The sequence below is a fragment of the Pieris napi genome, chromosome 20 (genome assembly GCF_905475465.1).
Source record: "Pieris napi chromosome 20, ilPieNapi1.2, whole genome shotgun sequence".
NCBI lineage: Eukaryota > Metazoa > Arthropoda > Insecta > Lepidoptera > Pieridae > Pieris > Pieris napi.
Window position 1 is genome coordinate 7857338 of NC_062253.1, and position 62967 is coordinate 7920304.

Consider the following 62967-nt stretch of genomic DNA (forward strand, 5'->3'; position numbering starts at 1 on the left):
TTTGAGTGCGGGCCATAAAAAATATTTTTGAGCCTCAACTGTGATTTCTTAACCATTCTATAGCTCTGTTTTGGAAAATTCTGACTGATGCCCTAGTCACGGGCGAATGCGACTTTTGTGATCCGATATGACAGATAGATCTTAACTCATACTTTTTTCTTTTAGGTTTAGAAGATTGTTGTAGAAGTTTTTATAGGATTTGATAATTTTAAAAGAACAGTGAATAAATGAACATACACAAAAATAAAAAACAAAGTTTATTTATAAAAATAGGTAATGCGTAACAATATCACCAGTCAGTTAAAGACCCGAGGTAATCAATGGGTGCACGTTATTTACATAATACTATTGCAATCTCGTGGAATACTTTGTTTTTAATAGCTTCACTTCTCAAACTTCAGACCGAGCGTCAACGTCATGAAGCTCAGGATATCGGTGTGCTCCTCGATCTGGAAAAAAATATTTGAGATTGCATTGTGGAATTGGAATTTAAAAGGTTTTGGTGTATTTGTCTCTTGAGAAGGACTTTTAAAAATTAGTTTAATAAATGGTTTTCGTTATATGCAAGGGAACGAATTTTTTAATTACAGTTCCAGATTAGGATATGAATTATTATTATAAATTATGATGTCGTCACATATACAAAAATAGGAAACGTCACGACATTTTTAAAATTGATATAATTATATTTATAATATGTTTAAGATAAATAAATCTACTAAGATTAAGAAACTAAATACTGTACAAATGCAAAAATAATAAATATAACGAAGTGATTTCTTTCTTGACCTCTTTTATGGCAATAATAATAATGTCATGTTTGAAATGAAACTGTGAAGCATTACTTACAATTTTGGCGGTGGGTTTTCCTCCGCCGTGTCCGGCCTTAGTATCGATCCGGGCCAGGAGAGGTCTGCGCTGTAAGGTCCCGTTCACGGAGTGTTGTATCGCCGCGATGTACTTCAGCGAGTGCAGTGGAACCACGCGGTCATCGTGGTCTGCCGTCAGCACAAGGGTCGCGGGGTATTCCGCTCGACTCACTGGAAATATATATATATATATTTGAAGTAGTTCTTTGGCGCGTTAGGGAAAAAATTATGAGTAAATTTTTACGATGCGCGCGCACACCGTCACAAAAAACCGACACCCTGAAGTTAGCTATAGTCAACATTTTAGTTTTTTCTACAAACGTAGAATAAAATGTTTGAAAAGATTTTTATCTTGTTACACCAAAGAAGTATAACTTCTAACGCGTGTACGTGAGTACACACGTTTTTCTTATAAACAGAAATTCTTAACGATAATGTTGCCATTTCCAATTGGCCGAATTCTTTGTAGGTATTTTTGTGTACAATTTCTGTTGTGTACAAATGTTAATAAATAAAATATTTTCCCTTAATTGGGACAATAAGTTTCTATCTATTTATTTCGCCCTCAGCGTTACTTTATACACTTTTAGTAGTATACACTAATCTGAGAAGAAAGAGAACTGCCGTGGGATTTGAAGTCGCTGCAGTGTTACGTCATTATAGTTCGACAGCATTAATATGAACAAATTAAAAGTCACACATTTTGAAATAAAATAAATGACGCATTTCCTACACGTCATTTCTTTCCTATAAATGATAATACCAGTTCACATTACTGCCGGTTCTTTATTCGCACATACTATTAATATTATTATTATTATACCTTTAGCAATATTTTTTTTAATTTGTGGTTTGTTACTTTCAGTCAATAACTAAAATCGTCAATGCATTCTAATAATTAGAATTTTGAGAGAACATTACAAATTAACAGTCAGAGCTGCATAAATAAATAAATTAGAATATATTACCATTGTCAGGCGCCTGGATGTTGTGTAAGGGTGAGTACTTGAGTAAGTTGTCAAAGTGCGTCTTGTTGTCAGAACTGCCGTAGTCCGACACCCACGCGTGACCAATTGTGAATTTTTGGAAACGGAGCATGTCCAACACCCTGTAAATAGTTTAAATCATTTTATTTTATTTATATATATCAATCTCTAATAAAAAAAATAGGTACCAATACAGAAAAGTGCAAAAAATAGAGTAAATTTCATATTATAAATTTCAATATATTTTCATTTTTAATATTGTTAGTTGCCTTAAAATTATTGCATCTATATTAAATAAACAACGTTTTGACTATAAGGGTATTTATATAGCCACAATATAACATACATAATATGAACTGATAACCTCCTTATAAAATCGGCTAAAAAGAGACGAGTCTTTAAAAACCGACAACGCAATCGCAACTTTCTTAAGAATGGCTATAGGCGGTATCACTTAACACCGTTTTTTTATTAACCGACAAAAAAACCGGAGGAGGTTATCAATTTGACGTCATATGTTCTCATATTAACTATTAAAAGAAAGATAAGCCATTATCCGCCTCTTATATAAAAAAACTCACCCAACTTGGACGATAGCAGCTCCATACAGATCCGGTCGTTGGTTGATGCAGGCGGCAACCAAAAGACCGCCATTAGAGCCTCCTTGGGCAGTGGTCAAGGCGGGTTTCGTATACCCCATGGATTGGAGGTATTCAGCCGCAGCTTGGAAGTCATCGAACACGTTCTGTTTGTTCAACAGACGCCCTGCGTTGTGCCAACGTTCGCCGTATTCACTATAAATATATTTTATAAACTTGCTGTTCCTTTTTTGTGTGATTGCATGGTTGAGAAATGAGAAACAAAACAAAGAAAACATTTAATTTTTGCAATACTTGTGGGAAAAAAGCACGCAATTTTTGGAGATTATTTACCACCCCCATGTAACGCGCCGTTTTCTGTACCCAAGTATAGTAAAACGTTTCGTGACCATCTAGTGCCTCTTTATACCTAAAAGTCATCATTATGTGGTGTAAAGTACTGGAAAGGTAATAATTTAACGCTCCCCAATGTGGATGTCCATGGGCGGCGGTATCACTTAACATCAGATGAGCCTCCTGCCCATGGGTATGTATAAAAATCTTTCATAATTGATGTTTTAATTAAAATAAATAATACTAACCCGCCTCCCCGTATATTAGGTATAGCGAGGACGCCATTAAAATGCTGCATGAACACGAGACGCGTCACGCTAAAGCTCGGCTGCACGTTTATGTTGAAGCCTCCGTACCCGTAGACCAAGGCTGGGTTATTGCCATCTTGGGGTAAATTCTGAAAAAAAAAAAAAAATTCTCTTTGAGATAATTCAGCAGCGCTCCGAGGGCATATTTGGAACTAATGAACTAACGAAGCACATTATTATTAGAAATGAGTAAATTAGTAAATTATGCAAATTATGTATGGAAAATTATCGTGTCGACTTTCAATATTTTTTTATTTAATATTATTAAATATTGAGGGGGCAACGGGGGGTCTTATCGCTTTCGGGCAACCACTGATAAGATTTAAAAAAAATAAAATAAGGTGAGCGCAAGAAGTGCATAACTACATAAAATAGAATAGAGATGTAAAGGTAGATAGAGAAGGAGAAGTTCGTGCCTATTAAAATAAGTGCATCCGTAATAACTGTTGGGAATGGAATGAAGCTTTTTAAACATACAATATTTTACGTAAAAAACATACCTTTTTATGTACAATAAACATAGGAACTTTAGTGCCATCTTTACTCGAGTAGAAGACTTGTTTAGCCTCATATTGGGACGGATCGAATCCTTTCACGCTCACTTCTCTGAACACCTGGAAATACAACAGAAAATATGCAACATGGTAATACATACACATTTAAACCGCTTATTTTATTGTGATGAATTTAAGAATAGAGGCAATATGCTCAATACATAAAGCCGCATTTATATTTATCTGACGTGTTGTGTTGTGATGCTCTCTGTCGTGATGGCTACTGTTCACATTGATATGACGTGTTATGATGCATTATGACGGTTTTTTGTATCAGTTCCGTCTTGACTCCCAGAGAGTTCACACATTTGCAATGTTTTTTCAAGAATCATCCGATTCAGATTCAGATTTTGAAGAAGAGTTGGAATTATTGGCGTTGGCAACGCTTCTAACTAAACAAAGAAAAAGAAGAAGAAGAATGTTTTCTCCTATCTTTTCCCAAATAGCTGCTCTCATAACTTGATCTTTATATTCTTTACATTTTGCATTATAAATCACTTTAAATTGTCTTATGTATTCAATTAGTTGCTCTTCGTCCATTTCTGACGCGTAATAACACAACACTGGCGCGTGCACACTAGTCTGATGCGGTATGACGTCTCACGGCACCGCCCCCCGCACCTCACCCTTTCTGACGCGGACCGGGATCGCCTGTGACACGACACATCAGAAGCCGTCATAACACACCGCATTGAATAAATGTGAACGCTTCCATAGTAAATGTATGAAACTGATACCGTTCTGATGCATCACAACACAACACGTCAGATAAATGTAAATGCGGCTTAAGCCGCCTTAAATTGCCGCTATTGAGAGCCAAAAGGATTACTACGGAATTAGGTTGGAAGTGACTTTGATAGAATTTTGTACTAGAACCAGTGTCGCCGCCTAGCGTGTGTGTGTGGGGGGGGGGGGGACCATTTCAAATACGGCATATTATCGTTATTACCTATATAATGGATACCAAAACCCTGTTATGTTTTATAATTATTTTGATATAATTCTAGATGGCATAATATGTAATGGATTTTAAGAGAAACAGTTTATATTAGCTATGTAACTGCACTAAACAGTAGACAGTAAACAGAGATGTTTTTAACTAAATCGCGCTTATAGTAGCTTGAAAAGGACTTAAACTATATATTAAGAAAAATAATAAATAAAAAATCACTCACTGTTGGCGCATACGGCTGCTTCTTAAAATCGACATGATAGATGATACCGGGAGTCAAAAACGACATGAAGTGGTAGAAAATTTCGCTTTGCTCCTTCTTTCCAGAGAAGCCCACCACTGAGCCAACATCCAATTTGAATTCTTGGATCAGTTGGCCATCTTTCATATTATGTAGTTGAAGGACGCTCTGGAAAATTGTATCAAATTGTGACTATGTGCTTTTAATTCGAGAATATGTTCGCTATACACGAACACGCACGTATTCGTATACGTCAATACAATAATGGGACTTTGTATCATTTCAATTTCATTTTTTATACAATTTAAAGTTTATTAGAGGATAATTTCAAAATAATATTTGGGAACTACTTAGTTCCTAAAACGCCCACGGAGAGCGTTTTGTTAAGGCCTTCCATACAGAACTTTTTTAAAGTAAGTTTGACTTGACCACAACCTACTGGACTCAGGTTTGATAATATACTCTTTAAAAATGTCTCGAAGTGCCAAAAACTACCTTAATTATACAGAAAGTCTCTATAGTAAATTTCAAGAGTTGTTTGATAAATTATAGATTAATGGTAAAAAGGTAAACCAGTCTAACAAAAACAATCAGTGGCGCAACAACCACTTTAGGTCTAAGCCTCAGATGTCTGAATCTGTCTTATGATCATTTTTAAATCTAAAAAAAAGTGTGTGTGTACAAAGTACACATGTCAGAAGTGAAACTTCAGTGGCAAACTAATCTTGAAGTGTTGTTCATATTTATGCAAATCTAAAAGTTTAGATTTCCGATACTTAGTGGGACGGAAAAAGGAAGATATTATGTTAGGAATTTAATGAATTTAATTGTCATTAAAATATTAAGTGTCGAATAATAAATAATAAATGATGTGACGGTAAATTTTTTTCCAACGCCGATAAAGAAGTTTGACTTCAAAAAGGAACATGGCGCGTAACCGAAAAAATGTTACACTAAATTTTTTTCCAACCCCGATAAAGAAGTTTCACTTCAATAAATAATTATTTTATGCTAATGGATCAAAATTTACCTTAACATCCCTGACATAGTGAATGACCAGTTTGTCATTGTCCACGGCTGAAGCCCAGTCCAGTACATCAGTAGGGTGCTCCTAGAAAGTTGCAATTGTATGAATGATCATTACAGACATTTTTCCAGAAACATATACATAAAAGAGGGTTGCAGTGACACTTTTAAAGTAGTAATATCCAGTTTGTACAAAGTAATTAATTTAATTTTTGCCATTCCAAATAAATATAAATTACAAAACTCTGTGATAGTTAAGGGTGTAGCATATGGGCGTCTAACGTGTCATAGAGCGCACTGCTTCACGCACTACTTCCAAGTTATATGCGCGCGCACGTATACGCTCCGTTGGATAGTCTCAATCGGATACCGAATCGGAGACCAGTTTTTAAGTAACGTGCAAGTGCAATGGCAATAAAAAAAATGTAATTTAAATATATTATAACATAATAATACATAACTACAAATAAAAGGAAGAACGTAATGGTATCTCGCTGATGGCCTAAAGGGCCTTGACGGCTCAGCTTAAGCTGCTTTGCTGAGCTTAGCTCGGCCTAAATGGTCTTTTCCCGCGACTAGCGCAAGTACGTCTCCTGCGATACTCGGACCTCGGCTAGGCCGTCGCGGGTCAAAAGGCATCCGTATTTATAACGCGCAAACTAGAGCCCGACGCGGATATTAGCAACGGTACTGCAACACACATTTTATATTTAGAAAATATACTTCGAACTAGCAAGTAATTATTTTATTTAAGTGAACACGCAATCAAAAAAAACCATATTTATTTTAAAATGTCCATATTTAAAAAAAAAATGTTTTAGGTTTTACTATACCAATATTAAAAGTAACTTACAGGTATTAGGGTTTCCCACTTATCTTCAGCGGGATCATTGAGATCAATCTTGATCAGTCTGTAGTTCGGTGCGTTTTTGTTTGTACGGAAGATACACACAGAGCCTTCGTTTGAGACGTACTGGAAATTTTATAATCTATCTTTAGTAAACCCTTATAATAAATATATCAATACATTGAAATGAAACTTTAACCTCAGAAATAATAGGGAATGGTAGGTTTGGTTCGAAAAAGTCAATCTTGTTGAATTCTGTTAACTAAAGTTCTTATCTCTTTACAACACAACAGATACACAATTTGACAAAAAGAGACAAAAGAGTGAATTAGTTTTTTTAGAATAAGGGAGCGTTCAAGTATTACGTCACGCAATTTTTGAAGATTATTCATAAACCCCCCCCCCCCCCCCATGTAACGCGCCGTAACGTTTTCCAATAGTTTACTATTGGGTACAACGTTTAACGTTTCGTGAACACCCAGTGACTCTTTATACCTAAGAGCTACCATTATGCGGTGTAAGGTACTGGAAAGTCGAAAATAATATTAACAATAATGCGTAATTCAATCCCCGCCCCGCATCGTAACGTTTAACAAATAGACCCCCGCCCCCCCAAATTCGTTACGTAATACTTGAACTCAAACTCGTTATATATATCTTTATTGAAACAATTGAATACCTCATAATCCGCCTCAAAGTTATGTACAATCTGTGTGAGTGACAGCAGTCCATCGATTTCTGGATGTTTGTGCAAATCAGCGAAGAACAGGAGATTATCCCGGCAATCTCTTACGGGACTGACGAGGAGGTAACGCCCACAATCACTCACTTCAGCACCACTGGAAGGAAACACTTAACAGTTGACTAATAATTGAATAAGGGTTGGGGAAAGTAATTGAATTTCCCAGAACTATTCGGGAATTCACTGGAGTTCGCTCTATTGTTTTTGCTATTGTGTTAATTTTAATATTTTTCCAAAGAATTAAATAATAATTTCAATACATTAACTTCAATACATAACTTGCATTGTTTAATACAGCTTCTGATATTTGCAACAAAACCTCAATAAAAGAATATATAAAAGAAATAATATAGTTCCTACTGTAGAACATAGTCGCAAAAAATATGTATGTTATACGACATTAAAAGATCAAAAAAGAAAATACTAATAAAACAAGTAATTTTAGATACATTTTCTACATTTCAGTAACAATAAAAACATGCTAATTCTACTGAATACTACAAAAAGACACCTACGCACGATTATCTTCGTTCATATTCCGCGTATTTATGTCACTGTTAACGAGAAAAAAAACTGAGAAAATTTAAACAAAGACATTTCTAAAGATTACATTCATATGGAAAACTACATAATTTTAATATTGAAATATATATTTTTGGAGTTTACTTCTTAAGAATCGATTTTCATATATAAGGCGCCCGGTATGAGAAAAATGTGAGGAGTAAAATCTACTGATGAATGACCTCGTTACGTTTTTGGTGCGTACCTATATTTTAAAGGATTATGAACCTTCGTGCTATAAAGTTACGGTTTTAATTCATTTGTCTCTTTCCTCAGATACATTGATGCATATGGAATTGGACCTTAAGGTTTAATTTTGCGAAACGTCTAAAGCTTTATTATTTTCCCTTTCATATGGTATTAATCTTTTTTTCAGTTAAATTAACTCTTTTTGCGTATGTTTAGACAATCGTACTTAAGGAGTAAACTCCAGTCGTGCGTCGGAGCTGACACACACACAGTTTTTAATACTTGTTTAGTAGTGCAATTTGGGCGTTTGAGAACCAGATAAGTACATTAATATAAGAGTGTAACAATTGTCCAATACGAAAAACGGCAAAGAAAGAAGTGACAGTCGATGTCTGAGGTTTAGAACATACTCATTAGAACTTAGGTACAGCAACTGCACATTGCATTGCGTAACTCAAAAAGCCATTGTCACATAGAACGTGAAATTCATATGAATTTAATGAGATTGTATCGTGTAAAAACATATATTTGATTTCCTTACTTCCAACATTTAATTAGTTTCTACGAAAGTAATTCTTCTCAATGACGTGATATATGCACCAATAAATGTTGACCTACCTAATTACCAAGAACCATTTAAACGTGAATTATGAACCATTGTAACCATGGCAACAAGATCGAAATGTAAGGCACAAATTATAGTAAAAACTTACATCCTCCATAGCGGCTCTTCGGGGAATTCGACAACTATAACATCGCTTTCCTGCGGAGTGTTGAGTCGATGGTAGCACAACTTCTGATCTCTATTAACTTCTGTTTCTGAGCCGTCAGTCTTTCCTATTTGTTCTGGATAACGCTGCGAACGGAAAGTAGGAAATAATCTTTAAACCCATTATAAAACCTCTTTTCTATATTCGGTGGCTCTTACTATTCACTTTTTTATTAATTTACTAGCTGATCCGGCAAACGTGGTTTTGCCATGTATATTATTTCTAGGAAACATTTTTTTAGTTCAATAAAAATAACTATGTACAATAACAAAAATAGGGGTTGATCGTAGAGGGTTGAAAATTTAGGGTTGTATGTATTTTTTAATGCTGTATCAAATAAATAAAAATTAGCGGTGGACTACCCTTAACATTTAGGGGGATGAAAAATAGATGTCCGTTTCTCAGACATACCCAATATGCACACAAAATTTCATGAGAATCGGTCAAGCCGTTTTGGAGGAGTCTAACTACAAACACCGCGACACGAGAATGTTATATATTAGATTATATGATGATACAAGTCAGTCAGGCTCCTAAGTTTATATAATTGCCAATTAATAAATAGTACTTTAAATGTCCAAATAATTAGAACTACATACTGTGTAGATGTACGAAGTAAAAGAAAGAACTTTTGAATTCCTTCAATTTGGATATTTTAGCTAATGTAATATGTTTTTGGGTGTTCGAATTATATGGATAATTTATGGTCAAAAGAGTGCACCTATTCATAAGAAGCCGGCAACTTACTCGCGAACAGTCTGACAATGTGTGGACTAAACATCAGATAACCTATATAATTATCCATATTCCATAACTTACAGAATAAAACAATCCTTTGTGATCTTTCGTCCATGACATTGACGCGAATTTGACCTTCTTCAGTACTTCTGGATAATCCTCACCTATAGTTAAAATAAATAATTCGTTACGGGAAGAAATCATAAAACTATTATTTTTAAAGACAAACATTTCTAAAGATTACATTCATATAAAAAAAATGCTAAAAAGCAGGGGCGGCCGCAGAGCAGGCGGAAAATTAAAAAACTGCACAAATATAAGAGTCTTTCCTCCAACTTCGATGTTGTTCCCTTTGGAGTAGACTCTTGGGCCGTGGGGTTCAAGTGCACAGGCGCTTATTAAAGATTTAAATTGGCGCCTGGTAGATAGTACCGGTGACCCCAGAGCTGGTACTTTCCTGGCTCAAAGACTAAGTGTCGCAATACAGCGAGGAAATGCTGCCAGCGTTAAAGGTACACTGCCACAGGGACCAAACTTTTTAAATTTGTTTTGATTTTCTGTTTATTAATGTTTAATTATTAATTATTACTTTGTAGGTTAAGAAAATTGTAAATACTGTATACTTGTATAGATAACGTTCCGCTTAAATAAACAGAGTTGTATGAATTACGTAGTTAAGTTAGGCTTGCTAAAACCATTTCTAATCAAAATTAAAAAAAAAATGGCCTTGGTACAACAGCTTCCCATACTTTACAATAAATTATTGAACATTGTTGTGCGGTCGTTTATAAAAACATTAAATTTATTTATCGGTCTATTGTTTGTTCTGTCCATGTTTATGTATACTAAAAACATTTTTTAAAATATTTATCAACGGTATTGAAATTAAAATATTAATTAATTTAATTAAAATAAAAACTTGGTTTGTCTCTTGTTTACAATTTTTAACTAATCTTTTTTAAATAACAATTTCAGTATTCTAGATATAAACAAAGAGATAACTATTTTTAGTACAGTTTTGATAACATTGATTCCTGTTCCGGTAGGGAAATATACTTCAATATAATAACACAAGTGAGATAACAAGACTACGTTAGTCTTTAAATAAATCTTTTTAAATACACTTTAATAGCCACAACGTTTGCTGGTATAAATCGACTTCTTCGAAAAGCTAAGGCATTTTTTTTCGCTTAAGTATTACAAGCGAATCAATTATATAAATCGAGTTAAAACACGATAATTTAGTCGATCTCAACTCAATCATTTAATTAGAAGTAGTTATTTTCTTAGACCTAACTCAGGTTTTAGAGTAAATTTTTCCTGTGAGATCAAATTTTTCCTAGGAACGGAAAAACTGTGCAAGGTACATGCCTAGACAATAACTCGTTAAGATAATATTGCAATAGATAAAATTACGGCCACAGACCTTCATACAAGAAATACGATTGACGTAAGCAAAACCCGTTATCAGTTCTATAATTATATACATTTAATAGGAAATGAGAGTTGATTTTATTAGAGCGCTATGCGTTTTCTTCACGCATATTAATCATCAAATCAGTAGAACAATTAAATTAGTTAAGGTACAGTAACGCTGTTCTGCTAAACCTGTACCAAATGATTGAATTTAATATCAAGACTCAAGAAAGAGGACGTAGTGAAATGCTTAGGTGGATTAGCCATATAGAATGGTTGATTGAGAAGCAAATACAAGTAGGATATACAAGGCCGATGAAGGCGGGATGGTTAGGCCTTGTCGGACATACCTGGACCAAATCCACGAGGTACTGGAGAAGGGACAAGTTAAAAGAACCCATAACCAACGAGCATGAGAGAATGTCATGAGAGTGGGAAGTCAGGGAAGAGTGAATATATAAAACTAGCTGACCCGGCAAACGTTTGTTTTGCCATGTTTATTATTTCTAGGAAGCATTTTTTTAATTCAATAAAAATATCTGCGTATACAATAATAAAAAATAGGGGTTGTATGTATTTTTGTATGCTATAATATAGCATTATGATATTATCATAATTTTTTTTTTCTAAAAATAAAAACATTTTTTTGGGGTAGACACCCCTTATCACTTAGGGGTTTGAAAGATAGATAGTAGCCGATTCTCAGACTTACTGTATATGCATAAAAATTTTCATAAGAATTTCGGAGGAGTATGGGAACGAACATTGTGACACGAGAATTTTGTATACTAGATAAAAATTCTAACAAAGTCGTTTTCAATAAGTATCAAATAAAATGCAATCATCCTTAGCGATGATGTCGCAACTTGGAATTACGTAGTACGACAACTTGAATCGGTATTAAATTTACAGGGTAGGCTTGTTAGTTGCACAATTTAATACGTACGAAATTAAAATCTCATGACAATGAATTATTAAGAAAAATATATAAATAAGGAAGTTATTGATAAACATGGAACTTCTTGTTATTGTGTTTACGCTGTTAAAGAGTTCACAGCTCTTTAGATAAAATAGCGTAAGTCATGAATTGTTGGCACTTTAGAAAATATTTACTTGTTTTTCGAAACAATTATGCATTATGAATATGCGTAAAAGGAGTATTAAGAACACCCAGAACGCTAACGCCCGAACCCAATAACCTATCTCAATCCATAATCCACCATCTGAGATAATATCGATCCAAATGTTGTAACAAGTGTGCCAATAACCAATCTAAATCAAAAATCACCCACACTTTCACACCATCACACAGCACAGCCGCACTAGGTATTACGTATTTGAAATTTTCATTGATTTTTTTCCTTTCGTAAATATTTGAACCTTTTTGTATATATTATGAATTCCATCTTTGGCTATATGTTTAATATAATTGTTTTTGTTGTATACCTTATGGCAGCTGTATTTATACGAAATATAAAAATAGTATTATTACTCGGGAATCGAAGTCGTTCTAAGATCCAAATATCATAATTACCTGTAGCAACATCCTTAATATGTATCGTTATCCAATCAGAGCCACTAGCCGATAGGCCGTACGCGAAAGTGTTGCCATCTTCCGTGAAACGACTACCAGATAATGCCACTGTACCATCCTCAGATAGTTTATTGGGATCCAGGAATACCCTAGCTTCACCATCTAGGCTATCTTGTACGTATAGGACACTGAAAAATTAAAATATATTTAGAATATTATTACATATGTGTAATAATATTCAGACGTTTTTCACAGTAACACGAAATTTTAAATATATATTTTTACAAATAATTTCTACTACAATATGGGTGAAGGCAACCAGTGAAATATATTTGCAATGTTTGCGCTCAATTACTAATGATATTTGTAGGAAGGTACTACGAAAAGTAGGAAAGAACCTCGGTACTGTTATAAATGTTAAATAAAACAAATTAAAAACTAAAAGTGGGATATCTATAAGCAACGAAATCGATAACCCCACATATGTAACTACTTCAGAGCCTACATAGGACTATATCATTAGTGAACTTACTTCTGATTTTGAAGTCCTGTATTTTTATAGAAAAAGTACCGATCCCCTCTTCTAAAAGGGCACGAATATTTGGGGTAGTTCCATAGCTCTGTAAGCCGTTCGTTAATATCTTTTTTCACTGGACACGAATCCAGGAACGGGCGGGTTATATTATTTTCAGCCTCTATAAATGCTTTTGTGTCATCAGAGTCGGGGTCTTCCAGCCAACGGTAGGGATCTATTATCTATAAATTTAATAATTTATATCAGGCCCCATATTGTAAGTGTCAATCTGATACCTTTTTATTCATCTGTTGATGATATGAAAGGGGCATAGGTAATGAAAACGGTGTTCGTTTCGTTTGTTTGTGATTGGTCAATAGCACTTTAAGCGTATCACACGCGTAAGGTTTAATTTTTCAATAATTGTACAACGGCATACCATATTGTATTGCCTCAGATATTTAAGATAGAAAGCTTGTATGCTCTCCAAGTAACCTTAATGTTTCTAAAATGTTTGTCAAATTCTACTACTGGCTATTTAATGTTTAACCTAACACCTCAAAATTCACCTTTATAACATAATCATCGTATTTAAATATATAGACATCATAAACAAAATAACAATCACGACAATTTCGATAGAAATATCCTACGTAGTCGATTACGCGTACTTATAGTAGAATTACAAGTATGTACAATGGTGTAAGTTAGAGCAAGATTGATATTCCATTTAAGGTATTTCGTGTCGGCAATACACAATTTTCCTAGAGATTTTACCTTGCGGTAAATTGGAACGTGACTTAATCACCGAGCACGTCTCAAGTTGTCAAGTTTGTCATTGATTCTTTATTTATATGTTTTTATAAATTAAAAGTTGTATTAGTGATTATATTTGTTCAAATGACAGAAGTGACCGGTTTCACTGACAATTTTAACTAGTAACTTTCATCAGGATTCTTTCCTGGAACATTTGCGTTGAATGAAAGTTGCTTTCAGAAGTGGCTCATACAAAGTCATTTATTATTCTTCGCCTACCATATCAACTGAGGTATTGAAATCACACTCCAGCCTTCAGGGCTAACGGATTTGACTAAAACAGGTTAATATTGTATCTCATATTTGAATGGATCGATATCGAATTAAAATCGTTTGAACCAGTTTAATCAAAGATCTGTTCTAGTTTGGCAAAAACATATTAAGATTACAAAATATAAACACGACCTCTGAGAGACGCGATACAAGTGACCCGCTGAGATCTAATTAGCTAAGCCCTAATTGATAGTACTGTATCGTTTTAAATACGTACTTATTGTACTGGACTACATTAGAAACTAAAACATCGTATACTTGTTACGTGCTTTGTTTTGTTTTAGAAGACGTGCCAGAGCTTCTTTAACACTATCTATGGTTAATTAATGTATTATTAATATTAATGAATTATATAAACAATTAAAATAACTTTAGAATATATATATATATAGTAATTTACATTGTTATTTTGAGACTCGACTCAAAGTGTGCTATTGGAAATTATAACGAAATTTAACGTTTAAAATGTGTAAATTTATATGAAGATTCATGGGGAATTACCGCCCAAGTGTTTAATATAATAAGAAAACGAAGTAAAAATACCTTAGTTCCATGATAGTCATCAACCACTGTCTCATCCCTTCTCACCTCCGGGTAGACAAAACTCATGTTCTGTGTGGTTGACGATGCGCGAGCGCACTGTAAAAACGCAAACACTGATAGAACATATTCGGCACGCATTACTAACAAGTGGTGACCACTAACTGGCCGATACGGTACTGAAACCGTACTTTATATTCAAAGCAACGCTCAAGAACGGTGAAAAGCGCGATCTTTTGACATGCGCCAAATATAAACATAAGTGACAATTGAAAAAGGTCTTAATGGCCAGTAACTATGTATGGAAAGGTCAGTGGGTCTAAGAGAATATGTTCTGTAAAGGTGATTTTAGTACTGATTCCTGGCTTGCCCCAACCTTAATTAATTTTCTTCATTTATTATACTACTGTTAGTCTAGTGGCTAGGTGTTTGACTTAAATCTATGCACCTATAGAATTTTACAGAACACAACATCGTCTCTCATCAGATGAAGGAAAATATTGTAAGCAGATGCATTAGACAGCATATTGTATTAAACAGGCAAATCATCTGCTAAACAAATAAAAATTATACAGAAATCCGAGGCCAAGAATTGTTGTAGCAACACTGGTTTTTAATCTACTAGATGTGGCATGAATGTCATCATCATCATAAAAAGTTGTAATAGGGCAGGTAAGTAGGCAAACTTATGGGACACCTGTATATATTTTAAATCATTCCCACACAAAGTACCATTATTGTACATAAAAAATCCACTCCACACTATAGACGATAACTCATTATTTTAGCACTGCATACATTGAGTAAATCATTCATAACATTAAAATAAATTATTTGTTATTTCATTGTTTTTAATTATGCTTAAAATATAATTAGAAGTTTAATAACAACTACAGATTTAAAAATGTGTAACTAATAACAAGTTTTAATGAATATTCATAATCATTAATAATGACCTTATTCTAAAATCTAATAGTATGTTTAATTTTTTTATAAATAGTTGGACTTCTAAATAAAATACTATCTGAACTAAACACACCACAAGGCTGTCAGTGATGATTGAAGATTATTATTAATGGATAGTCTCCAATGAAAAATTTAATGAGGAATGAAGATAAAACTAAATACATTTAACAAACATTATATATATATATAATATACTTTATGTGTATGCTAAATATGACAATAATAGACATTAAACTATTATAAAATCAGGTATTTCACATAAAATGTCGCAAAGTAAAGTAACAAGAGAATGTGATAGATAAGGCTAATACTGATAAAAGTATTATGATGTTATGTAGTTTATTTGTAAATACATTAACATTAGTCACCAGTGTTTATTCCATATTTTGTTATTAACTAATTATATGCATTTAAAGAAAGAAACGATTTTGCACCTGTGCCGTCTTTACATTTATCGCTGTAACTTGCAGAGCAAGCACTACTGCGCTAGTAATTTCTTAAGATATTACCAATATCCATCGGTATTGGTTAAGATTAGCCCATTCCAAGTTGCAATTTCAAACTCTAACTGGACGCTTTTAATTTTGTAGGTACATTTGTACCGCCTATTCGATTAAAATCCGGTTAATGTAGCCTACATTAAAAGAATACAAAATGAAAAAATAATGTCGAAAATACGAGGTAAATATAACCTTACCAATAATTTTCCAGATAACGAATTTATATTGGAATTGTTCACTGTGCTATAAAAAGGACTTTGTTTTATTGTAAACACCGTAAGATTTGCAGAAAATCGGCGATGATTGGCAAAAAACCGCAGCACCGACATACAATTTGACAGTGTTGACATTTCTGCTTATGCAAAATGCAGATTATGCAGAATGGAGCTCACAGAATAAAAATATCATAATCAGAATAGACTATAGAATACTTGCTAGTTTATTTTAATTTATAGCTGAGCTTGATTGTCCAGTTAGAGACTAGCAATGTAATCCACTAAACACTATTGTTGAGTTTATCTACATCAAACAATAAATTCCTTAAAAACAAATGGTTAATTTAAGTACCGTTTACTTATTTCAAGTACAGTTGATTGACTGATAGACAAAACATCAATACTGCTGTGCTACGTCCGTAGGCGTAATAATACCTCTGTTCAAGCTCGATTTTTTGTTCATTAAGCGCAATTAATATGCTTTAAAGTCTCCTAAAAATAGTCATAGCATAATTCAAGACCTTCGACCCAGTGGAACGCGACAACTATTAAGATAGATAGTTTAAAACACAATTTTTTTTCAAACGACGCATTTATTTCTGTTTAGTTTTAAATTCGACCATATTTCGCCTACTTAATTTCTACAAAAATTCAAGCTTACTATTATAATATTATATTTAGCCATTTGAAGTAACGAATAGTTTGGCTTTGTTATGCGTTGTGCCCTTACCTTTGCATGTAAAAAAAATATTCCATAACTGGCCTTATTTGACATGAAGTATAAAAAAAAATCTAAAAGCATCCATACGGCCATATACCTACTGGTATCAAAAAATCGCGTGTGTATTTAAACATAATATGTACACTTAGTAAAAAAAACGACGGGTTGAACTCCGGGAGTGCCGGCAGATGTGAAAACTTGAATATTAACGTTGTGCATTTTTGATATTTTGGAATGGTTAGGGAATAATTTTTCACGAATTGCTTTAATTATCAATATAAAATTACTATCATCTATGAGGTATCAGGTAGAATACAATATTTATTTATTGCGCTATCGTACACAAACATGACAATTTATATTACATTAAATACGCCGCGCCAGCTGTCTCCTCTCCATCCGTCTTACGAATTTTCGATCAGGTCTCGTGTCCTGACGCGAGTTTAAATTTTTTTACCCATTCCAAAAATAGTGTACAACGCCGCTAAAGAAGTTTTTCACTTCAAAAATTCTGCATGTAAGAGTGAAAGAAAATGCAAGGGTTCTTCTGAAATAATGAAATAGGGATGTATATAATAAGGCACATTCAATATACTTTAATAATAAAAAACAATAAATATTACAAAATTATTTATTAACCTTAGTAAGGACCTACTACGAGCAACATAACCCGCCGTCCGTCGTAAGGCACTAGTCAAATAACGGACTCAATTTTGATTACAAAATATACAGAAATTATACAATAATTATAAATTAAAAAAAATTATAAATATGTTTAAGTATATTTTGGACTGGGCCATTTAGACGTTTATTTTGCTACGTCTCATGTAAAGCTGTCTGCGTTTTGCTGTGTTCAACAGGCAAATAAGATGAAACTTCAAAACCGTACCACGTTCCTCAAACATAAATTACTCACAAACTCTGAGAGAACGTACTTAAAACATAAACAACTTTTTTTCAAGTCAAAATATTATATAGGAGTAATTAATACTTTACAAAGTTCGGACGTAACTCTTTGAATATCTGAGCAAGTAAGTCAGTCTATTTATATTTAACTTTTCCATCTGTCAAATGCTTGTCCATCATACAATTTTGACAGCTGATGTGATAAATGCAGAATTTCATAGCGTTTAAAGTCTCTCATTAAAGGTGTTTTAGAGTGTCCAATAATTGATTATTTAACAAACTTATTTAATTTAAAAATTTAAACAGAAAAAACTACATATACATGATTTGGTCACTGACATTTAACATATAGCATTTTTATAATGTTCCAAATCAATAAATTTACCGTCAATTAACTTAGTCTGAATTATAATTTACACAATAAATTATAAAAAAATATACATAATTTTTTACAATATAATTTGGCGTATATAAAATGTTTAGTTTGTAATTCTCGACAACGGTCAAATGTCAACTTTGAAAATTTGGCATTTGATAAATAATGCTAAATTTAAAAAACACCGATATGCAATCTACCCGTAGTATTAACACCGATCTACATCAAAAATTTGGTTCTTTTATTCTACTCTAATAAATAGGAAAATACTATTGTCTTAATACTGAATGCCTAATTATCATAAGATGAAATTTTCTACCAACTAATGGTGCATTTTCATTTCAATTACCAGTGAATAAACGTTAGCTCTTTCTTACGCCCAGGTTATAAAAAATACTAATCGTAATGATAACGAGTCGTACACATAGGATAGAACATTTGAATGCCATTGTATTTGCAAGCTGTACGTAGATTACAAGTACCTGCACGTAAGACAAACGTATACCAGACATGTACACGCATAACTTAAAAATTTTCACGCCATTCTCTCTGACTAGAACATAACTTCGACTCGAGATTTGTAGATTACATTTTAACTTGAGCGCAAAAGGTTTATACATCATTTTAAGCAAGATTCAAATCGAGAGACGTTTAAAGTGTAAAATAATTGAAAAAAAATGTCTTCGATAAAGAGTAATCATTTGCGTCCATCATATTACCATTTATAATATTCATAAGATCGCAATTATTTTAACTACCGTTACTGTGAATTAATTCAATTCCAAGTCTAGGATTTTCTTGTTAAAAAGTGTAAAAATTGTAGATTTTCTAAATATAATGTCAAATAGAGCGATATATTAAGTCATATGGGTTTCTAATCGTGTTTTCACGAGATCATTTTTTATTATAGTTGGAGAATAAGCTAACCGCTACAGAGCTACATATACTTAAAAATTATTAACTTGTATTCACATATTATTTAATCATAAATTATATCACATAGAACACGTTTGCCAGAAACGTTTTCTTATATTAAGTGCGAAGTTTTTTCTAGTGTTAAGTGTTAATTGGATGTCGTTACAGATATGTGGTGAATAGTTGCTTAATGATTCAGCGGATTTTTTATTAGTGTTTAATGTTTCTCTATAAGATATAGAAATGTTGAAGGATTATGTGTCAATAATATTTTCAATACAGCGCCAAGCTTTGTGAAGTCCGTATTATGTCACGGCTGGAACATAGATTTATAGAAACATCTTACGTTTAACACTGACAATACACTAGTTTAAGAATAGAACGAGCCCGCGATGACAGATCTTTATCTGTTAGTTGTCAAACCATAGACATAGACATTATTACTTTAAGGTTCACCCTAAAAAATCTATGAAGAGTAAATCCCTCCAAAACCGCAGCGTCTATATGAGATTGTCCAGCATTATGTCTTTAAGTTTATGAAAAACTGTCAGGTTCACATTCATCCCAACTGTCACAATCGTAGTGTTCGCAGTCATAGTCTATGTCACAGGCCGCGTGACCCGTTGCGTCTGAGCTTATATCGGTTAAAGCCGCTTCCGATACTGGTTTCGAGGATATGTCGAGGATCTGTAAGACAAAATGTAATTAATTTCTTATAATAAAGAATAATCATTTTATTTTTGTACTGACTGCAAATTAATAAACCTTTTTGAATTAAAAACCTTCAATTAACTACATATAACCAAATTCGACTAGGTACTTAAAAGTAAAAAAAAATCATCAAAATTTCTCTATAATATATATATTTTTAAGACATAAAAGATGTTGGGTTAATTACACTATGTATTAATGTCTATGTATGTACTAAAAAACGGCTGTATTATTTTATCGGATTCGTCTTTACTCTTAGCAGCTATTAAAATATCGAAACGATTCACCTATAAACAACTTAAATTGATATGTAAACAATAACCAAAGACAACAGTTTTACATTTGCTTCGTAATTTTTACAACGTCATAGACAAAAGTTACATTATACACTTTTTGTTTAGGGAGCGTTCAAGTATTACGTCACGCAATTTTTGAAGATTATTGCCCCCTCCCCCCCTACGTGTAATGCGCCGTAACGTTGTTCTGTACCCAATAGTAAAGTGACCACCCAGTGACTCTTTATACCTAGAAGTTACCATTATGTGGTGGAAAGTACTGGAAAGTCGAAAATAATATTAACAATAACGCTTAATTCAATCCCCGCCCCGCATCGTAACGCTTTACAAAAGGACGGCCCCCCTCCAATATTCGTTACGTAATACTTGAATGCTCCCTTATGATGAATGGTGGTTGCTGTAAGAAGTACGCCTGGTCTGCTAGTGCATAATATATTTATCTATGACGTACGCATTTGAAATTTAGAACTTTGAAAAATAATTCTTAGGAAAGAAAATTAAAACTTACATCAGCAGAAGAACGCAGACTGTAGTTTTCAGAATGTGGGTCGTGTCGTTTTCGCTCGTCTTTTGAGATGTTCTTACTCTCCGATCGCGCGGCAACTTCTGATGGATTTGAGCGTTCTGAAATATTATTTAAAATAATGCATTAATATTTATAAGGTTAATTGCGCCATCTGGTAGAACTTACAAACTCCGAATAACTTAGCTTTAAGATAAGTAAAACGTAATGAAAAAGAAGCGGGAGCATACAAACTCAAACTTTAAATAACTTTACAACCAATGACACTTATGAACGTCAACAGAAACGATGGTAAATTGATTCTATATTTACATTTACTACCAGTTCGCAAGTCAAGGGCGTAGCAAGAGCAGGCAGAAAGAACTGGCTTATCTATATATATCTTTTTATTCGCCGAGTTTTGAGTCATACAAATTGTTTGAACTACAACAGCGCAGTTTTTGTTAAGTTTCGGACATATTTGATGCATTCTTTTGTTTTTGTGTGTACTAAAAAGCATTAAAATAAAAAATAGCACTTTTATAATAATTTCAGTTTTTTGTTAATAATGTTACCTTTTACAAGCGGATCCAGAGCTAAAGATACAGGGGACCCGCTACGAGGCGACAAACTTCCGCTGAAATACATCTCTGGGTTCGCCTCGTGACGATCTGAAATAACATCTAGCTACTACACTGGAACTTATCTATATACAAGGAAATGTTGACAAAATGCTCTAAAATATAGCAAATAATCATAATTTTTACAATTTTAGTAGCATATGATGTATAGACCCCTTTATTTACCAAAACCAAATCAGTCCAGGCTACATTTAAACCACTAATCCTTTTTTAACACAGCGTAAACACAGAAAAAATATAATAAAAAACTGAACTGTTTTGGCTTTTATTACAATGACCAGACATCTAAAATAGCACGTGCAATAGATATTGGAAATATTGCATATCTATGTGTTAGTTGAAAAATGTTAAGAAATACGAAACAATATAAAAAAGAACAAAGTGTTCGATTTACTCTACTTATTACAGCGCCATCTAGTTCAATTAGTAAACTTACCACAGTCTACGATTTCATGGAAGATATAATGCGAGATATTGACTGGTTGTCTGATCCAGGCGTGAGACATCAACTGTGGTACTGTGCAGCGCTGAGATGGCTCCTTGCACAGCATCCATCTGAGCAAGTGTTCCAGATCTGCCAACGAATTTGAACTAAGATTTGAATAGTTAGAGGATCGGCCTTTTGGACGTCAATACATAATTCAATAATTTTTTTAAATGTAAGAACTTTTAAATTACATTTCACTATCGTCATGGAGAAAATGACGTCATAGGGAAATTAAAAAAAGTTTATTGTATTCACATAGATAATATAATTACAATCAAAATCGGTTATAACGACATCGAATGGACTACTAATATTTGATCGTAAAAACCGATAGTCGTAACAACCGATGACGTTGTTATTAAGAACCTAATACAATAGAATTCAGTCGGGACCTTTGATTTTGGTCAATATAACCGGTATGTTGTTCTACACGATGTCGTCGTAAACGGTTTTGACTGTATATACAGTGGGGCCCTTTTTAACTAAATACAAATTACTTGTGCCCCTTCTGTAACTTATATGACAATAAAAACGTGTATTGTGTGCGTTTGTGCGAATTCATGGGTGTGTGTGTTTGTGCGTATGTGTGAGTATGTTTGTTTGAGTGTGTGAATGTGTCGTTTTATATAATAACAGCCATTAAATCCTCCAAGTCTGTATAACTTAAGTGAAGCGTTTGAAAAAAAAGCGCAATCAATACCATCAGAAACAATTTGGGGGAATGACAATGGTCCCTGTATGGTGTCCTCGATGTCAGAGAAGGGGTTAACGAAGAACGTCAATACGTATAAAGTTATTCCCATTGACCACATCTCCAACTCGGGGCCTGCATACCTGCAAAACATACACAAATAAATCCGATATTTACAACAATTTTTTTTTATTTAGTCATATGTGCCTGACACATGTCAACTTCTTACGTCTAAGACACGACAGTTTTCTCACGATTTTCCTTGATTATACGCTAAGTCACTAGGCCCATACTTCGATGGATGTATTTAAAAATCATGAAGTTTATCAGTTACTAGAGCCAACTTCGCATGGCTGAGAATTTTTTTAAATATATAGATAAAAATGTAACTTATGTACACGCGTTAAAAGTTATACTTCGTTGACAAACAAGATAAAAATCTTTTTAAAATTTTTATCTTTCGCCTTATTCTACGTTTGTAGAAAAAACGACACTAACAATAGAAAAAAGGTATTTAATACATTGCAAGTTTTATTATAATGTATTATCTAGTTAAATAAAGTTTATTAAAAAATCACAAAAAAAATATTACTATATAATTATAGAAATCGACATTTTTTATTTTACAATGTTGACTATGCTTACTTAAGGGTGACGGTTTTTTGTGACGGTGTGCGCACGCATCGTAAAAATTTGCTTTTATCATTTTTCCCTAACGCGCCAAAAAAAGTATAACTTCAAAAACGCGCAAGACACGAAGACGGCTGGACCAATTTGAGTATTTTTTTTGTTATTATTCCTTAAACTCCAAGGAAGGTTTCTATGGAGAGAAAACTTTAAAAAATTGCACCGAATCACCTAAAATTTTCTTTTTCTCAAATTGTAAAGCCGTGTTACTAAAGGTTGATGTGCAGCAGTTAAATTTAATTCACTACAATTATAAAATACAATTGTTTCCTCTTTATATTACATTTTAACTTTGACATCAGGCCCAAAAAAATGCATATACTTTTAAACAATCAATTAATACATACTTATTCCCAGCTAACACCTCCGGGCTACAATACTCTGTGGTACCATAGAACGTAGAGAATAGAGTGTCTTTGCTCATGAATGTTGCTGAGCCGAAGTCTATGAGCTTCACATGAAACTTGTTGTCTATGATCACGTTCTCGTCTTTTATATCTCGGTGTAGTATGTTTAATGAATGTAGGTATTCTACTGCTTGGCCGATCTGAAAGTTTAAAAGTACGTAGTTAAGGGGCGATACCTTTTTAGGTCTGGGACTCAGATTTTTTAAATCTGTTTCGTGACCATTTGTCAATCTAATAGGCAAGTAGGTGATCAGCCTCTTGTGCCTAACACACGCCGTTGGCTTTTTGAGTCTAAGAAAAGCCGGTTTTCTCGCCATTTTTTCCTTCACAGTTCGAGTGAATGATAGATGCGCACATGTTATGTGTCTTTCTAGAAAGTCCACTGGTGCACAGCCGGGGATCGACCCTACGACCTCAGGGATGAGAGTCGCACGCTGAAGACACTAGGCCAACACTGCTCATTCATCAGCATAGATTAGTAGTCAAACATTAAAAAATATAAAAATTATGTAGAGGCAATGTAATGTATATTTCATATACCGTCAAAATATTTAAAACTTTTATATTATTATTACGAAACAAAAAAAAAATGCTAGAACCTAATGGAATACCTGTCGAAAGATATAGGACAGCAGCGGCTCATCAAGTCTTGGTCTTCTCTCGATGAACTCAAACAAATCCATACCAGCACCGTGTTTCTCCATCACCATTTGAAAGTATTTATCGTTCTCGTACATATCTATTACGCTTACCTGAAAAAGAATATATAATAACAGTTTAGTTAAGCAACAAGATTCTTTAAATAATATTCTTATTAGAATTTTATTTATTAATATCATATATAGTGTTATATGCTTGCTATCTTTTCTAAAAAACGACAGCTATATTTCATAATTCAAAAATCATTTATTTATATAGGTAACAAAATGTACACTTATGAACATCAAAAAATTAATATGACTGCCAGTTCTCAAATCAAGGGTGCAGAACGGTAGAGAAGAACTGGCAATAAACTCTCCGCCACTCTTTTTAATCGCCAAGTTTTTTGTTTTACAGTAAACATAAATGTTACAAAAAAATTACACTTCCAATTTTAGATTTTACCTTTAATATTAAAGGTAGCATTGGTAGCTTTCCAATGACGTTGGTAACTATAATGACGTATTTTATTTATAAACAGAATCTCGAAATGAATATATGGTATTTAAAAAAAAATATGTTTATCATGGAACATAAGATACAGGTATCACTAATTCCACGTCATTAAATTTGAATCTGTAGACATCCCTACTCATCGGCAAAGAAGACAGAGGGTGTAGGCCGAGAGAAAAAGCCGGCGTAAAAAACTCTCGGTACTCTTTTAAAATAGCAAATCATCAAACAACACTTATAAAAACTAGATAATCGTTACTAAAATTACTGTGCAAAAGAAATGATTGTTCTGTTATCATTATTCATACTATATTTTGTTAAATTTAACTGATTCAAATTTTTTTTTCAGCTGGTTCCGTAGTGCATGGCAAAAACCGCTTAGTTGTGGAACGACGGACGTCGGGGTGATACGGAATATCGTAGAGCGCGGCCGGAGCGGTGCCGCAGCGTCATCCTACATACAAATTACTATACATGCGTTGCGCCGCACCGCAAGCGCGCCGGAGTTGTGATCTGCGAGACGAGGCGGGGAGGGGTAAAATATATTGCCACACCGCAACGGCCGTGTGGCCGCGCTCGTAGTCTGGATCGACGTCCGATGATTAAACTTTATCAATAAAATCAAACTTTATTAATTTTTCTACTTACTATATTAGGATGTTTCAGGGTCATAAGCAGACTCAGCTCCAATGGAACCTTCCTCCCATCTGGCCCATCGACCCAGAATTGAGCACCCACTTTTTCTTTAAGTATGAATTTGGCAACTGCTAGAAGTCGATCTGATCTACGATATGCCATTTTGACGCAGCCGTACGCACCTTTACCTGTGAAAGTGTATTGTTTAATAAGATGGATGTATGAAACAGTGGAACCCGCATAATACAAACACTCAGTATTATTTGGTTAAAGTTATCCGTTATTACACGTGATTCCGCGTAAGTCATCTCTATTATCATTGCTGATATGTTAAAAAATCAGTAATCGTGTGTATGAAATATCAGAAAAATGCAATTGTATATACAGTGAAAACTCTATATAACGAACTTGAAGGGACCGTACCTTTCTATCGTTATAAGGAGTGAATAGAAAAAAAAACAAATTTAACCAATTACAATAATTTCAAATTTTATTGCTATCCATAGGTAAATTATTCTAAACACATAACGCTTTTCTTTTACTGGCCATCTTGATAGTTTCAAAGTGGTGCGTTTAGTAACAGATCAAAATGTCATACAGGCAATGTAATCTTAGAATAATAACAAAGGCGAGAAGGTTGATTATGACCTCAGGTTTTTCTTAGAAATTTCAGCACCTCAACAGTTACTGTCGCCGCACACGGGCCACACGCCACAGCCACAAACGCCGCCACGAGAAGCTAGAAGCGGCTACAAAGGTAGCTGAAGCGCGCGACAGCCACTTGTGGCCGGTGGTCGACACTTGCGGTCGGTGGCTGCTACTTTTTTTAACCCTTGCCTGCAGTATCATAATGGACTCTGACGAAGAAGGTTTAATTGCGCTACTTTTGATAAAAAGACGTCGTCGTAGAAGACGAAACCGTAGTTATTGGATACACAGAAAGACATTAAATATCCCCTCACCACGACAGGACGGTAATCGACAACCATTGAACTATACATGATGAAGCATTTGGCCTCAGTGAAAATATGATGAGGCCATATTCTGGAAAATATTTGGACTTAGACAAAAAAAGTTTTCAATTATAGGTTAAGCCGTGCCAGACGTTGCATTGAGTGTACCATCGGTGTACTAGCAAACAAATGGAGAATATTACATCGCCTATTAAACACTTCTGTTCATTTCTCAGAAGACATTGTGAAATCTTGTTGCATTTTGCACAACTTTATTCGCAAAAGGGATGGTTTCAATTTTCGTCACACTTTGAAAATAGTGGGACTCGAAAATATACAAAATACAGGCTGGCCAGTAACACGAGATTTCTTCCCAGGCCTTCACTTTTTCTCCTCTATTACTAAAACTATCACTTTTTGAATCCCAAATCGCAGGACGGGATTGTATCTCTGATATAAAAAATTCTATATCTATATTTATCTACCTATATGAAACACAGACTACGTGCGTGCGTTACCGTCGACTTCAGGTTAACTGAGGTAAGGGAGAGAGGGGCGCGGAATCGCGCGAGTGGCGTGTGGCGGCTTTTTGTGTCGGCGTTTAGTGGCCGGTGCGAGCCACAAGAAGCAAGCTGCGACGATTTGTAGCGTGTGGCCGCCACCGGCGCCAACCGTGTGCGGCGAGTCCATAAAATGTATGAAAATTACAGGAAATATGCCAGTGGCGGCGTTTTGTGGTTGTGGCCGGTGGCCCATGTGCGGGGACCCTTAGTTTTGTAAGCTGATTATAAAAACAATTACACTTAAGTATGTTGTTGATGTCTAAATATGAAAGTATTTCTTCGTTATAGAGAACGGCTGTTGCGTTATAAAGAGTGCATTAATGTATGGGTTTGTGTTAAACCAAACAAATGTAACCTAACATGTAAAAATATTAAAAAAAAAACACGGAAAATTTTTCCTAAATAAAATAATAAAAATTACCCTATAATCTATATATATATGATGAAAATGGTCTTCGTTTGAGGCTCAATCACGCCTAAACCACTGATCGTATCGACATGAAACTACCACCATTCGATGCGAAATTTTTCCTAGATGGTTTATGGTTTATTTATTAAATTCCAACGTTCCTTCATTTTTTTATTGCTGTTTTACTTTTATGAAAATTTATCTATACGGACTTCACCGCGGAAACATTCGGGGAGGCTTCCTAGAACCTCTAAACGTCAACATCTGTTAAAAACTCGATTTTCGAAATATTTCAATTTTCTTAGCGGGAAGTTAAAAAGAAGAATAATAAAATATGAAAAAAAAATAAAATAATGAAACATAAAATTTATTTTAATTCGTCCAGCAAAGCGGGCGCGAAACGGCTAGTGATTCATAAACAGGTTTAGAACAAAATGAATAATAGTTATCATATAAACACATAGTATAAATACACACACACACACACACAATAGTAATAGATATCATATTATAGAATTATTATTAGTATGGAAATATTTATCACTTCACGAATAAATGGAAGTAACTAACTGTTAGTAAATAAGAACGCACTTATTATATTTTCATGTAATATAAACTGTATGACAATCCTAAGATAATTCACAGAATGAGACGAAAGACTTTAATTAAAAGCGTGCAATTAGATAAATTAAATAATATACAATAATAAACTTTACCAATTTGTTTGAGTGTAACATAATGTTTGCTATACTCTCCGGCCACTTGTTCCTCACCGCATTGACTCATCAGAGACATCGAGTGCGGCCTACTGCTTGCCGATTTGTTGCCCTGTGGTAGAACTAACTTTAAGGAGGCTTCACTAAGTTATTTAGATTAAATATAAACAGGCCAGACGACTAATAAAAACATTTGCGGTAGAACTGACATCAATTTGTCTATGTACACATTTAAATCCATCTTACCTATGTACCTATACGATTATTGTCTTCTAGTGTTCTGTTTTTTATTAATTATTTTAAAACTTGCACCTTATAGGATAGCACTATTAATTTCACATATATTTTGGAATTGTAAACATTAAATCAATTATATAAATGGTACCTAACACTAAAAATTTAGTTTTTTTTTAATTATTTGTCAGGTTTTTGCCAAGCACACCTACTGTAAAACATTCGAAACGTTATATATTTTTTTTTTGTTATAGAACAGGTGGCATAAGGGCTGGAATAAAGGCTCACCCGATGTTAAGTGAAACCGCTGCCTATGGAGACTCTCAATACCAGAGGGCTCGCGAGTGTGTAGCCGGTCTTAATTGGAATTGGTACACTCTTTTCTTGAAGGATGCTAATTCAAATTGGTTTGGAAATACTTCAGCTCCTTCCACATAGTGGAACGACGGACGTCGAAATGATACGGGTGGAATTTCGTATTCTGCCTCGACGTCTGATGATGAAACTCAGCTGCAGGTATTAATCCGAATAACTCCTCTGAACACTCTCCATGGTAAATGCGGTAGACGATGTAGAGTGATGCCCATCAAGGAATACATTATATTAGGTATACGTACAAGAACGAGCGAGTTATCAGCCGTAGAGTTAAGACTGGACGCGAGAGTAGCGTGTCGTGGGGCATCTTCTCTTCTTACGCCCAGCCATACGCAACAAACGCTGCGACCACTCGCCAACTGCAGACTTGAAACTGTGTATACTACACCTGGAAAAATAATTAATCATCAACAAATAATACGGCGTTATAGTCTATATAAGGCGTTAATTTTTATATAATTTCATGCAATCAGCCTCTTGGCTTTTATCAGATTTTGAGACAATTAGGGAATACAAATCTAATAATTTGTTTTCCCTTCGTAATTTGGAAACTATCAAACTGCTATATATAATAATAACACTTAATTCAATAAATAGGAGAAATCATATAATTGATAAATATAGAATTTGCGTGTTGTTCTCACGAGAATGTAAGTGCGTGCTCCTATTTGACCATCACTCCTGATAGAGGACTAATCTTTGTTTTTAATTTATTTTATTATTATCTATTACTTAAGATGTCATGTGGAACATGGTGTAATGGTTGCAGCTCCTTACAAACGTGCAAAAAAACTTGGCGATTATAAGAGTAGCGGAGAGTTTATTACCAGTTCTTCTCTTCCGTTCTACACCCATGATTTGAGAACTGACAGTAAATGTAAAATTATTTATAATAGCATTTTATTTTTTTTTGACGTTCATAAGTGTACATTGTGATACCTATATGAATAAATGATTTTGAATTTTGAAATAACATCTTTTAGACAAAATAATGAATCTTTTTATTTAAGTAAATCAGTTTCTTACCTAATTCAGTACCGTCCTTGTGCAATACAACGCCCCTATAGGTCCCATCCTTGTGTCTATAATCAGTTTCATATTCGGGCCTGTTGTGTCGCGAGTGCGTGGGCGTAGACGTCGTCACGTGACTACGTACCGCACGCTTTACAACGCACGGAGTACCGGGAGGTTCCTCTGCAACATTTCATACAAATATTATTTTGCATTTACTTGTTTAAATTATTATTATGTAAAGCTTATAAATTTACATTTGCAGTTTTAGTATCTGATGTTATACGGAACAGAAACGAAACTATTCTTACATAACTTATGATTGTTTAGTCTTTATTGATCTCGGTTCTTTAAAAATACGTACAGCGAAACATATCATATGATATTGACGTGACATGAAGAATCCCGTTTATATACAATTTATTAAAATATTTAATATTTTAAGAGCAGTATTGGCCTAGTGGCTTAAGCGTGCGACTCTCATCCCTGAGGTCGTAGTTTCGATCTCGGCGCAGTAATGGACTTTCTATGTGCAAATTTAACATTCGCTCGAACGATGAAGGAAAATACCGTGAAGAAACCGCATAGGTCTAAAATATAAACGGCGTGTGTCAGGCACAGGAGGATCATCTACTTGCCTATTAGATTAAAAAATGATAGTGATACATGTACAAAAATCTGAGTCCCAGACCTAAAACGGTTGTAATTAGTGAATTTTGTTTTTATTGAATTTACGATAATTCTATGATCACGGTAAATAACTCTTCAATTTTCATTATCTCTTCTTGTAAAACGTCAAACGTCAATTTGACCTCTGTATCTCGAACATAGCAACGTTGTATTTTACAACTTTTACAACTTGATCATTTGGAATTTATTATCTCTATTGTTCGAACAAAAATAAGTTACCGACTTTAAGAACTTGCCGACAATGTGAGTACACTATTGTTTCTTAGAAAACATTTTAGGAGTATACGAGGCATGCCTTTTAAGTTCTGTCGTTTCCATATTTCCCGGCAACTTTGAATTTGGACATGTACTATATTCGAATGTGTTTACATTTTGAATCTCAAAACAGTTAAAAGTATTCGGATTAATGCTATTGTTTAGTCACAGCGACGATTTGAATCTGTTAAGTTACGTACGAAAATGAATCTTTCTAAGGAAAATGTTCGTGCAATAATTTTCTACAACTTTAGAAGAGGCCTGACACGGCTTCAGTATTTTGAAGAGCTAATATCTGTGTTCAGTGATGAAGCCCCATGTCTGCGGACTGTCGAACGCTGGTATTTAGAATTCCAGCCTGGAAATACTAGTGTTAGTGACCAATCTAGCGAAGGACTCCCAAAATCCGCCTTCACTGAAGAAAACATCATTGCTGTGAGATAACTAATTCTCGAAGATTGTCATGTGACGTATCGAGAGATAGAGGCTCTTTTAGGCATCTCAGGGACAACCATTCAGAAGATCTTTCATGAAACGCTTGGTGTGAGAAAGCTAGTTTGCCGTTGGATACCGCATCTGCTTTCCGACGATCACAAGGCGGCCCGCGTCAGATGATGTAAGAAAACTCTGCAAAGGTTCAACCGAAGAGAGTCAAATCACGTCTACGACATCATTAGTGATGCCGAATCTTGGATCTATGCCTACGATCCTGATTCCATACAACAATCTACAATATGGGTCTTTCAAGACGAGCCAAAGCCGACTAAAGTCATTCGTTCTCGAAGCACTTCAAAGAAGATGGTGGCCACGTTCGTTAGAAAAACCGGCCTTGTTGCGACTATTGCACTTGAAGATCGTAGAACAGTTAACGCAGAGTGGTATACCATAGTTTGTTTACCACAAGTCATCGCCAAACTTTGAAAATCTAACTTAAAGCGGCGCATCACCCTGCACCACGACAACGCAAGCTCACACAGCGCTTGTCAAACAATTCAGTATTTTAAGCAGGAAAAAGTAGTAATTCTTGACCATCCTCCATACAGTCCTGACCTAAGCCCTAACGATTTCTTTACATTTCAAAAAATTAAGAAAAGTCTTCGTGGTCAAAGGTTCCAGTCCGGAGAAGAAGCAGTCGACGCTTTCAAGTCAGCCATTTTGAACACCTCCACTTTAGAGTGGAATTAATGTTATAATAACTGGTTTAAGAGAATGGAAAAGTGTATTAAGCTACGTGGTGAATACTTTGAAAAACAATAAAAAGTACTATAAGGTTCTAGTTGTGTTTTTTTCTGCAAACGACAAAACTTAAAAGGCATGCCTCGTACAATAATAAATTTATGACTCATGGAAACACGTGTTTGCTTGCTTTGTGTCAGGTGTTCAATTTTGATTCCCTTGAAATGTAGCTAAGCCAGTCATTTGTTTTCGACTTAAATACTGTGAGAAGTAGTTTGGTTCTACTGCAATACACATCAATTAGTACAACAGTTAACATGAGTGCTGTGAAACGTAAACTAAAAACTTTGAGTCTTGCTGAAAAATTAGAAGTGCTCGAAGCTGTGAAGAGCTGTCAAAAAAGAAAGATGTTGCTGAACAATTTGGCCTGCCAATGAGTACTCTTTCAACAATAATAAAAAATGAATCAGACATCATGAGAAAAATACAAAACGGTCAAAGTTTGTCCTGCAAAAGACGACGAATTGCAGAATATCCGGGTTATGTACACCGTGGTTTTTCATCGTCGTCAACAGTAGTAGCTGAAACCGAAAATATTTCTATTTCACCTCCTGCAGAATGGAACGCAGTGCTATCTGAATCAGGAATATCCTTTGAGGACTTTGTTTTGTGCGATGATGGAGTTATGACTGCTGGGACATTATCTGATGACGAAATTATCGATTCAGTAGCTCAGAAAACCGATACTTATGATTTAGATGACATAGAAGACGTGAATAGTACATGCGCTCCATGGGTTTCCATCAAAGAGGCGCGAACCGCATTGAATACCTTACGTAATTTTATAGAGCAAACCAGTAACTCTGAAGAAGAAGAATTTTCTGCTCTTTATAGATTTAGACAATGCTATAGATAGAGAACAACCAAATTATCTAAAGCAAAAAAAAAATTACTGACTTTTATTAATCCCATTATTTTTTATTTTAAAATGATTTGAAATAATGTTGATTTATAATAAGTACATAAATAAAAATATGTTTGTCACCTCTGCAAGTTGAATTTTTATTTATTTTACCTCTCTAACTCAAAATTTATAAGAATAAACCTCAAACTCTTTATGTCGAATCAAAATCCACCTAAGTCGAAATCCTCCATAAGTTGAAAACTCTATAACTCGAGTTTTTTGGCGTCTCCCTTGATGTTCGACTTATAAAGGTTCTACTGTATTGAATAAAACAAGTACTTGAAAAAGTTAGTACAAAATATCTGAAAGGCGAAACATACCTTCAAATTTCTTCCTTGGCGCTGATTCTGTCTGCGTCTCAAGATCGATATCATTACTCAGGCTATCGACGCTTTCGGTTCCATTATGACGCGGAAGTTCTTCAATCTCACAACCAGATGGCGGCATCTCATTAATCGGCGTCAAAAAGTCCGCACTTGTTTCATTGGAGTCACAAAAGTCAATAGAGATACTGCTCCTGTCTTCTTTCTTCTTTTTGTTGTCAAACGACAATCTTAATTGATCATTTCTTATTCTGGGAGATGTTCCGGTTGGCGTAACTTCCTGCGAATGCTGAGATGTGTAGTAAATCGAGTCAGATTTTTCCGAAGCCTTCCCCGTTTTCCCGTTATGCTCAGAGCGGAGTATATTTTCCGATCGTGATTTTGAAATCGAGTGTGAAAAGTTCTCATCGTCGATTGAAATTCCGGACATGCCGGAAGTGACGTCAGGTAGTGCTGAAGTGTCATTCCGTTGTTCTGTGGTACTCAGGCTTGAGACCATGTCTTGTGTGGGTGTCGGTGTGTGTGTGATTAAACTGCTGGACTTGTCAAGGCAGAGAGCGCTGGAGGATTTTTCTCTATTGGTAGAAAGAAGTGACGGCTGTACGTTTAGTGACATGCAGGCGGATTTCTGGCTTCCATTAAACGCTCCACATGAATCATCGTCTGTGTCTGAAACTAAAAGATGGATTGGGCTATACAAAAAATAAACATTTCATGATACAGGTTAACTCGTTTTATCAATCAATTAATATAATATATTGTTATACATATAAGGTTGTTAAGAATTATTAAAATTAATAAAATTTAAAAACCAAATTTTATTTTTTATTTCCTAAATTGTTTTTATTTATTTAACACTTCGTTGAAAGACATTCAGTACATTGAAAATAATTAATGAGGAGGGCAAAGGCCGGTCTAATCGCTTTAACCAACGCCAGACAACCACTATAACAAGTATAAAATTAAATCAAACAACCCAAGAAGTGCAAAACTAGTTACAATTATTTAAACATATAGAATTAACAAAACAAACAAATTAAAAATATGTTGTAATTAAAAATGAAAAAGGACACACGAATCACAATAATTTAAATTAGCACGATTTATTAGAGATTAGATATTAAATTAAGAAACGATTTTATAAATAATTTCTACTACAAAATACTGTTTTATCAAACTTTTAGCGTGTAAACCCAATTACCCAAGTTATAAGTCTACCCTCATAATTTTTGCGGGTAGATCTCATAACTTGGTTAAATACTTGGATATACATTAATGAGACTACAAAAGGTAACTTACCCGACCCATCATCATTGTTCACAGGCGACAGGGTCATGTTCCTATTCGTATCTTGAATCTTGATCAAATCGCATTCCCTACAAAAGTTCTGTATGACATCTTCAATATGATGTCCGATAACTTCCGATAGCGACTTTCCGAATGTCAGTTGTGCAAAATGCTGGTTGCAAGCCGTAATTATTCCAGACTCGTCCACCACTAGAAGTCCGCTTACGTTGTATGTAACCTGTAAAAGGCGTTATAATTTCTACAGAATTCATTATTAAAAGAAAGATTTGATTTAAATCTGAATCGATTGTAATTTGACTATTATTTACTCTAATCCTTGGGATTAAGTTAGTCCAGTTCTAACAATTTGTATGACTTAAAACATCTTGCCATTCGGGGCACATGTCCCAACCACTAAGTCCGATGGACTTTATGAATTGGACGATGTTGGCGTCGAAAATCGATTTAATTGCTCCATTTCAATGTGTTAATCTATGTATTACCATCACAGCGTAATACAGTAATGGATGTTGACGTCAATTGTCCTTTAGTAAAAGAAAAACTTAAGTAAACATGTCTCATGTTTTTATTTATTTAGTTAAAAAATTCGAAACTGCCATGTTTTAAGTTCTTGTTTAAAATACGTATTTATGGCAGTTATGTTTGACGTGATAATTGCTTATGTAGAAATATATACTTACCCTAACATTAACTTCAAATATAGGTCGATCTTTGGGCTTCATAGTTTCTGATTTAGATATCCAAAGACAAAGCGGAAACGAACATCCATCTAATGTCCTACCTAAAAATAGTATGATTATTTATAACAAAGTTGCGTAAGCAGCGTTGGCCTTGTGGCTTGAACATGCAATCCTCATTCCTGAGGACGTAGGTTCGGACCCCGGCTGTGCACTAATAGACTTTTCTATGTGCGCGTTTAACAGGCGCTCGTACGGTGAAAGCAACCGGCATGCTTTAGACCCAAATACTATAAGGTGTGTATCAGGCACAGAAGACTTATAACCTACTTGCCTATAAACCCCAGGAATCATGCAGAAATCTCAGGCTTGTATGCAGTAGCGCCAAAGCTTTTTCTTATATTTAAGTTTGTATAGCGCAGCTTAATACAAAGAGCGGTTAAGCTGTCACCGAATGAACTTGCTCGCCAACTCACCATTAGACAGTATGTGAGTTGACTAAAACGTCACCATATTCTAGAGCTAGAAGACCGACAGTAGCTCTAGACAGAAGATGAGTAGATGCTTCCAATGGGAAGTCACTCCACATGACAGCACCACAGAAAAAATTCGCTCATAGCCTTAGGGCTGATTGCAAATAACCGCAGAAAAAAAAAAGTTTGTATAGTATATCTTACCAGTAGCCTTCTGTTTGGCCAATGCCTTAGGTATAGCAAGGTCATAAGGCGGCAAGTGTATTGAAGGAATGAGGGACGCTATAGGCAATCCCACGAGCTTCTCACACGACTCCGCTTGGAACAAAAGTCCTGCGTCAGCACCTTCACAACTTATTATTGTCCCCGTGTCTGCGTCTATGGTGAACTGGAAAGTAATATTATTTTCTTATACGGCAGGCTACTAATTGAGGAGAATAAAATTGTTATTCTTTTATTTTAAAAATAAATTATATTCTACCCGCTTATTCATATATATCCTGCAAAAATACATTGTAACACTTTTAACTGCTACTGTGGTATAGTGGTTTATGGAATACAAAATAGCCCGAAGAATTCCGAAACAAATCTTAGAAGGCACAAAATGCTGATTATCTATTAGTGGAAGAAACTTTAGTGAAATGTACACAGAACACATATTCTTAATGCGCCATTGGTGGATTATGGCACCTAATACCGACAAATGGTAAATTGGCTGAATACTTTCCTTATTAGTTTCTTCATTACTAAAAACTATAATATAAATTTGAAATATAAAATATCCACCCCAACAATTTGGCAACAAAAATTTGAATGACACAATTACCTTGTGCATTATTTTATACAAAGCAGTGTACTGTTCGCTCAATTGTTTTTTTATACATACCAAAACATTTTTACAGCTGACGGGCTCTGCAACAACCAAACACGGGCCATCAGAATCCAACTGTCGGATCCAAAGTGATACTTGTAATGCAGTTCCATCTTTTGACAGTAATTCCACAACCTGGGCAAACATTTTACATATTTAAGAGATTAATAAAACTATACTACTACTGCCACAAATACATATCATAAACCTTTAGTAATGTAGTTTGTTGCATTGTATTCTGTACTTTATCCAAAATATTTGGTTGAAAATAAATAATTATCTCTATATCTATACTTCATAAAATGTTTTTTTGTTGACTTGATTGTTAATAATTACCAAAACATCAATTTATTGTATTTTATAACTGAAGTACAAAAAATAAATATTTTTTTGTTGTTTAAAGCTGTTCATCAACCAACCTAAGAAGAAAACTGATCATATTTGCATTATACACATTATTTTTTAGTGTAAAAATTACTCACTTTACCACCTAGCAACACAGCTGTACCATCTTCAGAAGTGTCTCCATCTTCTGCATGTAAACTGAACTTCTTTTGATTTGACCTGTTGTGTAGTAAGTCAGAAAAACACAGATCACAGAGTTCACCAGAAGAATATCCTAGAAGTGAGCATGCCTTGTTGTTTACTATAAGAATCTGGGGACAAAATTTAAATAAAACATTGTTCTGTGATGACAATTTAAGTGCATAAATTTTGTCATAATTCATTCATCCATTACGGTATATTTAAGTAACAAACATATATATCCAATGACAAAAATACTTTTACAATTCTGTAAAAAAATAATTTTGGACAGTAAACTCTTTTACCATAAAGGGAAAATTTATTTTTTGTTCTAATTTAAAGCAATTACATATATTTCTAAGTATAAATATTAGGTAAGTAATCTATTAGGCAGTTTAAAAGACAATTTTATCTGTAGAATTTAGTGAGACTAAATTGAAATTTAATATAAAATGAATATAGAGTAATACTTTCATAAATTTAAGGTCACTGATTGATTGATTGAACTGACCTTTGATGTATTAGGCTCAATTGTAAACACGGCTTTATTAGTTATATTTTGCTGTAGCCGGTCAGTTTGAGATTGTGCTGGTGAGCTGGTTACATCTCCTGACGCTAATGATGTATTGAAACGAAGGCCATTGGGTCCGTCAACTAAAAAAATCCCATTGTTAGAATTGTTACTTCAACAAAATCAATATTTAATGTTGTGTAACTAAAAAATTCACAGCATACACATAAGAACTACAGTTTGGTTTATCTAGTTGCTTAATAATTAAAAAAAACTATTTCATTTATAATCCCTTCTGCATCATATTCTCATTAAAATATTAAATGACGAAAACCAGAAAAAGTAAGCAATGAAATACCTCTAACTAAATCAACAGATGTTTTAACTTTTGTTGGAGTTTCCATATCCATTTTTATGGATCTAATATGGTGTTTTAGTCTTGGAAAACTTTGATTGCCCTCAAATGAGCAATTTCTCCAAACATTTTGATATTTCTTTTGTGCTTTGACGGTCCTAAAAATAGCACCATATAATTTAAATATTAACATATAAAATTATAAGACATTTGAATCCTTTTATATATTTTTCATCTTATCCTTTATAATTGTCTGTTGTTTATTTAACTAATTTCCTGGACTGTAACAAACCTGCATCTATTATCAATATCCAAACACTTTTCAGGTGTAGAAAATCTTCGATTTTCATTTGTTATTGCAGCTACAAACCGCGGTTTCTAAAAAAAAGCCATAGTTACGTCAAAGCATGGACTAGAATCTTATTAACGCTGTATATTATGATCCACTTACAGGTTTAGGCGTTATATTTAAATGCTCTGGAGAATAATTATCCACAAATCTTCCCAAACGCGGCTTAATAGGTGTTACGTTTGGCGTACCTGCAGCAGACGCGCAAGACACACTAAAACAATATAAATACTAAATATGAATAGTTCACTGGGTCAATTACTTCTATAAATAAACACAGTAAAAGTACTGCTAGTTATGATTTATTTACATCCTTCAAACATGTTGTTGAAGGAAAATCGATAATCTACAGCGCGCATGTCTTAAATACAAAAACAATGTACTAACAACATATTAACTCACCGATTGAAATTAAGAAGCGCGGACTCCATTATTAACACAACAATAGATGTATTTTTATTATTTGGTTAATATCATAAATTTTTTGATTAATAACTATTCTTTAGTATGTTTATGAAAATTGGAAATAACCGTCTAAATTCAAATAATATTTGAAATCAGCTGCTATTTGCTAATGTCAATTGGTTATTTGTCAAAAATTACTGTTTTATGGTATTTGAAAATGTGGTCAAATTTAACAGGCATTTTACAATAAAAGTAGTACATAGGTATATAAAATAAAATTTAATTACGATTTATATAGTTGTATTAGATTACGTATATGTTCCATGGAAAAAATATAATAATTAATTTCATTCAATAGTATTGTAGATAGCGCTGCCTACAATTTCTGACAAGCTCCTTATTCAGTACTATTATAAATTAGTTTTGCTTTTATTTAGTAAAGCGCCATCTTTCAGTTCCACAAACTCAATACTTTTCGTCAAATTGCATATAGGTATTAAACAAATGAATAACTGAGTGGCTGAAATTTATCATGACATGTTTTGTAAATAAAAAAAAAAACAAAATGATTACGAATTTAATACTTTAGTATAATTTTCGCTCTCAGTCTTGAACTGGGTCAAATCTTTCGTACATGTTTCAACATTTCACCATATCTTTCGACTGGGAGCGTGGCGTCTCCTGTAATCCGGCTACTCGGAGGTCTGGTACAGAGGATGGTTTGAGGTTGGGAGTCCTGGTGCTGAGTGGCCCATGTTGACTGGACGTCCACACTAAGCCTGGTATTAATATGGACCCCCCGGAGGAGTCTGGGGGGTGCAGGTTCATTAAGGAGGGGCGAACCGGGCCAGGGGGGAAACCCAGCAGCCAAAAGTCCCCGTATCGGGCAGTAGTGGGATAGCGGCCGGGAGTGGGCGCTCAGTATCAGCCCGACCAATACAACCAGACCTGTTCCTTTTGCCGTGTTTAAAATTTTGACTGTCTCAAAGATTATTTAATTTATCGTTAAGAATCTTAATGCTCTATTTTACGAGTTATGAACTCGAGTCTATTTCAAAACTATATATATATTATATTGGTTTCAAAAATGATCGCCCCATAAAAATATGAGCGTCATTATAAATATGTACTTTAAAATATTTTTCATTCTCTCTTTAATATTAAATCACTTCAAACACTATTAATCATATAAATTAGTGGTTATTGAAGTCTATTATAATATCACTAACATTACTTTGATGTATCTCAAAGAAGCGCTCCTTACAAAAATATCTTAGCAATCAATTTACATTTATTCATATGACTTAAATTACCTTAAAGAATTTCAAAATTTCGCAGTACTCTTTAAACTGACAAGAATAAAGTAGGTACAAATAATGTAGGTTCACCACATAATCGCGTTCCGGTTATAACGCGTACTTTCAAAACTCAAGGTCTACTGCAGTCCTTTCAATGTATCACGTTATTACGCCCATTTGGACCTTATTTAGACCTTTATAAACTTTTCTTTTGTCTTATTTAAGTTCATATCCGTGTGAGAAGCTGATAATTGGAACAGGGTGCAAGATCGCCTTGTATCAAAGAAAAATTAATGAAAAAACTGTAGGCGTTTTCGTTAGATGTTATTTTATCATCTTATCCTCTGTTTCGTATGAAAGAGTAATTAATCCCCATGCTATTTTCGTTTGCCTACATAACTGGTAGTGCGCCACGGGTTAAATCGTAAGGCGATGTTATATAACCTTCTTGATAAATGGACTTTTTTTGGAGGCAAACGGGCAGGGCTCACCTGATGTTAAATGATACCGCCACATTGCCAGAAGGCTCGTGTGTCGGCAGCCTTTTAAGGATTGGTACGCTCTTCCTGACGCTAAGTCGAATTGGTTCGGAAATACTTCAGTGGGCAGCTGGTTCCACATAGTTGGTGCGCGGCAAAAACTGCCTTAAGAAACGCTCAGTTGTGGACTAAGCAACAAACTCTCCAGATGCATATTAAGAAAGGATAGTTTAAGTATTTTATAAATAACTAGCTGACCCGGCAAACGTTGTTTTGCCATGTATATTATTTCTAGGAGACATTTTTTTAGTTCAATAAAAATAACTATCTACTATCATAAAAAATAGGGGTTGAATGTAGAGGGGTGAAAATTGAGGGTTGTATGTATTTTTTAATGGCACATTATAAAAAAATTAAAAATTAAAATTTCTTTCAAAAAATAAAAATAAAATGTCAGGGGTGGAAAACCCGTATCACTTAGGGGTATGAAAAATAGATAGTAACCGATTCTCAGACCTACTGAATATGCATATAAAATTTGATAAAAATCGGTCAAGCCGTTTCGGAGGAGTATGGTAACTAGCAATGTGACGCGAGAATTCTATATATAAGATAATAATCAAATAAACCTTAATTCTACAAGTAGATATTAACCTTTAAAATCACTGGGTCAGCTTTGGATTTACGAATAAGGCAACACTATTAGTAAGAAAAAACAGAATGCTAAAAAACCTCGACACATGTATCTAGGTGTAACTTACATGGTACAAAGTAGTCATAAATAACTTTATGGTTAATATAAGCGATTCTCAATACTGTGGTCTTGCGTGCGAAGGAAAAATTTGTGAGGAAATACCTTATATAATAACGTCAGATGCAATTGGTTCAGTTACCTATAAAGAAAAAAAATTAAACGAAAGTAGAAATGTTAACTTTTAGTATGTATAGTACATAGATAGAGTAAGGGTATTTCTTTAATTACACTTCGTTACCTTACATATTATGAATATAAAAAACGGGTTATTATAGGGCGGCCTTATATATATATTCCCGGCAAAATAACACCAACAGAGAGAAATTAAACAAGTATAAAAAATTTACAAAAAAAAAAAAATTACATTTAACACTGGAAATACTAACTAAAACTAAAAGTTATAATAATGTCAATAAAAACCCCGTTTGGTTTAATTATTGTTACAGATCATCACACGTTAAAGTAGAATTCAAAATTCAATAATTACCTTGATGTAAGTCGCATAGACAGCACGAGTAAGAAATCAGTACTTAAATTAGGCTTATCGCCCATCGCGAACCAGATAACCTGGACAAGCTGGTTGTCATCGGCATGGTGGAACGCAAATAGCCGCGGGGCAGATCGCCACTGTAACCAAGTCACGATTCTCACAGGTCTCCCCATAACAGCTGCGCTAAGGGAAGCTATAGACTGGACAAAGTGGAATGATATCACTAGCAGGGCAGCAGACACCTAACAGTGACACTGTCGTCAGCAATCAATACGACGGAGAAGAAGAAATCAGCAACAGTATCTTGAGTGAATTCCACACAGTCTTGGCAATCATTTTCCAGGCATTCATGTTCCCCATCACTACCAGATTTTGCTTTAAACTATTTAAAATTTCCTAGATCTACCCAGGGTCAGCCAGCTTTTCAGATCTATAGGTATATTTATATAGAAATCACATTGCTTACTTCCTCCAAATTACTTGTTGGTATTGATTTTGTAAAGGTTGAAATAGCCTTGATAAATGAGAGTATTGTTAATAGCTTATCTTGTAGTTTCTACAAATACAATGTGTGTAGATGCATTATTAAAGCTAACAATATTACAATTGCAACAATCTGATAATAGGAATACATTGTGTTGTGTACTAAAAGGCGGTATCGTAATTAGTATAGCCTTAGTGTAAGGTCAACAAATCTTAATATTAACCTCGCTGGCCAATGTCTGTGGTTCTATTATGACTGACAAAGTATAACGCTGAAGTATACGAAGTGTAATTTTTCTTAGTTAAATATTCGTTTGATAAATCTGACCGCGACCTTGCAAACGTGAAACGTTTTAATATGCACGGATATGTGACGCAAATATTGGTGTTTCCCACTCAAGAGAACTAATACATTATATAAAGATATTTATTGGACAAAAATATCCATTAAGATAGAAGTACAAAAAGTTTATAAATAAGTTAATAAAAAAATGGATTTATTAATAGTAAGTAATGACTCACAAAATAGTATTTCCCATGAAAATAAACTCAGTATAAGTTGATTCAATATATTAAATAAAATATCCAGTGGCTTCTATTTCTTCTACGGAATAAAAATCTAGAATAATCCAAAAGATTTTTCCATAATATTTTAAACTGTTGCTCACTTACGCCCGAACCCAATAATTAATCCACAATCTCAGATTGTTTTCAATCAGACCGTGACATTCGATCGATCTCCTATCTGCAACCAAACCCTACGAAGACAATCCATTTTTGGCGACGGATAAAATGCTCTTTGTCGTTCGATTTTACCGAGTTTACACTCTTATTTGATAATCAATGTAAACCAAATAAAGTAAATAAAACCGTACAACATTATTAACAGCTTTTTTAATTATTTAAAAAAGCTGTTAATACATAACTATAACTATAATAACTATACTGGTGTAAGTTAAAATCTGTTAAAATAATTAACTGTTGGAATCGAGCTTTCGCCAACTGTCATTTTCATACAAAGGTCTATCCACAGACACCGATCCGACATCCCATGGATAGCTTGTATCGACAGATGGCTACTATAATCCGTCGATTGGTTATTGGCACACTTGTAACAACATTTCGATCAATATTACTATCTCAGATGGTGGATTATGGATTGAGATATGTTATTGGGTTCGGGCGTAAGTCGTTTGTCAACCTTATCCTAAGGATGTGAATAGATATAGCTAGCTATAAAACTGCCGTGACATTATTAACGGAAATCCGCGACTAACACCGGATTAAACGTTTTACAATCGGTAAATTTTACATAAAATGTCGCCATAACCTTCAGACTCAATCGCTAGAGACGTCAGATCCGTCCGAATTACGAAGTCGATAATGTGTTAGGATTTTAACCCAAGTAAATTATACATTAATGAGCGCCGGAGTGCTTATTATGGCCAAGCTATATTTAAAGCGTTCATTATAATCTTTGAATTAGAACATGGTACAATTAGAGTGGAATTTTAAGGACCGTGAAATATTAAATTCAAGGTCCGCAGACTTTTTTAACTGGATTTCTACACACTTTTAACCTAGCTTCATGAAATGTTATTAGGAAATAACAGACATTAATGTTCTGCTGTTTAATTGTATCGTGTATTACCTATTTAATTAAGCGATTTTTCAATTGTCTGAAAGTGTTATGAAAGAATAGGCGATTTAAATACGTTTTCATTAATCTCTGTACGAAACAAAAAGTAACCTTGATCGATTTAATTTTGACATAGCAATCGATTCAATCGATCATTGACACGGTGTGCACAATCGATATTGCATACCTAACGACGAAAATTAATCGTGCTAGGATTGACATTGACAGTATTGTTTGCTCGCCCCGGATTTAAGAAGTTCGGTTCAAGATCGTTGCATTATAAGCATATTTTTAAAATTTGAAGGTTTAAAATTTACATTTCATACTCTAGTTATTTGTTGCGCAATTACTAATTTTAAATTACCTATGAACTCGCGTGATTTGTAATGTCAATTGTCAAAATTTAAGGTAAGAGTTTTATTTATTAATTTCTTTTTTATATATAATCCGGGGCAAACGAGCCTACGGAAACCCCCAAAAAGGGCATTCATCGCAGGCCATGGACACCCATTCTAGTGGGTGCGTTGCCGGCCTTTGAGGGAGGAGTACACTCCAACTCTTTAAATGCTTATAGTTGGAGGTCGTATCTCTCAGGGAAGACCCCCACCGGGAGTCGATACCACAGTTCGCTAGTTCGCAAAAGAAAATGCCTTGTGAAACGGACAGTGGAAGACTTCCAGCCATCAAGGTTATGTTGATGACATTTTTCATTGAAAACGCAAAGAGATGCAATGTCTCTGCGTAGAGAGAGAGAGAGAGAGAATCAAGCCGATCATTGTAATACATTGGAGATTGACAATTCGACAAGCACTTCGCTGAATTTGGTCAAAAGGAAGAAGTTGGTATTTTAGCGAATTAGAATATCAGTGACATGTCAAGTCTCTGATGAAATCAGCCTTCTGTTCAATGAAGGGTTGTGAAATATTATATTAGTTGAATAACTTTATTATCGTGTGTTACCTATTGTTATGTTTATCGTGTAATGCAGTTTTCATATGTGTGGTAATTGACATAACCTTTTCTAGCAGGTCATATTTACAATGTCACGATATGATTCAATTGTTTTCGCCTTCGAAACAATTGACAGTGTCGTGGTATTATTGAAAGAAAAAAAGTTAATAGTTAAATCAAATTAACTAAATTAAATACGCTTTGACGGCACAATGTTCACTAAAGTTTTTTTTTAACATGTACTTGTAGGTACATAAAAGACAGTATGTTTGGGTTCACAAAGGTAGATTTTTTTAATTCTTGGAATGAAATATAGCATTTTAATAATGCTATATTTACATATTACATATGCAAATATATTAGAAATATTTCTTTTTTATTAGTATAAATAGAAACATGCACGGCACCTAATGGCGATAAATTAGTATGCAATCCTCGCTACAATGTTGATTGTAGCGAGGATTGCATACTTATTTGGAATCACATTATCAAAACTCAACAGTTTTTGATAACGTGATTCCAAGGATGTGATTTTAGCGATATTAACTTAATTTTATTACATTTCCATACTATAACATGATTTGCTTTCAACGTTCGTTTATATAAAAAATACAACATATTTTAAAAAAAGGTAAACTGATTTTTTTACATATAAGGATCCTATCCAAGTAAGTACCGCCGTAAGTATACAAGTTAGTAAAACTATTTTCTAATAATATCACATCTGATAAAACTCTATCTATGACCCTTTCTCTAGATCTGCCCTTGCATATAACAGTAGAAAACAGTATTACAGCATAAATAATTAAAACACAATTACCATATAACAATGCAAATATCCAAATATGTTACATTGCAAAAGAACCAATTCTATTGTTAGCATGTCAATAATTTTTTTTGCAATATATTGTTTCACTTCCCATACTTGTTATAAGTTGACGAGAAGGTCTTATGTCGGACTTTGGGGTTGTTCTATCAGATTATTTGTTACTTATTTAAGAATGCAGAGCCACTGGCCGATAATTATTATCCACTGGGATATTATATTTAATTCGTAAATTCTGAGCAGCCTTGCGATTCTATAACTCACTTTTCGAACTCACACAGCGGTTTTCGCATCGGCGGTCACTAATTTTTTTTCACGACTGATGTGAGAGTGACCGCCGATGCGAAAACCGCTGTGTGAGTTCGAAAAGTGAGTTATAGAATCGAGATAGTTGTCTACCGAATGTTCGTACAGAATGTACTACTATCTCGATCTATATATCTTAGCACCAATGGAGTTTTATTTCTAACATTCTTGAGGAAATGTGTAAGGTCTCAAATTTGAATATGCAAAAGGCATCGCCTATTTGCCTATTTGAAATCGGAGGGAACAATAGATCCCGACGTAGTTCTGTCCATACCTGCATACATATGCAGAGTGTTATAGATTTACAGAATATTGTCTTTGATTAACATAACCTTTACACATTTAAAGAAAAAACTTTTTAACCGGATTAAATTTATGTATTATTATAAATTTACAATTATTTAACATAATTTTAAATTTATCCGACGTTTCGCGTACTTTACAGCGTGCGTGGTCACGGTGACTGAAGACAAAGGTGTTGGATGTCAAAAAGTATCACAGCTGTAGAGAATATTGCATTATCTGTATTTATTTCCCCGGAGTTGGTATCGGTACCGGATAAATTTAAAATTATCCGTCGTATTATCCAGAAACCCGTTTTCCGTTGTCACGGCATAACATGAAAACGGCATGACTGATTTGTCTGATTCTTTTTCATAATATTCCTTGAAGTACGAGGATGGTTCTTACGGAGAGAAAAATTAAAAAAAATTGAGTGAAAAAGTCTAAAAACAACACTTTTCTATATTCCCATACAAAATATTCGTAATAATATTTAAAGGCAATTTGAACTTTAATACCATAACATAAAGTTCAAGTGTTAGTGGAGGGGTTCCGGGAAGGTAAATTTTTATTTTTTGACATAATGTAGATATTTGTTGTATTATCAACTTTTTTTTTTATCTTACTAGCTAGACCGGTGTCCCGAATAGCAGGATAAGTATTTAAAAAAAATAAAGAATCGTCTGTTAGGCGGTACGATGTTCGCTAGTAATACATAACTTTAATCCGGTTAAAAAGTTTTTTCTTTAGATTTACAGAAACCAAAAATACCATATAGATTTCGATTTAGTAATCCATCTAAAATAGTATTTGCTTTGAATTATCTGCTTCAAAGGTTGCATATAAGCTCATTTGACGTCTGTATTATATTTCAAATGTTTTTGCAAGTTCCGAGCATAGTGAATGGAAAACCTTGGTGAATGTGTACCTACAGTAAATTAATGTGACTATTCTTATAGATATACTGGTTATATACTGTTATTGTAAGATTAAGGTGATAAGGATGGAAAAATTATTGTCAACAATAAGACCACTATGTGGTTTATACGAAGTTCCATACCCGGATATGTATGGTTAAAATAACAGCTTCAATGTATAAAAACGTGAATTTATTACATTATTAACATAACACGATGGTTCCAGTGCTTTACAGCAATCGTTGAAAATACTTTATGTTATTCAGTCCTTTAAAGGATGATTCACGGTACACCGTGTCGCGACCGGGCCGGGCCCCGGCCGGGACACGGCCACCGTGCGCCGGCCGGGACAGTGGTTCATGTTACACCGGACTGTTTGGGTGTACGCACGTACGTGTTTGGACGACTATATCTGTTTTTGTCAAAAAAAAAACAAAAAAAAATTTAACCTCACTAAGATTTGACGTTGACTGCTCTGCGGGTGCCCGGGCGCCTACGTTCATGTTACGACGTGCCGGGGCCGGACCGTGCCGGAGCCGGGAAACAATACCCACCGACATTACAACGCCGTGCCCCGGCCGGGGCACGGCCGAGCCACGGTCAGGCATGAATTACTTCATACAAAAGTATATCATTAATGTTAGGCCGTGCCCCGGCCGTGCCCCGGGCGGGGCACGGCCCGGTCGAGACACGGTGTAGCGTGAATCAGCCTTAAAAGTTGATATGTATTGTTGAGAAGTTGATTCTTGCTTTCGCTGGTTTTTTTATTAATTCATTTAGGCACTATATCAAATAATAGCACATAAATATTGTTAATCGAAATTTGGAGAGGCCTCTTATAAGAGGTCCTTGAAAAAAAAATTTTTTTTGTATACAATTTAAAGTGCGTGTATCTGGTAAATTTAGATGAATCTTTCAAGTTTAAAATTAATCTAAATTTAGAACAAGCCCTATCTTCTAATCCGACCACTTCATTTAGTCACTATAGCAAATAATTGCACATTAAATATTGTATTCTCCTGGAGGTCCTTGAAAAGAAAATATTTTTTTGTATACAATTTAAAGTGCGTGTATCTTTTGTAAATTTAGATGAATCTTTCAAGTTTAAAATAAATCTAAATTTAGAGCAAGCCCTATGTTCTGATCCGACCATTTCCTACCGTCCCGTTATGTTATTACAATTATCTACTAAATGTCTAATTAATAAATCTAATTAATGTTCAAATGAATTCGCGTAACTATTGTTATTTCCGTATTTCTAAATTGAAAAGCTTGATTAATTAACAAGGACAGTCCGATATCAATACAAATCCTGCTTCGATATGAACCAATTTTCAAATGCCAAGGCGTTTACTATACTGGACATGATAACGACCATTATATGTTGACCTTTGGGTACACAATGGACACCGGTAATGTAACTAAGTACATTTCGCAAACCTTATAAAGGCTTATCTTAGAGTGATTTTCACTTTAATTGATTTTTAGAAATGTAATTTAGATTAGATATTACTTCTATTGTCACGTTAAAATTGATCAATTTATTATTTAGAGCACGCTTGGATATCGCTTAGAAAAAAAAAAGAAATTCGGTTCCTCATCTCTGGGTGGGAGCTCTTCAGTACCAGCTGCTTCAACTGGACCGTATTCGGCGAATAGCAGTTCGAATAATCGACGACCAGTCACTGTGTTCAAACGGCTTGAACCCTTGGCGTTGCGTAGAGATGCGGGGTCTCTCTACATCTTCTACCGCATTTATCATGGAGAGTGTTTTGAAAAGTAATTCGGTTGGATAGAAATAGCTGAGTTTCATCACCTCACCTCGACGTGCGTCGTTCTACAACTGCAGTGCCGCGCACCATTACTGTGAAACCATGGTGCTCCATAGTGCCACGCACTCGAGAGCCCTCTGGCATTGAGAGTGTCTAGGGGGCCGTATCACACTTAACATAAAGTTCTAGCCCAATTGCCCCGTTCTTTACAAAAAAAGACAACATTACGGTACTAATAACAATTTAGGACCTATTATAATATTAGTACATAATTTAAATATTTTCTATATGTAACTATAATTTATAAACGCGTTTTAAGTTATTCATTAAAATCGTGAAAAGATTTTTCTCATTTGTTTCTTTCGTTTTGAAATGTAATCTTTTCTTCTCGATGAAGGAAAGACTAGGAGGGTCCGCGAATTTTAAACATCGTACATTTATACATAAATTTGGCATTTTTTATATGCCCAATTTTACTCATAATATGATGAATGCGTGATAGTTGCATCGTCGTGCCAGCACGCGTGCGTAATTAAAATCATCAAGGACATGTATAATCTGAGGCCTAGAACGCTACTGCTTGTTTATTAATTGATTATAAATTATGAGTATAAATCAAATGTATAAAATAAACACCATATACAACGGTAATAGCTACACCATTATAACGAACAAACCCCTCTAGAGCATTTCATGCATATTTCTTATGGGCAGTGCAGGATCAACTTACACTGGTTTCAACTAAATAATGATTGCTGTCCAGATACATAATTTGCATTATTATTTTACTTGCAGTTCCCACAGTATGTAAATCAGATTTGAGACTTTCAACAAAGACAAAACACTTGCTACATGTTTTTACTAAGAATGAATTATTCTAAAAAACTTAAGAAATATTCTAATGAGCGTACGTAGTGTTTTATGCCTACAACTCTTTCATATGTATGTGTAATAATACTTTAATACAAATAATCTAATATTAAAATTCTCGTGTCACAATGTTAGTTCCCATACTCCTCCGAAACGGCTCGACCAATTCTTATGAAATTGTTTATGCTTATTCAATAAGTCTGAGAATCGGCTACTATCTTTCAAACCCCTAAGTGATAAGGGGTGTCCATTCCAATTTATTTTTTATTTTTTACATTTTTTTTTTGTTTTTATTTTTTTAATGATACGGCATAAAAAAATACATACAACCTCTAACTTTCACCCCTCTAACACAAACACTCACTTTTAAAAAAAGAGTGAAAAATGTGTTAAAAACATTGCAGTAGAAAGAATCCTTGGTCTTACTCACAGATTTCTATAACTGATTTTCTTGTTTTTTCCTAATAACCAAGTTACCGACTTCGTTTTTTTCTTGGGTTTTTTCCAAGGCCCACCTTCTTCACAATGTTTTCTTTCGCTGTACGACCGAGTGTTCAGTCTTGCTCATTACGTATGTAAAAAGAAACGTCCCATCTTATACAGCATGTGTCAAGCCAACACTGCTCTTGCCACTTTGAAACAAAAACTTGGTCAAGCAAGTGCGGTGCTTTTTAAAGGTGGTGTAATACAACTTATCTTACAACCTGTCAACTCATACTATTGTATATCGCTGTTTCAAGCACTTTGCGAAATCGAGTGACAATCGATCGAGAACTGATACGAAATTGAATGGAATTTACATTTAACAGTGGGTGTTTCCTTGTATTCAGTGAGAAATGCGCATACATTTCAATGGAAGTAAGATTGGTTAGGAAAATGTATGGGATTTGGTGGAATGCGGAAGTCAAAGACATGTATTTAAATAAATATTACGGGTGATGATGATGATGATGATAATAAAAATTATAATTATAATGAATGCACTATGCTGATAAATGTATCTTATATATATTATATTATCTTATATATATATATATACACATATATATCTATATACAAACATATAAAATGTTAAAAGGGGGACATTTTATTTGACATTTATATGTTGTCCTGTTTGAACGGAACATATATTTTATATCTCATTTTGGTACTTTCGTATTAACGCCATCGCGGCAAAAATTCTGGTAACTAAAAAATTTAGAAATCCGTATTGTTAATACGTAAGTACCCTCATTTTATATACGGTTAAAGGGGTTATCAACTGAAACTTTCGAAATCACTACACCATTCTGGTTACAGAAAAGTTGTTAGTATAATTTTTCACCTAGTACTAAAAATATTGAACATGTAGAATTCAGAAAACTTATTTCTTAATCTCTTTTGCTTTTTGTATGAAGTGAATTAAATTTCTATCTGTTTAAAAAGGAAAGGCTGACCAACTATGTATGATATCCGGTGATAAAAATTACACTTTTTGTGGCCTAAGGTCGCCTACTTCTTATGATCTAGTTTCAAACATTGCTTTGACAAAATGCCAATAGAGCAAAAAGTTCGTTACTCAATGCGATGTCTGTAATTTTGATAATTAAAATGTTATTAATATGGTTAGTATGATAATATATGAATTTGGACTAATATAGCCTATTACTAATCTTAAAAAAAACATATATTTTTTAAAAGAAGAACAATTTAAATGTGTTTAGAAAACATTTGTCATAGACAAGAGTTCCGCCGTATCATCACTCGATAAGTCATTCCTATTCGATTTTCAAATTGCTGCACAGAGTATAAGAAATGTTTCGTGTGTTAGATCACGGGTCTTTTTTAAACGTTGAAGCCGGAAGAAGGTAATGTTATTTATTTCAGAATAAATAACAGTTTATTGAAGGTGTAAATCAAATTATTAATTGTCAAAAAGCTATTGACAACATAACTATTTAGTTAATGGACCTTTATTTTAATATTACACATACTTGCCTATAACTGCTTAGCGCAATTATATAAACTAACACCTTACGTTTAAGGTAAAAAATGCCATAGATTAAGCGATTGAAATGTAATACTAATTTAAATATTATAACATTTATTACATGACAAATTACGCTTGACGTGTTTGAGATCCTTTATAAAAACAATTTTAATAGTTCTAGTGCTCTTTAGTTAATGTTGGTCTAATTGGTATGTTTTTATTTAATTATTCTTTGTAATGGCAATAATTTTCCTATACATTATGGAAGTTAATAGATTGATTAGAATTGTTATATTATTAGTGTCTACATAAATTTTATTTAAATTTACTAGCATCACGTATTACAGATTTGTTCCGTGTCCAAGTAAATTGAAATTTAATCACTCACTAATAGTGGAGAATGTAGAAAGGAGACAGCTCATGCCAAAATAATATATATTTTGCCGACTCACTTAGATTAGACCTTTAGTATTGCTTCTTATAGATGCTTAGAAACCCCTTCTTAATGTTTTTCTTTTAAGGACCGAAATGGTCGCCAAACTCCAAAAAAGTACATTGTTTCTTTCCATTTTTCGTAATTGTTTCAAAAATATATGGTGGAATTGAGTAGTTTATGTATCCATTTTGAAAGATTTAAATAACTTCGATAAAAAAAATCAAAACATAGCCAATATTTGACACTTTCAATTCATTTTATGACGAAAATTTATATAGAACGTGATTTTTAAATTAACACGATATATTATATATAAAAATAGATGTTATCCGATTCTCAGACTTACTGAATATGCATACAAAAATTCATATCACATCAAGCCGTTTCGGAGGATTATGGGACCGAATATTGTTACACGAGAATTTGATATATTAGATATACAATAATATTATATAATGTTGCTATGAAGAGGTGAAAGAAGGTAGGGGGGGGGGGGGGAGATGCTCAAGATAGCGAGAAAAGGAGCCAGTTGGAGGAGGCCTATACTCTAGAAGAGGTCCTTGAAAAAATAAATTTAATTATTTCTGTATACAATTTTAGACGTATCGTCAAGGAATAAATGAGGCTTATTATTAATGTTGCTTTACTTAATTTATTATTATTATTAATGTTGTTTTACTTAAGTTATTATTATTATTAATGTTGCTTTACTTAAGTTATTTGATGTAGCTTTAACAAGCGTCAGAATTATATTGCAACGAATGATTTCGTCAATGCACATAAAATATCTGATTTCTCATATCGATTTACCTTTGATAGTTTTTATGAAATTTATTGATCTTTCGAAGGTCAGTTGCCACATGATACCTATTGTGTCGAAACTTGTCGTTATGTCAGTTCATTAATATGATATTGATTGACTTTTGATCACGATTGTGGTTAAATTGGGCTCATTCTGTTAGCAATTCGTATTAATAAGTGTGAAGGATTTTAGACAAATCTGGTAATGAAACCCGATGAATTTGTACCAATCTATAATAAAGTGTTGAAACATTTAGGAAAACTAAGAAAGTTACGCTATTTTATTCCTTAGACATTAATTCCAGAGCTGTATGTACTAAGTAGCGGAGTCCTTAACGCAATACACTGTTATATATTTGGTGTTGTTCCCACGAGAATATAAGTGCGTTCTCCTAATTCATCATGCCTACTGCTGAGAGAGGACAAATCTTTGTTTTTTTTATTTTTAATTACTTAAATATATCATGTGGAACATGGTGTAATGGTTGCAGCTCCTTACAAACATTTTGTAAAACAAAAAACTTGGCGATTAAAAATAGTGGCGGAGAGTTTATTGCCAGTTCTTCTCGTCCCACGCCCTTGATTTGAGAACTGGCAGTAAATGTAAAATTAGAAGCATTTGAAATGAATCTCTTTATTGACGTTCATAAGTGTACATTGTGTTACCTAAATGAATTCCATACGGACAACTCTTATAGTATTAGTAGTATAATACGGGTTGCAGACCAAGAGCTAAGCTAAGTTAGTTTAGCTTAGCTCGCATAGCTGACGCAGTTTTCCATACTTGTGTGCAGACCGCAAACTATGCGAACTAAGCTATGTGAGCTAACTAAAATATGCGAAGCTAAGTTAGTTGTGTATGCCGATGCGCAGCTACACGAGCTAAGCTAAGCCCCTCCCGCTACCCCGCACACCATTTGCACATCCTTCGCCACACTGACTGAGCTTTGGCTTAGCTGTTGGTGTGCACGCTATTTATTTCTAGCTTAGCTTAGCCTAGCTTGCTTGGCATAGCTTAGTTTAGCCTTGGCATAGCTTAGTTTTCGGTCTGCAACCGGCTTTACCCTAAATTAACCCCAATCACAAAACAGTTTGGCTGATAGTAAGTGAACTAATGACATATCAGGCGTAGCAAGAAATTTAACAGATTGAATGGACGTTACCTCTGACAGGGAAGAAGAAATTGAAGGAGGCCCTATTCAGAAAGCGGCTCTATGGCTCTGAAGACTACGGTCGTGTGTTCGAATCACGCATATTTACTAAAATATTATTCTGCCAATAATTTACCTTAACTAAAAATTTTAGCTTAGCGTGTATGCTGAAGGTAAATACCGGAAAATTGTGATTTGTATACTGATTTTTACAATAAAACCGCTTAGCAACTACCGAAGGCCAGAGTAATATTTATTGCGAACTTTCTCATGTTCTCCAATGTAATATTTCTCTGCAGCCGTTGCCTAAAAATGTGAAATAATGGACGCATTGTTATGCAAATATTATTTCTACGGGTACTAGTGTTGTAATTAATATTGCAATTCTGAATTAGAGAGGAATTTTAAACAAGTTTTAAAATATTACGGCGGTAATGAGCGTAATTAAGCAGCGTAAAGTTTAATGATAGTGATTTTTATTTAGATTTTTGTTATTTGGGCGAAGATTGTGCGAAATTGATAATGTGTAAAACAATTATTGTTGCAGAATTCGGCGTGTTTGTAATCGGACAAACGGATGTAATGTGACATATCATGTTGGGTGTTTGTGGAGGAAGGAATGTGTGAGCAGCACAACCAACCTAAATACCCGCCTTCCACTGCGAGCAGAACGGACCCATTACAGACACCGCTATACTCGTAACGATGATTTTCATACATTTTCATTTCCGTGCGAAACTCAACTCGCTAACCTCATATGTAACTCTTTCAGTATAGCGGATTCCGAAATGGGTCCGTTCCGCTCGCAGTGGAAGGCGGGCAAAAAGGAGGATCAACCAGTCGAACCGCTAACTGGCTTGATTCCAGTGGAAAAAGATGAGAAGTTTATGATCGGAATAACTTTCAGCGTGTGTTATATATTGCAAAGGTTTCTTGCCTAAGATTGTAGATGTCGCTACACAATCAAACGGAACGTGATCTCGTATCATTTAACATTCTCACCCCCAGAACGGCAGAAAACTTTTCTATATCAGGACATTGAAGCTTAGGCAGAAAATAAATTATATGATTTACTTAGACATGGATATTCACATAGTAAAAAGAAAATGTTTTCTTTGTTCAAAGTTAATACTTTATCTTCCTACGATATCCGAGCTAGCAGTTTCCCACAGGATGCAGCCACAAAATAAAGGATTCAAATAATCATTTTTCCAACATGTAATTTCTCATCTCATAACAAGAATTGCTACAACGGAATATATCAAGAAATTCGCTTTGGTTACTCAATTGCGTTATTTGAAAATTTATAGCATACGCAAGACCGCAAGTATTTGAATTTATGACTTTGTGAAATACAATAGTTTTAAGTGTATCTTACAAAATATTTAAAAGGTTTTAATGAAAAAGGGCATTTGTACATCTTTTAATGCGTGCCCTTTCAGAATCAATAAATCACTGTAAAGTTTGACGTGAAATAATATGTGAAAGATACATTTATTATTTATTTAATAATATTATTAATGCGTCTGTAGGGCACCGGTTGGCCTTATTCCTAAATTGCGAACTTTTACAACCAATTTTGAGAGAGACTTTTGAAAATGAAGTGTTTCTGCTAATAGATCCTCTTCCTATTAATAAGTTTTACTCCAAAAGATAATAAACATGGTTTAAGTTACATATATTAACAGCCTGTCCCGGTATAGCACGGGTGGACTTTTTTTGGAACATTTCAGAAATAAGTACCTACTGCCTTTCTTACTACAGAAGAAGTGTAGCATACTAGTGGTGAAAGATTTTTTTCAAATAGATTAATTGTTTATTCGCTAAAAAATAAATCAGTGGCGCTACAACTCCTATAAGTCAGGGGCCTCAGATTTCTGAATCTATTTCATGATCATTCTGTTCAATCTAATAGGCAAGTAGGTTATCAGCCTCCTGTGTCTGACACACGCCATCGACTTTTTGGTTTGGTTTCCACAAAAGTCCGTTGGTGCTCAGCCGGGGATCGAATCTACGACCTCAGGGATGAGAGTCGCACGCTGAAGCCACTAGGCCAACACAAATCTTTCCTATTTATAATATTAATATAAATATAGATTTATCATAAACTAAACACGTTTTTCTTTTTTTATATCTCCATACAAACAAAGATTATTAAAAATAAAGTCGAACACTTAATTAAAAGCAAATAATATTTATTTTGTCTTTTGATTGCCTTTAACAGATTAAAAGGCAGCGCACAAAAACTAGTTATATCTATTATATTTTTACTTTTCTATTACACCCTTCTTAACCATATCATATCCTGCTCAATCATGACTTTTGTCATTCATGTATTTTCTTATTATTTTGTATTGCATTGTAATTCATGAACCGTAAGGTTAGCTTGTTTGTAGTCTATTTTGTAGATTAAGTTTTGTAATTGTATAATATTTCAGTATTAATTGCAATTATTTACACTTTACCCTAAGTTATTTTCCTTAATAGGGTTGTCTGGAATAGATCGCTTGGTAGCGATAAGATCGCCCGCTGCATTTCTAATAATGTATGTTACTTGTTTTTATTTGTAATGTAACGAAGTTTAATTTAAAAAAAAATTGTATACAACTTTGCCCATAAGTTTATGATGACTATGGTTAATTCCTTCATCCGCGCTTTGAAATGGCAGATCTAAAATAGTCTATTTTGAATGAAGTCATTACGCTCAGATTAGCTGATTGCCTGCACAATGGTTTTGTGGTAATTACAATTTCCATAAAAGTATTTTCTGCAGAGATATCGTTGACTTTCAAGGATTGTACAAGGTTTGTGGTTGAGTTGGCTTTGTTAGGAGGTAATTTACACTTAAATTGGCAGTTATGGACTTTGCTAAAAGTTTTGGCAACGTTATTATCATAATTATACCGTGCATTCGCAATTGTTAATTAGACTCGAGCAATATCTAAGTTTTAAGGCTCGACTTTCATGTTGATTGTAAAGGATAGCGTTGAAAGCGACTGCCTAAAGTGTGATGATGCATCTTGCTTGATTGTGATTGGTTAATAGCGTCTCTTGCTTAATCAGTGACAAGTGTATCGAACTATCAGTCTGACCAATCAAAACTCAAACTCAAAATATCTTTATTCATATAGGTAAACAAGTACACTTATGAACGTCAAAATTAAGTTAAATTAATTGTAAATTTACATTTACTACCAGTTCGCAAGTCAAGAAACTTTCCGCCATTTTTTTAATCGCCAAGTATTGAGTCATACAATTTTTTTGAACTGGAGCAAATCAATCCCAAGGATTAGGATCATATAAGTATTATCAAATCATGTATATAAGTTTCCGTTTGTTTTTCAATTAAAAGGTTTTGGGTTCGATCCCGACAAGACAATAATAGTTGAAGGCTGGCGCTATAATTGCGATGACAGGCGCAGATGTGATACGAGATTTCAACAATTGCCTTATGCACAAAACAAAATTGCAAAGTATAACTATAATAGGTCAATCAATTATAGCTCAATGGTTTTTTTTACAAAAAACATTGAGACCCCTTATTTGCTCACTAAATCAGTCTAACTTCAGTCAACTATAGTACTCATCTGTCTCATTTCCTTACAGCGTAAACAGAATTTGACAGACAGGGAGACACTGAGTTAGTTTTGACGAAAAAGGATGGTAGGTCTTCCTAGTTAAAGCGGCAACGATTTGCATCTATGCAAATATTCAATGTCACTTTGACATATATGATTTCGTATCCATATACGATACAGATTCCACAGATAATGATATGATATTAATAAAAGTTAACCTTTCAATATACAGGATATATTAAAGGAGTTTTATGTGGACGTTAAAGGCGGAAAAAATCGTCCATATGTAAGTGAAATTAGCCCTTATGTGTAACGAAATAGGTACTAAAATAGTGTATAATTATTCGGAACGGTGATAGTTGGGGTTCAGTTGTTGGAAAGGTTCTACCAAGGCCGTCTTATGTCCGAGAACACTGCATTTTTTACGTAATTTGTCGTGTTCTGATTAATACATTGTTGAGTATTTATTGAGTAAGGAGTTACCTGCAAGTAATTAGAAATATCCAGCAAATTGCGAGTAGACGATCAGAAAAATAATGTATTTTCTTACTAAAGTAATACGCGCACTTTGCCTCCATGAGTACTTCCTTGTATTAAACAAAATCAACAAAAGATCCGTCAAAAACTACGTATACGTGTTATTTTAGCGCTGGGTACCCTGAAAGAGCTATTTTTTACTTTAAAGGTTCCCCTAATCTAAATAATGTAAAGCATATGTACTTATAACAAATTAACACAGTATTATTTATAATATGACATCCTTAGCCAATATGACATACTGATTCCTCTGGCCCTGCAACCCTAATTAATTATTGTGAAATAATATCTTTTTAACTTATGTATTTAATAACAAAAATCTAATCTAGCTACTATTTATATTAAGCACTAATTAATTTCATCACAGCCCTAACTTGAGATTATATCAAGAAGAATTTTGACAGATTATCACAAACGATTTGGTAAGTGATTTTAGGTCATGTTTTTTCCTAAACAGTGAAACGGACATATGTCGCTCTTATTAGTCAGGCCATAATTGAAATCAAAGGTACAGATTTATCAAATAAAAGTATAAAATAATTGCATCATGAATTGAGAGTTCCATTTGTTGCACATAACAATAAACACTAAATTGTTGCAGTTTCTAATACGAAATTCTAGACCTCGGCTAAAATAAAACACTAGCAAATACGGCAACAACGAACCAATTTCACTTACGCAATACTCGCTCTACTGTACAGTGAAATAAAACGTATAATTGTGTAATGGCATTCACAAGCTGTATGAGATCTATTCGATATAATCTATCGTCACGAGCGTGCGATGTTACGTCGTAAATTTTTGTGAGCGAATTTCCGCGTGCCTAGAGCCGGATGAAAAATGCGGACTTAGTTTCGTTATCTGTAGGCGTTTACTTTTTATGTATAATATTTGTTGGAGAGCCGAGGAAAAACTATGAAGTAAACTATGTATTGCCGATAAAGACAATTTGAATTTGTTTCGAAATAGAACACTTTAATTGCTATAATAAAGTCTTAATTATTACATTATTCTAAAGAGTATGGTATAGTAATGATTGATTTTGATACCGTCAATTGTTTACACAATTGGTGACAAAAGTATATACATATTACGTAGTTGGTCCCAAAGTTCTGTCACTGGCACATTATTTCTAAATTTCGAGGAGGATTTTATAAAAAAATTATTGCATTCTATTTTGGAATATTTGACTATTGTTTTAAAACAAAAAACAATAACTTTCCGTAATTTTTCACGATGGAGTGGATATTGTAAGAAAACCGAATAGTTGTTATTGCGTTGCACCGCTGTGGGCACTCGCCGAGTACCATTTTCAAGTTGCTCAAAAATTTGAATATAACGCTTAGGTTTGCGTACGGTACTATTGATAGGTACCTTGAAGTCTCCAGTGTTGAGGATAAGAGAAAGAACTGGCCGGCCACGCTCCGCAAGAACACCAGCAGTAATCAAAGCTATCAAGGCGCGGATAGTAATAAATCCTGTCCGAAATCAGAAGTTGATGGCTATGCAGATGGGTGTCAGTAGGAAAACAGTGAAAAAGGTTTTAAATGAAGATCTTGGTCTACGAGCACACAAAAGAAGAGTAGGAACTTACTTGGGTGTTATTTAAGCGGTACGCGAAAAACCGACACCGTAATATCCTCTTTACGGACGAAAAAATTTTCGATATTGAAGACGAGTACAATAAAGAAAATGATACAGTGTACTCTAGGAGTTCTGAAGAAGCTGAAAATAAAGTTCCAAGGATGCAACATGGTCATCATCTATCATCAGTAATGGTCTAGTTGGGAATGTCCTATCTGGGCTAACTGAAGTTTATTTTTGCGAATAGGGGGTCAAAACCAGTGCTAAAGTGTACCAAGAGACGGTTTTGGATCGCCTTATCAAAGACCTGTCCAGCACCCTATTTGCGGGACATCACTTCGTGTTCCAGCAGGACTCTTCGCCTGCATACAAAGCCAAGACCACTAAAGCCTGGTTTGAGCGTCAAAACATCGACTTAATTATACATGAGGATTGGCCTTACTCCAGTCCGGACCTTAATCCTTTGGACTATAAATTTTAGCAGGTCTGAGAGAGGAAGGTCTGTGCTATACCACATAAATATTTGGAGATTCTGAAGTAATCTTTAAAAAAATCAGAGACTGAAATCGACATGAATATGGTGCGTGCTTTGATAGATGACTGGCCGCGGCGTTTAAGGGCCTGTATTAAAAATAAGGGAGGTCATTTTGAATATTTTTATGCTATTTCTATTCCTTAATTAATGTACTATGAATTGATATATCACTCATTAAATACTGATCAGTAGTTTTGTTTTTATCTTTATTTCCATTTATGACAGAACTTTGGGACCGACTACGTATAACTAGCAGACCGGCCAAGCGTTGCTGTGGCTAAGGTTTTAGTTATATTACATAGTAGTAACCTTTTTAAGGGAAACGGTAGGATAACACCAATCATGGGGGATTTTTGGTGGTAATGCCATTAAATTGTAGCTTATTTGAAACGTTTGTACTGTCAACACAGCGCCATCTGTTAGAATTGTGACTATCAAATAATAAACAAATATTTTGCAATAAAATAATATTGCGGGTATAAATTGAGATATACCTAAGCTATCCTATCTTTTAAGTTAGATCAAACTGCACACGGTGTGAAAATTTTATTGAAATCGGTTCGGTAGTTTAGGCGTCCATAGCGGAATAACAACGTGACACGTAATTTATATATATTAAGATAAACAATATTATAAATTGAATAAACATGTACTAGCGAGAATAAAAGTGAAATATTTTTAAATTTGGAATGCATTTCCGTCTTAAACTACGCGCCCGTAGGTGGCTTTATATATTATCACATAATACGTGTTTTGGCTCAAGGCTCTTAATCTCTTTATCGCAAATAACTTTCAGGACCTCAACGTGGCCTTCAGACCGTTCCCACGGCGTGGTCGCGGTAATTATTTAGTGATTGTGATAAGGTACTGTCACGTACTTATATAATTTACATAGCATATTGAATGTCCTTTTTTTTAAGAAATATGTTGACTCTTAGAAAACATTTCGGCTTTTAATTGCCACTAGACGTTAGATATTCTTTAACAGGGAAAGCTCGCATAAAAGAGCTACATTGGTCTTACGAGATTTTAAACAATTTACACAATTTATATCAGTAACATATATTTATTGAAAAAATAAAATATGTTTATTATGGAACATAAGATACATGTATCACTTATTCCACGTCATATTTGAATTTGTAGGCATCCCTACTCATCGGCAAAGAAGACAGAGGGTGTAGGCCGAGAGAAAACGCCGGCGTAAAAAACTCGCGGTACTCTTTTAAAATAGCAAATCATCAAACAACACTTATATTAAAACAAATATCGCAAATTAATTAGAAGTAGCCTGTCTAGCACTAGTCCCAGGCCCTTTTATCAACTAGATAATCGTTAACTTTATAGTAAGCGTTTTTACACAGCTTTTCTTTAATAAATTTCTTAAATGTGAATGAAAAAGTGTGAGTGTATCGTTAAATTAAGCGGTTAACGGTTTAAATTGTCGAACCAGTCCTGGCTCAAATGGTGGATGGTTCCTCTTTATGAATAAATTGTAATGTGTATCGATATAATGTGTATTTTAGTCTTTTAGTCAGTAAACATCTTAAGATGATGTAATTCTGATTTGAAATAGGTACTCTATATTTCAAAAAGGTTTGAAGTGGGCGAAAGTTTTTGGTTATCTTTACGCGTAATCGCAATAGTACTGCAACATTATTTTGAAACATTTTTGTATACCCATTTAAAAACAAAGGTTCACAGAACAAGTAAGTAGGATAATAAATGACTTATTTCGGCTGTCAATAATTCAATACAGATAGAATACGAACGATAACAAGTTTTATTAAAAGGAAGTTAGTTACATAATCCTGTGGCATGGCGATCGATCATGTGTGGATTGCTAAACTGACTTTGATGGAGCCAAGCGATAAATTGCTTAATTATTAATTAGAATAATAGCGTATGGTAATGGGTTATATATTATTATTATTATAACCAATAATAATCAATAGGTGGCTCGTCTAAGACCTACAACGCACTAGCGGCTGGCCGCAATGCGGTGTGCCGCTGCGGCGGGCCGCACATCGATTATTACATGAAACCGCACGATAACAACGCACTGACTTGCGGTCAACCGTCAACCGCTCCGGTTGATCTGGAGCTGCGGCGAGCCGCACCGGTTGAATGATGCGGCGCGCCGCGTCCCTCCACGCACTCGGCGCGGTTAGCCGCAAATACCACGTCCTACCCGCCTCAGTCATCGCTTGTTCCTTGCGATAGATACTATGCAGAGATTTTTTGACGATATTTTCTACGATTATATAAATAAATAACTGCCGCAACTTCTTCAACGTCCATCATGCGCAATATTTCAAGAAGCACTGACGAGTGACGATTGCGGTAGACCGCAATAGGACCGCAATAGGGACGGTTAGCCGGAATACGGCATGCCGCTACGGCAGACCGTATATACCGCGGCCTGCCGCAGCGGCACACCGCATTGCGGCCAGCCGCTAGTGCGTTGTAGGCCTAAGGGAAATATGGGTATATTGTGAAAGAGGTTCCTACTAAAATTTGCGCATAAAATTTAATATATCTTATATGTA

The 62967-nt window shown here is 34.3% G+C and overlaps 2 protein-coding genes across 3 annotated transcripts; both read right to left on the minus strand.

The window, feature by feature from the left end:
• Positions 1 to 242: 242 nt before the first annotated feature.
• On the minus strand, positions 243 to 16632 carry LOC125059672 (prolyl endopeptidase). The gene is made up of 16 exons (XM_047664197.1): positions 16472 to 16632; positions 14812 to 14907; positions 13198 to 13421; positions 12666 to 12853; positions 9797 to 9879; positions 8921 to 9063; positions 7395 to 7554; positions 6722 to 6841; positions 5873 to 5953; positions 4825 to 5010; positions 3596 to 3709; positions 3036 to 3184; positions 2437 to 2649; positions 1838 to 1977; positions 850 to 1040; positions 243 to 449 (listed from the first exon to the last, which is right to left on the minus strand). The coding sequence occupies exons 1-16, from the start codon at positions 16622 to 16624 to the stop codon at positions 384 to 386; spliced, it is 2307 nt and encodes a 768-aa protein (XP_047520153.1). The 5' UTR covers positions 16625 to 16632; the 3' UTR covers positions 243 to 383.
• Positions 16633 to 19844: 3212 nt separating this feature from the next.
• Positions 19845 to 38895, minus strand: LOC125059825 (PAS domain-containing serine/threonine-protein kinase). Of its 2 annotated transcripts, XM_047664459.1 has the most exons (22): positions 38758 to 38895; positions 38458 to 38569; positions 38299 to 38384; positions 38010 to 38164; positions 37652 to 37794; positions 37098 to 37271; positions 36631 to 36750; positions 35949 to 36132; positions 35275 to 35375; positions 34586 to 34811; positions 33284 to 33961; positions 29894 to 30061; positions 29110 to 29255; positions 28259 to 28370; positions 25630 to 25805; positions 24441 to 24581; positions 23770 to 23969; positions 22745 to 22878; positions 21994 to 22131; positions 21492 to 21587; positions 20923 to 21038; positions 19845 to 20094 (listed from the first exon to the last, which is right to left on the minus strand). In XM_047664459.1, the coding sequence occupies exons 1-22, from the start codon at positions 38784 to 38786 to the stop codon at positions 19942 to 19944; spliced, it is 3588 nt and encodes a 1195-aa protein (XP_047520415.1). In that variant the 5' UTR covers positions 38787 to 38895; the 3' UTR covers positions 19845 to 19941. The 2 variants fall into 2 exon arrangements, with proteins under 2 accessions (XP_047520415.1, XP_047520416.1); XM_047664460.1 differs by lacking the exons at positions 38010 to 38164; positions 38758 to 38895 and having other exon boundaries at positions 38458 to 38693.
• Between the last annotated feature and the right edge of the window lie 24072 nt (positions 38896 to 62967).

Excerpts from the sequence above, each read along its gene's own strand:
- LOC125059672 (XM_047664197.1), bottom strand. The coding sequence starts at position 16,624 with ATGTCAACACTGTCAAATTGTATGTCGGTGCTGCGGTTTTTTGCCAAT. Across the intron at positions 5,954-6,721 it reads AGTGGGAAACCCTAATACCT|GAGCACCCTACTGATGTACT; the intron begins GTAAGTTACTTT and ends GCAACTTTCTAG. Across the intron at positions 1,978-2,436 it reads GCTGCTATCGTCCAAGTTGG|GGTGTTGGACATGCTCCGTT; the intron begins GTGAGTTTTTTT and ends AACTATTTACAG.
- LOC125059825 (XM_047664459.1), bottom strand. The coding sequence starts at position 38,786 with ATGGAGTCCGCGCTTCTTAATTTCAATCG. Across the intron at positions 38,165-38,298 it reads GATATTGATAATAGATGCAG|GACCGTCAAAGCACAAAAGA; the intron begins GTTTGTTACAGT and ends TGCTATTTTTAG. Across the intron at positions 21,588-21,993 it reads CCATGAAATCGTAGACTGTG|ATCGTCACGAGGCGAACCCA; the intron begins GTAAGTTTACTA and ends ATGTTATTTCAG.